General features: G+C 43.9%; 1 non-coding gene across 1 annotated transcript; it reads left to right on the top strand.

The window, feature by feature from the left end:
• Nucleotides 1-50,903: 50,903 nt before the first annotated feature.
• Trnat-ugu (transfer RNA threonine (anticodon UGU)) lies at nucleotides 50,904-50,977 on the top strand. Its single transcript has one exon. It is a non-coding gene; the product is annotated as a tRNA-Thr (tRNA).
• The last annotated feature ends 21,112 nt before the right edge of the window (nucleotides 50,978-72,089 follow it).

Below are 72,089 nucleotides of genomic sequence, written 5' to 3'. Positions count from 1 at the left end.
AATACTGAAGATAAGGTGGATAGATCACGTAACTAATGAGGAGGTATTGAATAGGATTGGGGAGAAGAGAAGTTTGTGGCACAACTTGACTAGAAGAAGGGATCGGTTGGTAGGACATGTTTTGAGGCATCAAGGGATCACAAATTTAGCATTGGAGGGCAGCGTGGAGGGTAAAAATCGTAGAGGGCGACCGAGAGATGAGTACACTAAGCAGATTCAGAAGGATATAGGTTGCAGTAGGTACTGGGAGATGAAGCAGCTTGCACAGGATAGAGTAGCATGGAGAGCTACATCAAACCAGTCTCAGGACTGAAGACAACAATAAACCCTGGCCAGCAAGATCTCCGGATCTGTCCCCCATTGAGCATATTTGGGACTGGATGAAGCGTCGTGTCACGGGGTCTGCACGTCCAGCACGAACGCTGGTCCAACTGAGGCGCCAGGTGGAAATGGCATGGCAAGCCGCTCCACAGGACTACATCCAGCATCTCTACGATCGTCTCCATGGGAGAATAGCAGCCTGCATTGCTGCGAGAGGTGGATATACACTGTACTAGTGCCGACATTGTGCATGCTCTGTTGCCTGTGTCTATGTGCCTGTGGTTCTGTCAGTGTGATCATGTGAAGTATCTGACCCCAGGAATGTGTCAATAAAGTTTCCCCTTCCTTGGACAATGAATTCACGGTGTTCTTATTTCAATTTCCAGGAGTGTAGTTATTGGCAAGAGGGTGGGCAGCCAGCACCCTATAAAGCCATCTGACAGAAAAACATCCGGATATCTTGGCTTGCGGAAGGGGAATAGTGCTGACAATAGTAGCGCTATTATGGGCATGTGGTTCTGTGGCTGATGCTGGATGCTACTGACATACTGACAAGGTGGGAACCCTTGGTACGTCGGAGTGTGGTTGGTGGCTGGCCGTAGCTGAAATGGCAGTACAGCGTGATAACGTACGATTTTTTACATCCATACAATAATGCCAAAATGTTAGTATGTTTATCTTTGGAAATGGTTCACTAAGATGAAACCAGACTTGTGTAAATCTTAATGACACAATCCACCTGTGCAACTTATAAAATAAATACAGTACAGTATAAGTACAGTATCAAAATTTAGGCAGTCTTTCTCCTTTTTGAACTTTGTGATTAGGGCACCATTTGTACACAAAATCCATTATGGTTATGAGGTAACGTGCAAATTATGGCGCCCTGAAAATATTCTAAGTTGGGAGTTGGAGTGGTCGCACGGACCGGTCGGGCAGCATGAGCTGCTTCGCAGGCCGACCACGTGGTACTGGACATTGGGCGAAGCATGGCTGGGGATTCCATGGTGACGCTGTGTCGATGAAAGGCTCCTGTATGGCAAGAGTGCCAAAGATGGTGGACTTCGTCAAACCATCATGGCAGACATTTCAAGGTTCATATGGAAATTAAGAGCAGTCAGATGAATCATGATACTTCAAAGAGAAACGTGTACAGTGCTATTATTTGCACGAAGATTTTGATGGTGTAGTCAGATTTTCAAAATCTTCATTAATTTAAAATTGAGTATCTGATGGTAAATTATACAAGTAGCACCCAGCGACGAATTTTCAAACTCTAAACGCTTCATCCGATTTCGTCGATGAAAATTTCTTTGTAAAGCTATTAGTGTAAACCTAAATTGGAATGAATTACAGGCATGTAACTTCAATAGTACAGGAGTCATTGGAGGTCAAAGTGGCTGATTACTATCGATCGCGTCAGGCCATAAGTACTCAACAGTTACACGAAAACATGGTAGTAGCGTGCTTATAAATATATTTATTCGTTCATGTCTTTGTTTATATCCGATATGTACTATTCATGAAGAAATTGGTCTGATATTAATGTGTTTTAGAAAGCATAGAGACATTGGGCTACTGTCCTACCTTCTGTTCTATTCCTCTGATATATGTTTATTTGATTTGTTTATGTATTTAATAATGTGTGTTAGAGCGTGTTTATGGTCCAGACGTAGGAATATTTATTTAATCTCAAGTTACTTAAATGTAAATCGATTATTTCGAATGTGTTTCATTATGTCTGTCAGTGCACATTCGCTTGAAGACATGGTGGGAGCTCTCTAGCCAATCACAGCGCTCGTGAATGGGGAGACTGGATCGAAGTGGAAGCGGAGTAAAGGAGAGGACACGTTAGAGTATGGGAGAGTACGGTGCAAGGGACGCATGGTCGCGAGAGACAGAAATACTTCGGAGTGCGGACTTGAGATCTTGTGAGATTTCCGAGGTTTCTACAGTGAATACGTAGAACGCATTTAGAAGTGAATATCTCATGAGCTATGTTGTCATTCATAACTAATTACATGCCGTAGAAATCTATTGCTTCCCTGTTATTCAACTTATATTTTATTTAATAGCTGGACCATTGACACTAAGTGTTTTGCAGAATTATACCACATTCTAAAAAGTAATTCTACTATCGTACTCATCATTTAAGGTCGTTAATATAGTACCTACACATTTTATTTCATTGCAGTCTTTCATTTGTAAATTTAGATGTTAATTTCATAATTCGCAATTACCGAGTGATAGGACCTTCGACCATTCGATTCATGTGTGTATTAACATTGTATACTATAGACTCAGTAGTATTTGGCTTATAATGCGGCAACTACGTATCCCAGCCCCTAGACAACGAAACCAGCCAAAACTTTTAATATTTCAACTTTGAGTGTGAGGGTACCACCTCATTTCATCATTAAATGAAAGCCCGTTTGGTCTAATTAACAAATGCAGTGGATTAAATTAAGTGTAGAGCCCTGCGCTTGGCCATGTAAAGGCAAACATTTTGCTTACAGTGATGTCTGCACTTGACGGCAACAGCACAGCGACTAAGGGCCGTTGTGCAGAGCTGAGTATCGCCATCCTCTCCGGTGCCACCGCTCACAATGGCCGCTGCAGGAGCACTGCCAGGAGAGGAGTGATGGAGGGGAGAACGAGCGCCCAACGTATGTAGAGCGCCGAGGGTGCCAACCCTAGGCAAGCAGCACTCATCAGTGTGCCAAGTGTATACTACTTGCTGTAGGATTCTTAGGTTGGCACTACATCATGTTGACCTTCCTGCTGAGTAGCGATGTGTGCACTCTTTGGTTGAGGGGTCAATTTCCTGCCCATCCAGAGTGACGAGAAGGGAACTGTGAGCTGTGTCATGAGACATTTGTAGAGTACTGGCTGCAAGACGAGAGAAGACATGTTAATGCGAGGTAGCCTACATGCACAACTACATTGTGACCCAGATGAACTGAGACTGTCGAGGTAACACAACGTGCGACTCGTGGCTATGGGTCACAGTGTATTAGTTTGTTCTGCATTTAAGACACAGATCTCTGCCATACATGATGCGTGTACAGCTAGCTACGCCAAGCAGTTATTGTAATCTTGTTTTTGCCAAAATCAGTATGTTCAAACTACGACAAACAATGCTTTGCTAGCCACTGTTAATATTTCAGATTTACTAGACCTTTCATAATATTTGTACATTGTGATTAGAGATGAAACCTCCCCTAGGAAGAATTTATGAATGACAGTGCTGGAAAACCTCTACGTTCTTTGATTTTCGAACAGCTGAGCAACACTGAACGTGCACAGACATTTCTCTCTTTACTTATTCAGAACATCAATAAACTGACAGACAATATTTTAGTACAACCCCTTCTGACTTTCAATAATCCCTACAAAAGAATGGCCATGACTAACAATAACCTGTACCTTTCATGAATCACTTACCTCACAAAAATCTTCGTTACTCGAACTACTGCAATACAGCGAGCGCCAATATTGCCAGCTAAGCAAAAGATTCTGACTGCTGGAGTCATTAACTACTTATATGCAAAGTCAGCAAATGAAAGATTTTGACAGCGAACAAACAATGTATTTACCTCAATAGCGTTCAAAAGTCTATATATAATCAGTTCACGATATACAGTATTACAAATTTACTCTTTCTGATGGACACACGTCCAGATCGTCCGCTCTCAAAATTCTACCATCTCTCCCAATATCCACCACTGCTGGCGACTCACCTCAAACTGCGCAACGCTACGCGCTGTTTACATCCAACTGCCCAACACTACAATAGCGAATAATCCAACAATGTCAACCAGCCACAGACTGCACACAGCACAGCCAGTGATTTTCATACAGAGCGCTACGTGACGTTACCAACATAAAAACCTAAACAGCCTACTTACAGAGAGAGTGTTATTCTGGACGTGTGATCAGTGTGCAGCTAATGCTATAGGAAAATCACATATGGTCGTTTACCGTTTCTAATACTGAAAAGTTTCAGGCTAGTTTCTGTAGTATTTTTTCATGCCTTATATGTACGCATGTGAACTCAAGTTTGTGTACCAAGCTACATTTTTGTGGCAGTGTTTTCAAGTGGCTGACAACCTGTGGGCCTATGGAAGGGCTTTGTTGTAGTATTTACGGTAAACATATTTTATCGTAAATATAATTCTGAATCTCCCTCACGATGGCTTATTATCTTATGCTCCTCTTGTTTTCAGTATAGTGCTAATCTCATTTATATGTCATTAATACGTTTTGATAAGGAAGTTCGTGCTGTTATTTTGGAAGTATTCCATTTATGAATCTGATGACTGGAGCATCCCTACAGCTCAACCATATACAATGTTAGGAATCACCTAAAGTTGCCAGCAAATCTGTTTGGAGAAATATCGTGGAGAATTTATGGCGTGACCAAGACGCGCGTTCGAGAGTCCTACAGTTTACACACACACTGGGAAAACAATAGATGGCGTTAAAAGTGCTACGCAATATCCATCCCCCCCCCCCTTAAATTAAGCTGTGGCTGCAGAAATATCAGACAACAATTGCAAATTTTTGTCTGTTTTTAAATCTTTCGACATTCACACAAAATGTTTTATCTTTCATTTTTTGTTAATGGTTCAAATGGTTCAAATGGCTCTGAGCACTATGGGACTTAACTTCTGAGGTCATCAGTCCCCTAGAACTTAGAACTACTTAAACCTAACTAACCTAAGGACGTCACACATACATCCATGCCCGAGGCAGGATTCGAACCTGCGACCGTAGCGGTCGCGCGGTTCCAGACTGTACTGCCTAGAACCACTCGGCCACATAGTCCGGCCTTATTGTTAATGTTAGTACTCCTCTGTGATATAAGAATATAATACTTTCCTTTTTAACCATCTTACCTGTTACGTTTCATCTTCTGTGCATGCAATATCTTTGTAAGTCCCAAGCCTATCTCTGCTTGCGACATTCAGTTCTCGCCACGTGATAGCCTAGCGAGCTGAAAGCTAGTTTTTGACCAAGTACAAATTATTTTGCAGAGGTGCAGAAATGTGGTGTATTCACTAAACGAACTTGATGTCAGAAACATACAATCTCACCACCGGCAGCATTTGCTGTAATCAAATGAGGAGGTTTCATATCAGCGCACACTCTGCTACGAGTGAAAAATTCACGTTGGGTACGTGACCCAAGTTGTGGCTAAGCCAAGTCTCCACGATGTCGTTTCATTCAGGAGTAATAAAACCCCGGGTGTCTCAGGAGAAATTACATAAAGTTTCGAAGGTAAGAGATCCGTCACTGGCGGAAGTAAAGCTGTGAGGATAATTGACTCAGAATAACAGGTGCCCGTGAAATTCAAATAACTCGACTTCTAGTCTCGGTCTGGCAAACAGTTTTAATCTGCCAGGACGTTTCACATCAGCTTAGTCTCCACTGCTGACTGATAATTGTAAAACAATTTTGTTAACTGAAATATTATAGGGGGGGGAGGGGGGAAGAGTTCCCTGTACAAGATACAGTAGCTATTCACGTGTGATGTTTTGTGGTCGATGCTGCTGTCTCGTTACTGATTTCAGGGTTTCTCTTAGGAATCTCCACTACAGACCTCTATTATCAGTTTTGGCAATTTTTCCGTTTGTCTTGTTGTTAGACATGAAGTAGTATTTTGAATAGTTTAGGTAACTATATCGCGTTCCACAGATTTATGTGCTGAATAATTATATCAGAGCTACTTAGAATATATTCTTAATTCTTCAGTTAATGGTCTATATGGCGAATAAAGCGATGTATGCTTTAGCAATAACTACGAAACACGTGGACAGTTAAGCCATCTTGTACCGCGAAGCACAAGATAGTATTTCCCCATGGCACACTGTGGGTCAACTGAGTTCCTCACAACTGAAGACCCCACAGACAAAAAGCGGTAAACCATAGATTACTCATTCCTCGCGAGAGTTAATTTAATCTCTCGAGATAACCAAAAAATATATAAATCACTCCCACAGAGTGTGAAAAGTTTGATTTCACTTTGGAGAGGGTATGGAAGTGAGTGGTTGGGGGTGCAAAAAATTGTAATGCTAACGTAATTAAAACTCGGCGCTGGCAACACAAATTGCATGGTGTAATCTCTGCTTTTTAAAAATAAATTATAATTATTTCAGGAAAAAGTAACAAAAGAAGAACTGCTCGCGGAAACTGTGATCAGTTCCAAATCAACATTTAAAGGAGGAGTGATTAACATCTCTGTGTAATAACAAAGAACGGGAAAATCTACAAGCAACTTATCACGACCCTGTATAGTGACGAAAAGACAAAATATGGCGCGGGACAAGAAAAGGGATCGAGTAAGAGAACAAGGTCTCCCAGTGTTACTACAAGATTCTGAACGATGAAGAAGTAATCTAATAGAAGACAAAGATAAAAATATTAGGGAGACAGATCGAAGAAGGATATTATTCACATAATTTTGCTTCCGATCCTTCATTCCCCACGTCTTCAGTGTAAACTTATAAATTGACTCACTGTTGGGCTTTGATGAATTTGAAACAGCAAAATGATAAATCTATGCAAAGCAATGAAGGCCTTTTGGCCAACAAGAATTTCACCAAGGGTATCATTTGGTTTGATACCTTCCATGTATCGGAAACAGAAATCTCTGGCAATGGAATCGTCATGTCTAGGACTTCTAAGAGCAATTAATGTCATAGATATTGAGCTAGTTAAAAAGGAAGACTGACCATTCCAGTTACCTAGCAAATTAAAATTATAGTTAAGTTGATCTCTTTCGTGGGGTTCGACTTATCTGAAATACTCAAACAGTGAGCATTTACAGTCGCTGACTATCTCATAAGACCTTGCCCTAAGGTCCTTACGAAGATTGATTTCCACAAGGTTTGTAATCTTCAGCATCAGATTGATACACATATTTTATATACCCGAAGAGAATCACACTATTATCAAACTAAACACTGCTACTACAAGGAAACAACACAGAGTAAGAAACTCAACCGACGTAGACTTGCCGTATTCTTCCCGTGAGAAGACCAGCTTAGAACGTTCTTACCGTTACCACTAAAAGTAAAACGCCTGGCATATCAATAACTTGCCATGTTAATTTGAAAGTCCTTTCAAGTGACTTGTAGGACCAACGTACTCTTTCGGTGCGTTCTTCACTTTTTCCTGTCTTGATAACGGAAAACTGCAAAGAATAATATTGTCGGGAACAGACAATGAAATACAGTATTTACGATATTTTTCGATTGCATCGTTTTTAAATGTGAATCGAATATTTGTTTCCACATACGTAACAATGTTGTACCTTGGAATGTGTGTTAACATTTACGAAAGCCTTAATTTAGTGGGCTATTTTTCTAATTTTCTAAAAAAAGGAAGCACATAAATATGGTACGCCATGAAATAAATGCGTTCCAGTAGACTCGTGTTGTGAGGGTTCTGTACAGATTTCATTATGAATATAATGTCGTCTGTAGGTTTTTGATGAGTGAACTTGCGAGTATAAAATATGTGTCGTAAATGACTCTATCCCCTGATTGCACTGACTTAGAACTTGTTTTTTTTTTTACATTTGGTGACCTTTGACATTCATATTTGACATATTTCTGCTCATTCCTCCACCTCTCCCTAGAAAACAGTCGGACAGCCAGGCGCACAACATACACCAAAAAGTATTTTCATATGATATATTTACAAATCAACAATTTCTGAAATTTTTACCTTATTTTCAGTGTAAAACCTTGCATCTTGCCAAATTTCTGGATTCTAGGTGTAGATGAACGGGATGTATATTACAGGTTTTGATGAACAAGTTTGCGAGCATCAAAACATGACTCATTTATAACCGTTTCTTTTAATTACTTTGACTTAGATGTTCAGATTTTGTACACCACCAAGGGATCGTAGACCTTAGTGTATTATATTGATTTCAGTTTGATAAATCTGCCCGTTCCTGAGAAATAGAGGTGATAACAGATAGATGTCTATGGAAGCGGCTTTGATTATTAATTAATACATCATCGGTCCTGCGTTCAAACCGTGCAAATGATGATCTCCCATTGGCCAAAAATTCCCGACTAGTCCCCCAGTCAGATCACAGGGAAGGGACCGCAAAGAGGGAGGTGATTATGAGAAAAAAGACTACCAGGCGAGGTTTGGAATGTCAGAAATTTGAACGTGTTAGGGAAGCTAGAAAAAGAAAATGCTATGACCCAATCTAGATATAGTGGTGTCAGTGAAGTTAAATGGAAAGAAGATAAGAATTTCATATCGGATGAGTACAAGGTAATAACAATAGCAACAGAAATTGGAATAACGGGAGCAATATTTATATGAATACGAAGGTAGGACAGAGAGTGAGTTTCTGTGACCAGTTGAGTGATATTGTAGTTCTCTTCAGAATCGACAGTAAACCGAAGGAGAAAGTATATAAAGATATTGAACGGGTAACGCAGTATGTAAAGGAAAATGAAAATAATAGTCATGGATGATTGGAATGTGGTTGTAGGGGAAAATACTAGATAAAAAGGTTACGAGAATGTGGGCTTGGTAGGAGGAAGGAGAGAGGAGATATTTGATTGTAAGATGTATCCACCAGCAGGTACAGATTCTGGCCACAATTTAGTAATGATGACCAATTCGCTGCAGTTTAAAAGACTAGTCAGGAGAAAACAAAATATAAAGAAGTGGGGTAAGGAAAGAAAGGGGAATGAAGAGATACGCTTGAAGTTTTCTGAGGCTACAGATATAACGATGGTTGCTTGAAAAATGTAAATAAATAGAAAGAGAAATTACTGTCGGAAAAACTGACTCAGCACACAGGGAATTCAAAAGAACCTTCGGTGAAAGTGAAAGCAAGGGCGGTAATATTACGAACATAATGGGAATTCCAAAAGTGGTTCAGATGGCTCTGAGCACTATGGGACTTAGCATAAGAGGTCATCAGTCCCCTAGACATAGAACTACTTATCTACTAACCTAAGGCCATCACACACATCCATGCCCAAGGCAGGATTCGAACCTGTGACCGTATCAGCAACGCGGTTCTCGACTAAAGCGCCTAGAACCGTTCGGACGGCTGGGAATTTCACTGATAAAGGCAGAGGAGAGAACGGAAAGAGAGAACGAGTACACTGAACGCCTCTACGAGGGAGAGGACTTTTCTGGCGACGTGATAGAAGAAGAAAAAGGAGTCAACTGTGAAGAGATAAGAGTCCAGCTTTTCGGAGTCAGAATTTGAAAGAGCTTTAGAGGACGTCCGATAAAATGTAGCAACATTGCATCGGAATTTTTAACAAGTGGATATAAAAAGACTATTGACGAGTATTGTAGGAGCCAAGAAGTGCGAGAATCGTTGCACAATCTGCTTAAAGGCTCATGCAGACAAGAAAAATATACAGACGAATAGAAAAGACGTTTAATAACCAGTGTGGTAGTTACGACGTTACAGTTGATAATTTAAGCAGGGTTGAGGGAAAATCATGGCATCTGACGGTCTAGGAAAAGCATTCGACAGTATCAAATGGGCCAAAACGTTCGAAATTCTGTGGAAAGTAGGAGAAAATTCTAGGGAAAAGATGTAATTTACAGTATGTACAAGAGCCAAGAGGAAACAATACGAGAAATAGACCTAGAAAGAATTGCTCACATTACGAAAGATGTAATACAGGGATGTAGTGTTTAGGCCTACCGTTCGGTCTCTTTAAGGAAGCAGTAGCGGAAATAAAAGGAAGGTTCAACAGTAAAATTGAAATGGAAGGTGGAACGATTTCAAGAACAAGTTTCGCTCAAGTTATTGGTATCCTGAGTGTAAGTTAAGAGGAATTACAGGGTATACTGAATGGAATGAACGGTCTAATGACGACAGAATATAGATGGAGAGTAAATCAAAGAAAGGCGAAGTTAATTAGAAGTAGGAGAAATGAAATCAGCGAGAAAATTATTATTGGGATTTATGGTCACAAAGTAGATGAAATTAAAGTATTCTGCAACCTAGGCAGCAAAATGATCTACTGACGGGCGGATCAAGGAGGACATGAAAAGCAGACTAGGAATGGTAAAGGTGTACTCCTGACCAAGAGAAGTCTACTAGTATCAAACATAGGCCTTAATTCGAGGAAGAAACTTCTGAGAATGTACGTTTGGAGCACAAGATTGTATGGTGGTGAATCATGGACTGTGGGAAAACGTAACATAAGAGCATAGAAGAAGAAGAGTTGTAGTGCTACAGAAGATGTTGAAAATTATGTGAAGAGGTGAGGTAAGATATAATGAGGTTCTCCACAGAACTGCTGAGGAATGAAATGTGTGGAAAAGTAGGAGAGAAAGGATGTGGTGACATCTGTTTCGACATCGGGGAACTATCTGCATGGCATTTGAAGGAGCTGTAGAGTGTAGAAGCGACAGTGGAAGACTGGAATACATCTAGTCAATAGTCGAGGACGTAGATCGCAAGAGCTTGAATTTAGGCAACGATAACTATGTTTCCCAGCCGGAGTGGCCGAGCGGTTCTAGACGCCACAATCCGGAACCGGGCGACCACTACAGTCGCAGGTTCGAATCCTGCCTCGGGCATGGATGTGTGTGATGTCCTTAGGTTATTTACGATTAATTAGTTCTAAGTTCTAGGCGACTGATGACAGAAGTACAAAAATGGCTCTGAGCACTATGAGACTCAACTGCTGTGGTCAACTTAAAACTACTTAAACCTAAGGACATCACACACATCCATGCCCGAGGCAGGATTCGAACCTGCGACCGTAGCAGTCGCACAGTTCCGGACTGCGCGCCTAGAACCGCAAGACCACCGCGGCCGGCTCCTCAGAAGTTAAGTCGCATAGTGCTCAGAACAATTTGAACCATTTGAGCCATCAGGTAGCCGGCCTCATGAGCGCCCTCTATAATGTGTGACTGTAACCAAGTTGTACCTCTCTGGAGGCTGGGCTTGATGTGTGCTGCCCTCTCAGTGGATGGCTGTATCACGTATCTTCTGGCGTACATAGAAGAAGTTGTTTCACACAAGTTGTTGCCTACTAAAGGTGCGAAGTGATAAGAGAATTTCGTGCACCCTTCATAATACGCCTTTGGAAGTAGTGATTGATGTTTGTACCCTACATTGAGATCAACAGCGTAGAATGGTGCTACAGGTTTGAACACCTGCGGGCTGTGAAGTAAGAATCAATACTAGACGGCAGTTGAGAGTAATACTGCCATCAGACGGCAGTGAGAGGGTGCTGGCCACCTGGTCACCAGGTCCATCCATCAGGGCTCAACAAGTTGTCGATCGCGGCGACTAATGGATCACGCCCCAGAGACGAGCAGCCGATCCCCACTGCTCCCGTGGGAGGTGTGTCCCTAGGAACCGAGCCGGTGGTTGGTGGGGGGAACAGGGGTGGGGGTGATTGGGGGAGGAGGTAGATGGACTAGATCCCACGTGGAGCGGTGGGGGCGGCCGCTCAGCGCCAGGTCGTATGTCTTCATCGGTCTTGGTTCCACGTGAAGTTTATCTAGAGTGGATCGCTAAGTGTTTGCGTCTTCTCACCTTTCCTGTCACTTCTTCGATACGTCCTCCTACAGAAAGCTACACAAAACGTCCCTTCTCGGTAGAGGCAAGTCAAACATCAAACGGAGGGAGGTGGCGCAGTGGATAGCTCACTGAACTCGCAATTGGAAGAACGATGGTTCAATCCCTCGTCCCGCCGTCCTGATTTAGGTTATTAGTGATTTCCCTAAATCGCTACAGGCAAATTCCGGTATAGTTCCTTTGAAAGGGCACGGCCGACTTCCTTTCCCATCCTTCCGTAATCCGATGAGACCGATGACCTCCTGTCTGGTCTCCTCCCCCAAACAACCCAATCCAACCCTCAAACTTCAAGTAAAATTTAATCCCAGTGTTTACAATGGATATGAAAACATTGCGATGTATGAACGCTGGACCACTTATGTAGATACTAGTGAAGGCAGCAGGTTGCTGTAATGTATCTGACCAAAGTCCAACGTCTTCAGTTCGTTGTCAGTCAATGCCAGTAAGCGTCAGTTGAGTGTAGAACTGTGTTCTGTGTAGTTGTGAATGTATATGTCGGAATACAGTGACTTCGAACGTGGGTGAATTGTTGGTGTGCGCTTCCATAACCGACGAAGAAGAAGTGTTTGCTGTTTCGAGAGGCACTGTGTAAGTAGGCTGTTTAGGTTTTTGTGTTGGTAACGCCACGTAGCTCTCTATATGAAAATCACTGGCTGTGCCGTGTGCAGTCTGTGGCACGTTTGCATTGTTGGAATATTCGCTATTGTAGTGTTGGGCAGTTGGATGTGAACAGCGCGTAGCGTTGCGCAGTTGGAGGTGAGCCGGCAGCAGTGGAGGATGTGGAGAGAGAGAGATGGCAGAATTTTAAGAGCGGACGATCTGGACGTGTGTCCGCCAGAAAGAATAAAATTGTAATACTGGATATTATGACTGATACATATATATTATGACTTTTTAACATTATTAAGGTAAATACATTGTTTCTTCTCTATCAAAATCTTTCATTTGCTAACAATGCCTATCAGTAGTTAGTGCCTTCAGTAGTTAAAACCTTTTATTAAGCTGGCAGTAGTGGCGATGGCTGTATTGCAGTAGTTCGACAACGAAGATTTTTGTCAGGTAAGTGTTTCATGAAAGGTATAGGTTATTGTTAGTCAGCGCTATTATTTTGTAGGGATTTTTGAAAGTCAGATTGCGTTGCGCTAAAAACATTTTTTGTCAGTTTAGTGTAGATCAGAATAAGTAAAGAGAGTAGTGTCAGAGTATGTTCAGTTTTGGTCAGCTGTTTGAAAATCAAATAACGTAGAAGTTTATCAGCACAGCAATTCGTTAATTTTTCAGAGGGTGTGTTTCAACTGCATCGAAGAATTCTGCTGCATTTGGGGTAAGTGGAGTAACATACCCGTTGAATCCAAACGCGAACGAAAACTAATACTACGACAGATTCTGCAATCACTAAAGAATTGAATGTCGCACTGGCATAGCATGTCAGCACGGAAAGAACACGACGGGAGCAGAATAAGAAGGGAATTGCAGGACGAGATGCAAATCTCAGACCACTCGTCAGTGAGACAAATGCCATTAGCGGGAAAACGTGTCTCAGAAGCAATAAATAGCTGAACAATGGAGTAATGGAATAACACGATTTGGCCAGATAAGTCTCTCCTCACTCTATTTCCAACTTCTAGCCGATGTTACGTTCAATGAGTGGAAACATGGTTGAGGATTCGGTGATAGTTTGGGTAGCCAATCGTGGTATGGACCACATGGTAATACTCTGTTCGGAGGGGCAGAGTCTTTGCTCACACGGCTCACGTCGTCACGACTGATTTTATGAGAATGAGGAGATCTCTGGGGATCCGCGCTGGTCACCAAAGTCAACAAGTCACCAAGTTGTTGACCTTTTATGTACTACTTAGGGATATAAGTAGGTCTAATCGTTATCCACATTCATCATCCTTACTTCGACTTGCCACTTTTTGCTACATGAATGATATAAAATTCCCACACAAACCGTACAGGACTCGTATTTATCCATTTCGAAAACATTGACATATATTCTGATTTCCAACTAGTTTCCTGCACCTGCAACGTAATATTCTCTGTTTTTGATGTTTCCGTATTTTTTCCCTCGTGATCACAGAGAGAGTAAGAACGCAGTCATCAATCTTCTTACTGGTTTCATGCAGTCCGCCACGAATTCCTCTCCTGTGAGAACCTATTCGTCTTAGAGTCCCGGTTCCACTCGCAACCTACTTCTTCAATTATTTTCTGGACATATTCAACCCTGTCTTCTCCTAGTTTCTGCCCTCTGCAGCTCCCTCTAGTACCATGGAGGTCATTTCCTTGGTGTCTTAACAGATTTCGTACCATGCTGTCCCTTCCCTTTGTCAGCGCCACAAAGTGACTCATTGGGTGTGGAAAAAATTGCCTTTGAAAGCCTAGTGATAGTATGATGAACTTTTTTTGATACTGTCTGCATGTTAACTTACGAAATTTGCCACACAGTTGTGTTTGTTGCACCATACGGTTGACACCATAGCAGTAATCAGTCTGAAAATGTTGGTGGTGGTGGCTAGTGTTTAACATCCCGTCGACAACGAGGTCATTAGAGACGGAGCGCAAGCTCGGGGTAGGGAAGGATTGGGAAGGAAATCGGACGTGCCCTTTCAAGGGAACCATCCCGGCATTTGCCTGAAACAATTTAGGGAAATCACGGAAAACCTAAATCAGGATGGCCGGAGACGGGATTGAACCGTCGTCCTCCCGAATGCGAGTCCAGTGTCTGAAAATGTTGCCTGTGTACAAATGCGAATAGGGTGATTTGAAAGAAATGTAACCTGGATACGTTAGAACTTGATGTCATAGAAATTTTAAAAGGATTAATATGCGTTACCAAGGCTACTGGAGTGTATTAAAGTTCCCAATGAAAACAAATCATGGTTGTCACTGTAAAACACAAGGTGGTCACCCAGTTTTTGTTGGTAAGGTAGCAGAACGTGTGTTTCTTCACAATCTATAGAGCCTACTTGTGATCACATTTTGTCCTTAACTTTTCTTTGTACGAGGGCCATTCGGAAAGTAAATAAAGTTTTTGACACGTGACAGCGTCCCCCTACCACCGCCACCGACCAACCACTGACCTTCCTATTCATCCGCTTCAGGTTGGCTACAGCTACCATCTAAAACGGTTATTTACTGCTTATCTCTGCAATTTTAAGATTTGTGGCGAAGTTGACGATCCCGTAACGGGTGACGTACGTACTGATATCCGCTGTTTAAATGGTAAGACATCTGACCCAACGTTATTCAGAGACAGACGACTTAAAGAAGACATATATGAGAGGCTTAACAACTTGGTGGAAAATCATTAGGCACAAAACATAGAAAAGCTGATGAAACTGTAATACAAATGCCTGAATTTGAACAGTTCCTACGTAAAAAAGGACCAACTGTATGGAAAATACTGTTTCGTGTACTTACACCAAATAGAAATTTCTATGGGAAAATAACTTCTTTACTTTCCGAATGACCCTTGAATGTAGTATTGGCACTAAATTGCTGTGATACATTTTCAGTTACTGGAGATGTTTCAGAACAAAATGGTCACCCTCGACTCATAATAAATCTTCAATTATCAGATAACAGATAATCGGTCGGCCTCAACCGCAGGTAGGGTGACTTTGATCGACGCAGATTTTCTTTTTTTTAACTTTACAATAAGTTAGTGTGAAAGATAACAAAAACTAAAAATTTTATACTGAAACTGATATAGCAATGCGTATTCAAATACAGAGATATGTAAACAGGCAGAGCAGATCGCTGCCATCCGCAACGCCTATATAAAACAACAAGTGTCTAGCGTAATTATTAGATCGGTTACTGCTGCTACAATGGCGAGTTATCAAGATTTAAGTGAGTCTGAAAGTGGTGTTATAGTCGGTACACAAGCGATTCGACACAGCATCTCCGAGATAGCGCTAAACTGGGGATTTTCCCGTACTGCCGTTTCACGAGTGTATCAGGAATACGGTAAAACATCAAATCTCCGACATCGCTGAAACCGGAAAAACATCCTGCAAGAAGGGGACAATGACGACAACAACAGAGAATCGTTCAACATGAGTGAAATGCAACTTTTCCGCAAACTGCTGCCAATTCCCATGTTAGGTCATCAGTAAGTGTCAGAGAGCGAACCATTCAACGAAACATCATCGATATGGGTTTTCGGAACCGAAGGCCCACTCCTGTAGCCTTGGTGACTGCACGACACAAAGATTTACACCTCGCCTAGACCCATCAACTCCGACATTGGACTGTTGATGACTGGAAACGTGGTGCCTGGTCGAAAGAGTCTCATTTTTAAATTGTACCGAGTGGATGGACGTGTACGGGTATGGATAACTTATGAGTCCGTAGACTCTGCACCTGAGCAGGGGACTGTTCACACTGGTGGAGCCTCTGTAATGGCGTGGGGTGACTGGTATGGGACCCCTGATACGTCTATATTGACACGTGACACGTACGTAAGCATCCACTCTGCATTGCGACGGACTGGGTCAGTTCCAGCAGGACAATGCGAAACCTTACACGTCTGTAAATGCTACAGAGTGGCTCCAGGGATAGTCTTTTGAGTTTAAATACTTCCGCGGGCCACCAAACTCCCCAGGGACGACCATTATTGAGCACATCTGAGCTGTCTCGGTATGTGCTGTTCAGAAGAGATCTCCACCCCCTCTTACACTTACGGATTTATCGTCATTTCCCTCTAGCAGTACTTCAGACATTAGTTGAGTCCATTCCACGTCGTCCTGCAGCACTTCTGCGTCCTCGCTTGAGTCCTGTATTACGATACTATGCAGGTGTAACCGTTTTCTTTTACTTTTCCTTTTTTTGCTCTTAGGGTTGTTACTACAGCCCAATAGCCGCATTCTAAAAGAAAAGTCCATCCATTAATTTCAGAAAGATTTAAGTCTGAAGTCCGAAGTCGGTCAACGCCAACCCCGCTGACTGTATGCCGAGAAAAGGGGAAATTCCGGATTCACTTCTAAAATATCTTCTCCAATTAGAGACACTCATTACTGAGACATCATTGATTGAAATCACGCAATCAATGTACTTTGGAACAGCAGTTGAACGGAATGGGTAGTGTCTTGAAAGGAGGATATCAGATGAACATCAACAAGAGCAAAACGAGGATAATGAAATGTAGTCGAATTAAGTCGGGTGATGCTGAGAGTATTAGCTTAGGAAATGAGAAACTTAAAGTTGTAAAGGAGTTTTGCTATTTGGGGAGCAAAATAACTGCTGATGGTCGAAGTAGAGAGGATATAAAATGTAGACTGGCAATGGCAAGGAAAGCGTTTCTGAAAAAGAGAAATTTGTTAACATCGAGTATAGATTTAAGTGTCAGGAAGTCGTTTCTGAAAGTATTTGTATGGAGTGTAGCCATGTAAGGAAGTGAATCATGGACGATAAATAGTTTGGACAAGAAGAGAATAGAAGCTTTCGAAATGTGGTGCTACAGAAGAATGCTGAAGATTAGACGGGCAGATCACATAACTAATAAGGAAGTATTGAATCGAACTGGGGAGAAGTTTGTAGCACAACTTGACCAGAAGAAGGGATCGGTTGGTAGGACATGTTCTGAGGCATCAAGGGATCACCAATTTAGTATTGGAGGGCAGTGTGGAGGGTAAGAATCGTAGAGGGAGAGCAAGAGATCACTACACTAAGCAGATTCAGAAGGATGTAGGTTGCAGTAGGTACTGGGAGATGAAGAAGCTTGCACAGGATAGAGTAGCATGGAGAGCAGCGTAAAACCAGTCTCAGGACTGAAGACCACAACAAGAACAACAGGTAAGACGCTGCACAAATCTCAGTAAAGCATGATAGTTCATTAAAATTCATCGTACCAGGGCGGGTAAATAATAAAGAACGCCAAGCGCCGTTGGGTATATTCCGGCAACTTTCTGTCTCTGACTGAAGTTGCTCCTCACGACGCCGTGTATCACTCTCAGACGTTAGTAGCGAAGACAGCCTGTACACAAAAGCGACTTCTTTGCACGTCGCAGGCTTACGCCTTAAACTACTAACATACTTGGCGGCTATTGTCCGATAGATATTTCGTTTCATCTTCTTGGTTATCTCCAAACACGACTAGCGATATTTTTGGAGATGTGCTTCATTGCCATTGCCATTGAACTAATATATTCATAATTAAATCCATTTTTGAGATGGGGTATACTTTGCGTAAATATTACTCATTTCTTTTTTCTTATTTTTTGTCTGCCTTACAGCAAGTCTAATTGTCATGGGGGAAGCCTCGTTAGAGAGGTCCATCGCATGAGCGTCTAGGGATATGATTCCAGTGGTGGTTTTGCGTTGCCTTCCACTGGTGATGATGAAATGACAATGTGGACAACACAACACCCAGTCAGTCACTGAGCGGAGAAACTCTCCGCCCCATCCGGGAATCGAACCCGGGCCCCATGGCGTGACAGACCGCCGCCCTGACCACTTTAGCTATCGGGATGGACTCTTCTGATATTGGCACTGAAATAAAATTTGTTTTCACCTAGGTCGTAACACAAGTATCATATTCAGGGAGCTATTTCATTATCCAGTGTAATCGAAGGCTTATTTTTGTTAGTGATATCACATCGTATTAATCTTAAGAATATCTTGAAGTAGTTACATCTACAGAATTTTTGCGAAGAAGAGGAAATTAACTGACGAAAGCTATCTATGGATCATAGAGGTAGAGATATTCCAGAAATACTGACGTTAGAAGACTTCTGATACTTTTAGTACAACATTTCTGTAGACTTTTTTGGTGCCTAGTCACGATATTAGAATTAATTAATAAAGCTCTCATTTATTTATTTGGACAGCAAATACTCGCAATATTAAACAAGAACGCCCGAGTTAATTTCAATCGTAAACTGACAGACAGCAGCTAAATCTGAGCTGGCTCGTTATTATTCACATACTGATTCATTAAAAACAGAGGGCGGTGCTAAAAAGTTACACACGTGTCGAAGTACGCAGTTGTGTTGGATGTGTCTGGCGCTGATTGGGTTATAGTAGTTCACAGCTTGAATACAGAATTAAATACAATTTGTTTAGCTGTGGATGCTCAAACCTACGTCGAGCATAATCCCGAAAACCGCGACTCTGCTGCTACCCATCCAGCATACTGGTTGCAGGACCGTTGTAAATGATAATGCTGTAATAACTAATATTAATTCTACAACACTTAATTTACTATTTGGTGAATAATGCTAGGTACTGGAATTACACTATCGTTTACATTTAATTGTTTCAAATTAAGGAAACTTGCTGTGAAGGACTTCTGTGCAAGACACAATACGGCCCGTAAAAGACACTTTGTTTCAATATATTTAAGGTTCTTGAAGTTTCGGTGCATGCAATGTATGTAACTAAGAACGTTTCATCTAATTATGCACACAGGACATTTATTGCACTTCCAAAGAGGGCAGGAGTGCGTGGATATGGAAGTCAGCACACAATTAGCCTTGTATCTCATGCCTCAAAGATATTCACAAGTGTACGTTGTCGAAGATTGGAATGGAAAATAAAAAAAAAATATCTTAAGAAATTATTAGTGTGGTCTTACAAGCAGCAAGGCCAGTGCAGAAGCAATTATTAACGCTGACATTAGTAACAGGAGACAAGTGCAGAAAAAAGGACTGTAAATTTGCAGGCGTAGTAGACAGCTACCAGTTGCAATAACTGGTGGTTTTCAATTACTTTTACCAATGTTTCGACGGCACGTAGATATTAACGTGGTCTGTTATGTTAAGAGACTGGTTTTATTGATATCATAAGCCCCTTATTCTAGGGGCCCTAACTTTTACATATGGACATACAGACAGTTGCCAACCCATGTCATGTAGAGACAGCTTTACTGGCTGCTTGGTAATGTGGAGTTCGTTGTCATTCTGAGGAAGACGGTTTTAAATTCATCGAAACCATCGTATAGGTTATTTGAAAACCACAATTTATTGCAACTGTTTGGTTATCTTTTACTCCTGCTCCATTGGTATTGTGCAGCCATGTTCAAAATATTGGAGAGGGCTTCTGGTAATGTGGAATGGAATGAAGTGCTTTTCATCCTTAGGGAGAGTGGTTTTAACTACTGGAAATATACTGCACTGCAAAACGTAATGACGAGATAAAGTGTCGTTGCACATTAACAACTCGGTGGAAAGGAATGGAAGTTCGAAATCACATGGCATGAGATCAGCGTGACCATAGAGCAAAATGGAGCTGTCTTCACAACACGAAGCAGTTGGAAGGAATGGAAAAGACTACATGTCACTCAGTTAATAATTATGGTGCACTGTGCTGTCCTGGCGTTCTTCATTACATTGTACTGAGACAACGTCGCGATGAGTCCCACGCGGAGGACTCATTGGCTAACTGGAATAAGTGAAAAATTCGACGACAGTTACCCAGGAGTATGGTATTGCTCACAGCTCATTTTAACGTACATACAGAACGTTCCGAACCACAGACACTACCACCCAAAGGAGAAGAGCTGACAGAAAGTACCAGCCCACCGCTACATTTGGCCTCAGGGATGCAGGGACATTTATCAAGTCACTGAGGCGTATCATCTTACGCTTTACAGTGGTAAGCCGACTGTACGGGCGTGGTCTCTTTGCCCGACGACCAGTACGTTGTGTTCCGTTAACACTCGCATACCGACGGTACCTTTTGCTACTATGTTGAGAGCATAGGAAGTTCACCAACGAGGAGTGGGGTAGCCTGCTGTACTTGGATGAGAGCAAATTCAGTCAGCGTAGTCATTCTGGACGTACCCGCATAAGGCGAGAGGTGGGAGCACACAATGCACCCAGGAATATTTTTGTGCACGATTGTGTTGTTGGTCAACGTGTTATTGTGTAAGGAGGCACAATCTTGTATAGGCATATACACTGAAGCGAAAAAGAAACTGGTACAAGCATGTCTATTCAAATAGAGAGACATATAACCAGGGAGAATACGGCACTGCGATCGGCAACACCTATGTAAGACAACAAGCATCTGGCGCAGTTGTTGGTTACAGCTGCTACAATCGTAGGTTGTCAAAATTTAAGCGCGTCTGAACATGGTGTTATTCGGCGGACGAGCGAAGGGACACAGTATCTCAAATGGTTCAAAGGGCTCTAAGGAATATGGGGCTTAACATCTGAGGTCATCAGACCCCTACACTTAAACTACTTAAAACTAACTAACTGCCCGAGGCAGGATTCGAACCTGCGATAGTAGCGGTCATACGGTTCCAGACTGAAGCGCCTAGAAACGCTTGGCCACAACGGCCGCCGACACAGTATCTCCGACGTAGCGAAGAAGTGGGTATTTTCCCCGTGCGACCATTTCAAGAGTGGACCATGAACATAAGGATTCCAGTGAAACATAAAATCTCAGACATCGCTGCGGCCGAAAAAAGATACTGCAAGAAAGAGACCTACGACGACTGAGGAAACCGTTCAGAGTGACAGAACTGCAACTCTTCCGCAAATTGCTACAGATTTCAATGCTCGGCTATCAAGAAGCGGCAGCGTGCGAACCATTTAACGAAACATCATCGATATGGGCTTTCGGAGTCGAAGGACTGCTCCTTTGATGACTGCACGACACAAAGCTGTACGTCTCACCTGGGCCTCAACACCGATATTGGACTGTTGATGAGGGGAAAAAAATGTTGCCTGGTCGGACGAGCCTCGTTTCAAACTGTATCGAGCTGATGGACGTGTACGGGTATGGGGATAACCCCATTAATCCATAGACTCTGCGCGTCAATAGGAGACTGTTCAAGCTGGTGGAGGCTCTGTAATGGCGTGGGGCGTGAGCTGTGGGAGTGATGTGCGACCCCCGATGCGTCTGGATACGACTCTGACAGGTGATACGTATAACCCTCCTGTCTGATCGCCTGCGTCCATTCATGTCCACTTTGCATTCCGACGGACTTGAGCAATTCCAGCAGGACAATGCGTCATCCCACACGTCGAGGATTGCTACATAGTGGCTCCAGGAATACTTTTCAGAATTTAAACACTTCCGCTGGCCACCAAACTCCCCAGACATGAACATTATTTAGCATATCTGGGATGCCGTGCAACGTGCTGTTCGGAAGAGATCTCCACCCCCTCTTACTGATTTATGGACAGCCCTGCTGGATTAATGGTGTCAGTTCCCTCCAGCACTACTTCAGACGTTAGTCGAGTCCATGCCACGTCGTGTTGTGGTACTTCTGCGACCTCGTGCAGGCCCCACACGATATTTGGCAAGTGACTCTTCAGGGTATTTGTCCAAACATTTGAACACGGTACTCTCACTGACACTTTACTCTTTATCCACGTGGGTAGCATTCTGTGTAGCATTCGGTCCTGACTTCATTTTTACAAATGACCGTGCACGACAGCATGGAACAGCTCAGGTAGAACAACTCCCGAGCCGGGAGGATATTTAGCGAATGCACTGGCCTTACCGTTCCTCCGACTTAAATCCCGTCGAGCATGTACGGTAAGGGATTGGGAGATTACTAAAACGCGACCGCATGGACCAACAGCCAACCACCAGCTACCAACCGCTTTGGTGGACGAATCTAACCTTCTCTCATAAAAACTGCCTACAAGTTTTGTGGCTTGTACGTGGTCTCATGGCAGCGCGTGTATTGCCTTGCGAGAACCATGTCCCGCCTTTTGTAATGTATCATCATAAGCTGCGTCGACAGAGTAATTGTTGTCTGCGTATGTAAGTGTCATTTCTGCACGCCTCATTGCGAATTTCTTTTAGTTACTATTTAAAAAGAGTCGTAGGTTGCAGATTGTTCTTTAATTACTTAAGAACGACGCATTTCGCCCTGATAGGCCATCGTCAGGTTATGTTGGCAGACAATAACTGATATTTTAACATAACCTGATGGTGCCGTATCCGCGCCAAACGCATCGTTGTTAAGTTAATCAAGACATTCTGCTACTTGTGGTTGTTTTGTAAATAGTAACAATAGAAGGTTGCTGCACCACCATGCCGAGATGGAATGGAACAATCTCTCAGTTACCTCCTATACTATAAGCGTACTACACCAGTTCTTCGGTGTATGGTTGAATCTTATCGAGCTACATCACTTGGCAGCGTCACATCATGCGAAACATCCTTTCGTCCATCAATTTTTCACAGTAATGGATATTGAATATACATAATCGAAACTTAAATATATATTTTTTAAAGTGTGTTTATTACTTGGCGTATTGTGTCTTTCACAGGCGTGAATGAAACTGTAACTGCAGTGCATAATCATTATTCACTTTGCGCACATTCATACCTAACTCCAAGCAGGCCGCGGTGGTCAAGCGATTCTAGGCGCTCTGTCCGGAACCGCGCGACTGCTACGGTCGCAGGTTTGAATCCTGGCTCGGGCATGGATGTGTGTGATGTTGTTAGGTTAGTTAGGTTTAAGTAGTTCTAAGTTCTAGGGGACTGATGACCATAGATGTTAAGTCCCATAGTGCTCAGAGCCATTTTTGCCTAACTCCAAATTAAGAATGATACGGTAAGCTACTACAAACAGCATAGTGAACGTATTATTGTGGCCAAGATGGATACGAAGCCCACACCTACTACAGTAGTACAAGTTTATATGCCAACTAGCTCTGCAGATGACGAAGAAATTGAAGAAATGTATGATCAAATAAAAGAAATTATTAAGATAGTGAATGGTGACGAAAATTTAATAGTCATGGGTGACTGGAATTCGGTAGTAGGAAAAGGGAGGGAAGGAAACGTAATAGGTGAATATGGACTGGGGCAAAGAATTGAAAGAGGAAGCAACCTGGTAGAATTTTGCACAGAGCACAAGTTAATCATAGCTAACACTTGGTTCAAGAATCACAAAAGAAGGCTGTATACATGGAAGAAGCCTGGAGAAACTGACAGGTTTCAGATAGATTATATAATGGTAAGACAGAGATTTAGGAACCTGGTTTTAAATTGTAAGACATTTCCAGGGGCAGATGTGGACTCTGACCACAATCTATTGGTTATGACCTGTAGATTAAAACTGAAGAAACTGCAAAAATGTGGGAAATTAAGGAGATGGGACCTGGATAAACTAAAGGAACCAGAGGTTGCACAGAGTTTCATGGAGAGCATAAGGGAGCAATTGACAGGAATGCGGGAAAGAAATACGGTGGAAGAAGAATGGGTAGCTTTGAGGGATGAAGTAGTGAAGGCAGCAGAGAATCAAGTAGGTAAAAAGACGAGGGCTAGTAGAAATCCTTGGGTCACAGAAGAAATATTGAATTTAATTGATGAAAGGAGAAAATATAAAAATGCAGTTAATGAAGCAGGCAAAAAGGAATAAAGACGTCTCAAAAATGAGATCGACAGGAAGTGCAAAATGGCTAAGCAGGGACTTCTAGAGGACAAATGTAAGGATGTAGAGGCTTATCTCACTAGGGGTAAGATAGATACTGCCTACAGGAAAATTAAAGAGACCTTTGGAGATAAGAGAACCACTTGCATGAACATCAAGGGCTCAGATGGAAACCCTGTTCTAAGCAGTGAAAGGGAAAGCAGAAAGGTGGAAGGAGTATATAGAGGGTCTATACAAGGGCGATGTACTTGAGGACAATATTATGGAAATGGCAGAGGATGTAGATGAAGATGAAATGGGAGATACGGTATTGCGTGCCGAGTTTCACAGAGCACTGAAAGACCTGAGTCGAAACAAGGCACCCGGAGTAGACAACATTCCATTGGAACTACAGACGGCCTTGGGAGAGCCGGTCCTGACAAGACTCTACCATCTGGTGAGCAAGATGTATGAGACAGGCGAAATACCCTCAGACTTCAAGAAGAATGTAATAATTCCTATCGCAAAGAAAGCAGGTGTTGACAGATGTGAAAATTACCGAACTATCAGTTTAATAAGCCACAGCTGCAAAATACTAACGCGAATTCTTTACAGACGAATGGAAAAACTGTTAGAAGCCGACCTCGGGGAAGATCAGTTTGGATTCCGTAGAAATGTTGGAACACGTGAGGCAATATTGTCCCTACGACTTACCTTAGAAGCTAGATTAAGGAAGGGCAAACCTACGTTTCTAGCATATGTAGACTTCGGGATAGCTTTTGACAATGTTGATTGGAATACTCTCTTTCAAATTCTGAACGTAGCAGGGGTAAAATACAGGGAGCGAAAGACTATTTACAATTTGTACAGAAACCAGATGGCAGTCATAAGAGTCGAGGGGCATGAAAGGGAAGCAGTGGTTGGGAAGGGAGTGAGACAGGGTTGTAGTCTCTCCCCGATGTTATTCAATCTATATATTGAGCAAGCAGTGAAGGAAACGAAAGAAAAATTCGGAGTAGGTATTAAAATCCATGGAGAAGAAATAAAAATGTTGAGTTTCGCCGATGACATCGTAATTCTGTCAGAGACAGGAAAGGACTTGGAAGAGCAGTTGAATGGAATGGACAGTGTCCTGAGAGGAGTATATAAGATGAACATCAACAAAAGCAAAACGAGGATAATGGAATGTAGTCGAATTAAGTCGGGTGATGCTGAGGGAAATAGATTAGGAAATGAAACACTTAAAGTAGTAAAGGAGTTTTGCTATTTGGGGAGCAAAATAACTGATGATGGTCGAAGTGGACAGGATATAAAATGTAGACTGTCAATGGCAAGGAAAGCGTTTCTGAAGAAGAGAAATTTGTTAACATCGAGTATAGATTTAAGTGTCAGGAAGTCGTTTCTGAAAGTATTCGTATGAAGTGTAGCCATGTATGGAAGTGAAACATGGACGATAAATAGTTTGGACAACAAGAGGAAAGAAGCTTTCGAAATGTGGTGCTACAGAAGAATGCAGAAGATTAGATGGGTAGATCACATAACTAAAGAGGAAGTATTGAATAGGATTGGGGAGAAGAGAAGTTTGTGGCACAACTAGACCAGAAGAAGGGATCGGTTATTAGGACATGTTTTGAGGCATTAAGGGATCACCAATTTTGTGTTGGAGGGCAGCGTGGAGGGTAAAAATCGTAGAGGGAGAGCAAGAGATGACTACACTACGCAGATTGAGAAGGATGTAGGTTGCAGTAGGTACCGGGAGATGAAGAAGCTTGCACACGATAGAGTAGCATGGAGAGCTGCATCAAACCAGTCTCAAGGCTGAAGACCACAACAACAAACAACGGCTAATAATAGTGATTATAGCATTAATTATGTTATTATGAAGAATTATACTACAACACAGCAATCAATGTGCTGGATTCGTGGCAGAATAATCACAGTTTTATGGATTATCCTTGGTTTGAGAATCCGCAGCTAAGCAAATTGTATTTAATTTTATATTCAAGCCGCGAAATACTGTAACAAGAAATGCGTTGTATAATTTAATCATACATTTTGACCAACAATATTTTATTAATTTCGTGACTATATTCGGTCACTGGCCGTCTTATTCAACGTTCTAATGTGGGTCATTAGCAACCGTCTCCGGCAGCATGATTTACGATAATTTTGGATCGTCACAGCATTTGGGACTTTCGGATGATCCTGCCGAAACTGATGGAGATTGCCGTTAAGAGCTTGAGTTTGAAGAGAATATCATAATTCTATTTCCCTGTTTTCCTTCCCTGTCTCTTACTCAGTCCACATCAGTAATTTCTCTCTCTATCTCTCTCTCTCTCTCTCTCTCTCTCTCTCTCTCTCTCTCTCTCTCTCTCTCTCTTTTTTTTCTCTCTTTCACTCACTCACTCACTCACTCTCATTTTCGCCCACTTCTTTGTGCCTTAGTATATTTCGCATAGAGTCATCCTCTATTATACATGGATGAAAACAAAGTGATTGGCAGTTGGGATGGGAAATAGGGAGGGGGGTGGGGATATTGTGCGTTCGTCGTTATAATTGTCGTATAGCTCCAGTAGGAACTCCAGTGCAGTACTGTGCTCAATGCGGCGATACTTTCCTGTTAAGGAGAAGTATTTAGTTTGCTTTGTAGTACCACAATGGACTTACCACTTTGCTGACTCATTTCATTGTTAGCATCATGCATTCCGAGAAAACAACGTACCTCTAAGAGAAACAAAGAAAATACGATCAAATCAGAGATATTACTTCACATTCCGGCACCGTTGTCTCCTGATGACTGGTAACTGGTTCGGTAGCGGAGTTAGCGGAGTGACGTCACAACAGCACGCAGGGCAGCAGATGGCACCAACCTCATGGTATGGTTGGCTGCAGACATGGCTGAAACAACTGGTTTTCGTTTGTATCATATTTTTTCCACACCATTTTAACATGAATGTTAAAACTGCGGAAAATAACCTGTTTCTTAATTAACTGAGTTTGCTTTTTTCCATGTTATTTCCTGTATTCCACGGAAAAATCTAACAAAGCCTGAAAAAATTGACTGTCTCACATCTAGAACAGGTACAATCAAAATACTAAATGTAATAGGCAAATAAAATAAAGCTTAGCCCGTTCACCGTTCGCTACATTTCTCGAAAAGTAATAAGAGGTTAAATACAATGAAAAATCACCAGTATAACATATTGATTCTAATTTTCTGAAAGTCTTCTTAAAAATCATGTTATAATCGATGATCATACCACAATCTGCCACTGCCAATAGTTAGTGCTTAAATGCTAAAACTAAGTTTTAAGAATGTTTTTCGTGTTAATGTTTCCAGGAGCTACAAGCAGAGAAAGACATATTTTGTAGACGCAGGCAGCAGAACAGCTCCCTTCTGTTTTTGTTGCGTACCACGAATTAGTTTGCTGTTGAGTTTTATTATTTCATAGAAATGGCAGACAAATCTTTAATCTGAACTCATGCTCATAAATTAAGGATAATGCTGATACATGGTGAAACAACGCTCTGGTGGGCGGTTTGCCGGTTTAAATCACCTCAGGGTATGACCATGCAGTGCTTTTGACCTGCGGTCGTCGCACGGTGGCGCTGGCAGCATTCAAAATACGCAGAGATATGTTGCTGCATGTGAGAGTACGGTGCAGCGAGTAAGTGTGCAGACGTTTCCATACGTGCTATTGGTGACTGTGTGTTGAAAATGGTTCAAAGAACACATATTGATGACGTTATGAGGGATACAATACTAGGGCGACTGGAGGCTGGTCAGCACAGTAGGTCAAAGCACGGGTCCTTCGTGTGCCACAAAGTGTGATGTCAAGATAATGGCAACGATTCCAGCAGACAGGAAATGTATCCAGGCGCTATAGTACGGGACATCAAAAGTGTAAAACACAACAAGAAGACCGATATCTCAGCATCAGTGCCCGCAGACGGCCACGGAGTACTGCAGGTAGCCTTGCTCGGGACGTTACCGCAGCCACTGGAACAGTTGTCTCCAGACACACAGTCTACAGACGACTGAACAGACATTGTTTATTCGTCGAGAGACCTGCAAGGTGCACTCCAGTGACCCCTGGTCACACAGAAGCCGTAAAGCCAGGTGTGAAGAACACAGTATATGGTCATTGGAACAGTGGTCCCAGGTTATGTTCACGGACGACTCGAGGTATGGTCTGCACAGTGATTCTCGCCGGGTTTTCATCTGGCGTGAACCAGGTTCCAGATAACAAAATGTCCTTGAAAGGGACCTGTAAGGAGGTCATGGTCTGATGGTGTGGGGCACGTACACCCCTCCATGTCTTTGTCAGAGGAACTGTAACATGTCAGGTGTATCGGGACGTCATTTTGCACCATTATGTCCGCCTTTTCAGGGGTTCAGTGGGTCCCAGCTTCCTCCTGATGGACGATAAGGCACGGCCCCACCGAGCTGCCATCGTGGAGGAGTACCTTGAAACAGAAGATATCAGGCGAATGGAGTGGCCTGCCTGTTCTCCAGACCTAAACCCCATCGAGCACGTCTGTGATACTCTCGGTTTACGTATCGCTGCACGTCTTCAAAGCCCTAGGACACTGCAGGAGCTCTGACAGCTTTGGTGCGTGCATGGTGATCATATCCCATACTGATTTTGGGTTACATGCGCAGGAAACAGTGGCGTTTTGAAGCACATGTGTTTCGGGACGGTTTTCTCAACTTATCACCAATACCGTGGACTTACAGATCTGTGTCGTTTGTGTTCCCTATGTGCCTATGCTATTAGCGCCAGTTTTTTTTAGTGCCACGTTGTCTGGCACCACATTCTACAATTATCCTTAATTTATGAGCAAGAGTGTAGGGCAATAAATAAAAAACATTGTACTTCATTGCTTCGTCGTTTCGTAAAAATTTTTCCGAACAATGGTTGATGCCGTTGTGCAATCCGGATGGGTGACGACGACAGCGAGAAACTGCCGTATAGACTAGGCAGGGGCGAGTCTTGAACACTACATGAACGTACGTGCCTTAAGCCACGAAACGTGGCCACAGACACTTTATCACATCAGCAATGTTTTACCAATTCTTCGGCGCAGCGTTTCTGTCGGCACTGTTATTATCATAGCACTGATCGCTTTTCCCATTTTCTATAGTAACAGAAATTTTCGAATCAATGCTACGAATCAAAATTACTACTATTTTCAAGGGGGGTAGGACGTCAAACAGGCCGACTTGGAGCATGTTTTTGAACTTCCACTGCTATGAGTGTGAATCCTGAATCCTTCCTGGTCATGCTGACAAAGGTTTATGAATTTATTTGTAAAAGTATAGACAGTAGAAAATAAAATCTCCTGAGGTGCCTCTCCTGCTCCAAATCGGCCCGTCTGACGTCCTACCCCCTTAAGAAACGTTTAAGGACGAAAAATTTTAGCACTACTGTTATCGCTAATTGATATTTCGGTTTCTTTGCTCTGTTATTAGTGAAAAACCAAAAAAGAAAGCACCTGTTACAACCGAGAACATCTAACAAACCTACCACAATAAAGGTCAGCATTTGATAACGATTGTGGTATTGCTCACGCTGCTAAATACTGCATTTTCGGGCAACAACAGCGATATTATATGGCAGGTGTCATTAGAGCACAGTTAGTAAAGTTATTTCATGTAATAATCAAAAAACTAGGCACTCATCTTTTTGTGTTTTCCACGCTGGTCTCGTATTATCATGCCTTAATCGTTGAAAATCTAGGTGATTATGATTCCAAGCTCGGATGCAAAGAGGCCTAGGTTTTATCTTGCTATATTCACAAGTTTTGTAGATGCGCTTCACAAACCATTCTTGGAGATTACACTTTTGCTGGACAATGGTTATGTAAAAAAATAGTCAGCACTCCGAAATTAAGTTACACTTCCTTTTAATTGCTTTTATTGCAATATCACGCGACTCACTAAACATCACTTCACAATACAAAACATACTTGAAAACATCTTTCTCACAGTCACTGTTAAAGTTCACATTTTATAAGCTACGTTACGCGTCTTTCCAACATGAATTCCAACACTTGACTTTTCAAAGTCCGACTCTCTCACAACCTAACAAGTGACTAACAATCGCTTACGCGCCCAAAAGCAGAGTTACAAGTACGTCAAAGATCATAGTGACAAAAGAAAGAATACACATAAGAATAATATCATTGCAATATAAACATATCGATGTATCACAAATGAAATCAAATCTGAATGTTGTCTCAGAAATATGTTAAGTAGTTAACAGAAACACAGTAGCGAATTACTGGTATCGAGAGGTTCAGATGAGGTGCCGTAATGGTTACGTAATTCAAGTACCATTAGAAACAGACAAATGCAATAAAATACCGGTTATTCAGAATTATAATACCGGTATTGGTTTAAACCGGTCGGCTTTGCTTAAGCCAAGTTTGGTTGTCGCTGTGACAGTGTTTTGAAAACAACTATCTGTCAGTCACTTCACTATACTGAACGAAATAATGTAGTGAAATTGTGTGAGTGTATGTATGTGTGTGTGTGTGTGTGTGTGTGTGTGTGTGTGTGGAGCACCTGGGTGGGGCGGTGGATTTTCTGCACAATCAAAACATCTGGGTTTTTGAAAGCCCGGTGAATTCTAGCGCAATCGTTAATAAAAGAGGTAGGTCTGTTAACGCTTCAGATATCGTAGACTTCTTTTCAGTGGACACTGCTGTAGATAAACGAGTATAGCTCACAGAAAGCCGCCGCGGGATATGAAAACTCTCTGGAGTTCGAATCACTAGCTGTTAAGGTACCCTGCGATCGAGACCCATCTGCGCTGCAAAAACGAGCACGGTGCCTACAGAGCGCGTCGCGAAATCGAACTGCTGGACATTCGCTCCAACAACACATTTGGAAGGAAAGCTCCACAGTGACGCCGGCTCCCGTAGGCTGGAGACGGGCCTCCGTACTTGTAAGACACGAGGTAATGGCTCCCAGGGGTGTCCAAGAGCCGCCACCGGCCACATCTCGCTTCCCGGCTGAGAGTCCTCAGGCGTCTGCAGCACTCTGAGCTTCACGTGTGCTCTCGGTGCGTGGCGGAGGATACCTATAACGCCACTTGACATTTCCCCTTCTGTTCCACTTACAAACAGAACGAGGGAAAAATAACTCTCCATACACCTCCTTACCAGCCGTAATTTCTCGAGTCTTATCTCCGTGGGCCTTCCGTGCAACGTACGAGTGTGAGTCAAATTAAAACCTCAAATTTGTAATAACAAATCCAAATTTTGCGCTGTTATCCTGTGTGTTGGTAAGCGTGCTACAATCAGCGTGCAGAATGGCCTGTAGGTGGCATCATAGTGCATATGGACATTTACCGTGGCAGTGTCAGTATGAAGATGGTCGCTCCACTTGCGACTTGCACCAGGGAAGAACAGCGTTCTGTTATTCGGTTTTTGCGTTGTGAAGGTGTGAAACCTATTTAAATTCACCGACGAGTGAAGGTTCAGTACAGTTGAAAGGCGTGTGCTAAGGTCTCACATTCTACATTTTTGTATTACAACGTTTAATCTTATTTGAGACAATTCAAAATCTGAATAACTTATCGATTTTACCTCACATTGTTTTCCTCTGTTTCGTAAATTTTGATGATATTTGATACACTTCTCTTAATGACGTAATATCTGATGTCTTTGCCCTATATTTATGTGTTTCTGTTTTGAACATTTTGATGTTCTTTGATTCACTACAATTTGAGAATCTAATGATATTATGCATTTTACTTCACATTCTATGTTTCTATTGGTGAATTTTATTGCTGTGTAATACTCTTTTAGTTAGAATACTGTGTATGCTTTGTATTGTATCTTACATTGTATTTTTTACGAATTTCGTGGGGAAATCTGGGCTAACTACACAGATCGCCCCCACAAAACTCTGGTCCAATGGACCAGGCGGTTATGAAAGGTACGTACTAAGATCTGATCAGGGTAGCTCCAGAAAATAGTGGGTAGTTGCAAACCGCAAAGTGTAACGAGTATAATATCTTTGAGTAGCAGGATATTGGATTGTTAGAAGAGCCGGGCGCGCGCAGCAAAAAACCGCAGAGTCGCAGGTAGGAGCCCAGAGGAAGCAGACGTGTGGTGAGAGCGTTGAGGTAGTTCGCTGCCCCTGACCAAACTTTAGCATATAAATGAGAGAAGATATATAATCATTTCAAATTGGTTTTAGTTACATAATGTTCAGAGTTAGGATTTGAATGTTCAAGGTTTAACGCAGTAAGCGTTTTGTAAATTTTTTTGTAAAAGTGATTTGTGCTACGAAAATGTTACAAGTGTTAGGTTTTTTTGTATGACTTAAAATTTTGACAATATATATATTGAGATCAACATTGTGTTTCAATCTAACAGCCTGAATCATAATCCACACCCTTTGCTTGTATTGAATATGAAACTAAGTTGTAAACTAAAGTTACCCACCAATGAAAGAACCACGTAAACATCAGGGCCAAAAATTAATTTTCCAATACCATCTTATTGCTATTGCACAAACGGCATTATTCTCTTAAACTTCATTGCTGAGTTACGTACATGTTGCATTTCTGGCAAAATGGAGGAGTGCAAGAAACAAGTTCACGGACGCAGTCAGATGCAGGTTTGCTGAATAATTAATTTAGAACAGTCTTATCACTCATACCTTCACAGAATAAAAGGATACAATTTTGGTTAGATACTTTCACGGTGAGGCATGTTTGTCACAGCAACAATTCTACGAGTGGAGTAGGAAGTTGGCAGATGGTGTGACTTCAGTGGAAGATGATCCTCGTCCAGGAAAGGCACATCGAGTTGTGACTCCACCGAACATTACAGCAGTTGAAGCCATAGTGAAGGAAAACCGTCGAGTGATACTAAATGACATTGCAGGATGTTTACAGATTAGTCATGGGTCAGCACACCACATTGTGCATGATATGCTGCAGTTTCACAAAGTGTCTGCAAGATGGGTGCCACGGCAGCTGACTCCTGAAATAAGAGAACGACGTGTTGATGCTTGTGAAGAACTTCTTCAGCGCTTTGAAGGATAGGGTGATGGCTTCCTTCCAAGAATCGTTACTGTGGATGAAACCTTGGCTCACTTCCACGAAGCGTAAACGAAGAGAACGAGCAGGGAATGGCGCCTCTCCTCATCACCAAAACCAAAGACGTTTCGAACAGAACCATCAGCAGGGAAGGTTATGCTGACTCTCTTTTGCGAAGAGAAAGGCGTCAGTTTGGAGCATTACATGCCTAGAGGGACCACTGTCAGTAGTGCATCATACAAACTAAAAAATCATCTGCGGCCTGCAATCAAATCAAAGCGACGTGGATTGCAGTCAGCAGGTGTCCTTTTGCAACATGAAAATGCAAGGCACCACACATCGCGTACAACATTTGCAACAATCACAGACCTGCATTTTGAGAGTCTTCCTCATCATACTCACCAGACCTTGCCCCAAGTTATTTCCATATGTTTGGACCACTCAAAGACGCAATGGGAGGAAAGAAGTTCCGTTCTGATGAAGAGGTACGCCATGCGGTGCATGAGTGGTTAAGCGGACTACAAAAATAATTTTTTTATGAAGGAATTTATGAACTTTGTAATCGCTGGAGGACTTCCATTAAGCGTGGAGGAGGTTATGTTGAAAAGTTATACAGCTTTGTACCACTTCTGCACAATAAATAATATTTAAAAATATATTTAAGGTTGGGATTTGACTCACCCTCGTACTTTGGTGGCAGTAGAATTGTTCGGCAGTCATCTCCAGATGCCACTTCTCTAAATTTTCTCAGAAGTGTTTCTCGGAAAGAAAGTCGCCTTACATGCAGGGATTCCCATTTGTGTTCCCTAACGTCCATAAAATGTCAACACAATGGCTCTCCACCCCAGATAGTATGCATGTTGTGTTGATAGTACGGTATCTACTGCCCGTTCTATAAGGTAACAAGGTTTTTGCCTGCATATCCGACCATGTAATCATATGTCACGTATGTTTCACACACATACGAGGCGAACCAAAACTCGAACACTCGGAAACCCCTACGCAATTCCCTGCATTCTAACAGCACGAAAATGCATGGAGCAAAATTTTTTTCTGTTTATATTTTCTGTACAAATGGGACGACATACAGTGTGTTCTGAAGTTCCCGTTACAAACTTCTAGACCTTCTAGAGGCGAGTGAGAAGACACTGTTTTGATTAGCAACCCATGTCTGGAAACTTACCGTTTCCGTTTTGCAGACGGTTCAATTCAGATGTTTAACTTATCCAATTCTGCTTGAGGAATTGAATTAGGCGTGATGCATTAAAATGATTAGGTAACAGATTTAAAAGAAACATTGAAAGTTGTACGTCTGTGAATGTGATACGTGCATACACAGACTCAAGTGTCTGAGATAATATTATAATGAGCGGCAGCGAGCGAGCAGTTACCGAGGGAAGACGTTAGAGAATTCTTTTTCAAACTCGCAGTCAGATAACTGCAAAGCGATTTCTTTATGGTTCGTAAAACACGTAATACATTGACCGTTGTAATTACTGTTTGACTTCTTGTATTATGTTACAATTCCATTATTGTCAGAGACGTAACATCCCCACGTGTTTATGTATGTCTATTAAACTATATACTGAACACATCCTCATTAGATAAACCTCTACGTACCTGCTTCTGTACGTCTTACCAAATATATATATGTTTTACAAATTATATACTCAATAGAGTTTCATTATGTGAAACGCAACTGGGTATTTATTTTGTAAGGCGTACAGGAACGTCTCTGACAGTAATGGAATTCTGATTGGAAACAAAATGAAGCAGAAGTAGGTAAAGAAAATGAATATAAAGAAATTTGACTGTGAGTTTTAAAAAACATTCTTGAACGTTTCAATTGTTCTGCAATGCTCTTGTGCTCAATAAATTACCTGGTATTTTCACTGCAATTGCGTGATCACCAACATGCTAAAATATTTCAAAAGCAATACAGCGACCCATGCAGAGTCCTATGCATGGAGTAAATTGCATAAATCGCTGCTACATTTTCATACATAGAAAGTGAATGATCAGGACGGGTTTGGTCAACTGCCCTTGAACGGTGTAAAACAGAATGAAAGAAACCAATAAAGTCTCTAATCTACAGGATGTCCGAAAAGTCTTTCCCGGATTACACAATTTGATAACTCAGGCTAGAAGTAAGATACAAATATGAAACTGGTGTCTAATTGTTTACAAACTATCAAAGTTTTTTTCACACATTTAAACTTCCACATCAGCGTCCTTGGTAGCACGTAGCACATATAGGCGATATTCAGTTTCCGTCACCGAGCGAGGTGGCGCAGTGGCTAGCACACTGGACTCGCCGTCTCCGGCCATCCTGGTTTAGGTTTTCCGTAATTTCCCTAAATCGATTCAGGCAAATGCCGGGATGGTTCCTTTAACAGGGCACGGCCGATTTCCTTCCCAATCCTTCCCTAACCGGAGCTTGCGCTCCGTCTCTAATGACCTCGTTGTCGACGGGACGTTAAACACTAACCACCACCACCACCACCACCACCACCACCACCACCACCACCACCACCACCACCACCACCACCAATTTCCGTCCACACATTAGCCAACATCACTGGAGGGATCGATTCAACGAATGTGGTTATCCGTTGCTGCAGGGTCTCAAGACCTGGAACACGTGTTCGGTAGACCTCGTCCTTGACGTAACCCCTTAGAAAAAAGTCTAATGTGGTTATGTCAGGAGAGCGTGGAGTCCAAACCGTTGGCCCATCACAACCAGTCCATCGCCCATATCGAGGTGGGCACGGACGTCCAAACCCCAATGAGGCGGTGCACCGTCTTGCTGAAACAAGACATCTGTGTGATACTGAAGCAGTTGAGGAACAGCATACAGTTGCAACATGTCCAGATACACTGCAGATGTTATAGTAGCCTCAGCGAAAACGAATGGCCCGATGATTCGATCGTGCAATAACGCGTACTAAACATTCACCTTTGGAGTGCCTCTGGTGCACTTCATCAGCTCGCCAGGGTGTTGTGAACCCCAAATGCGCACATTATGGCGACTCACTACTCCACTGACAAAAAAGGTCGCTTCGTCGGAAAAAGCAATTCATCTGAGGTATCCATCATCGTCCTTAATAGGTGATAGCATTTCGACCGCGAAGTCATATCGAAGTGTACTGTCATTGGGCAACAAGGCCTGAACGATTTGCACTTTGTATGCACGAAACAATAAACGTGTGTGTAAAATGTTATGGAGAGAGCTTTTTGGTATCTGTAATTCCCGTGAGGTCCTGCTCACCGATTTCTTCCGACTTCGCAGAAAAGACTACCTTACAGCTTCCACCCTGTCTGCTGAGGTTCTAGGGCGACCAGACCTCGAAAGGTCAGCAACCGATCCTGTGTTCTTGAACTTTTCATACCAGGCTTTAATGCTCTTGACATTAGGTGGATTCCTTCCAAATGTTGTCTGGAAGTGTTTCTGCACTGTGGTTGGTGATCGTGTCTCATGGTACCACAGGACACGCTGTGACTTCTCCTGGTAAGTTAACATGGCTTCTTGGGCACTGCACCTCATTCACTACTTACGTACTGCGAACCTAAAACAGAAAGAAAAGTTTGATATTTGTAACCAATTCGACACAAGTTTCATATTTGTATCTTAGTTCTAGACTGAATTAACAATTTATGTAATCAGGGAAAGACCTTTCGGACACCCCTTATTATATTCGCAACATATTATTCAAAGACTGACAAACCTTACACTGGCTTTTAATTATTCCAGAATGTCTATACTCAAACACCTCACTGCCCACAACAGAGATACGAATATTCCTCTCAATGGATGCGTACACAAATCTAACAAAGTCCCTCAAGTGCGCAAGCAACCATCAACTACGTGCAGTAAGAAGGCAAATCACAAAAACAACAAAATCTCAATTAATACCGCCGTCTCCTCCGGCACTACTACCACCGTCATGGCAGACTGCAACATTACATGTCTCGCGGCTTCTCTCCACCACACCCTGCGTCCGACCACTTACGACTCCCCTCGACAACTGCTCGCTCGCTACTACCGGCGATAGTAATACACTACTGGCCATCAAAATTGCTACACCACGAACATGACGTGCTACAGACGCGAAATTTAACCGACAGCAAGAAGATGCTGTGATATGCAAATGTTTAGCTTTCAGAGCAAACACACGAGGTTGGCGCCAGTGGCGTCACCTACAACATGCTGACATGCGAAAAGTTTCCAACTGATTTCTTATACGCAAACAGCAGCTGACGGGCGTTGCCTGGTGGAACGTTGCTGTGATGCCTCGTAAAGGAGGAGAAATGCGTACCATCACGTTTCCGACTTTGATAAAGGTCGGATTGTAGCCTATCGCGATTGCGGTTTATCGTATCGCGACATTGCTGCTCACGTTGTTAGAGATCCAATGACTGTTAGCAGAATATGGAATCGGTGGGTTCAGGAGGGTAATACGGAACGCCGTGCTGGATCTCAACGGCCTCGTATCACTAGAAGTCGAGATGACAGGCGTCTTATCCGCATGGCTGTAACGGATCATGCACCCACTTGTCGATCCCCGAGTCAACAGATAGGGACGTTTGCAAGACAACAACCCGCTGCACGAACAGTTCGACGACGTTTGCAGCAGCATGGACTATCAGCTCGGAGACCATGGCTGTGGTTACCCTTGACGCTACATCACTGACAGGGGCGCCTACGATGGTGTACTCAACGACGAACCTGGGTGCAGGAATGGCAATACGTCATTTTTTCGGATGAATATAGGTTCTGTTTACAGCATCATGATGGTCGCATCCGTGTTTGGCGACATCGCGATGAACGCACATTGGAAGCGTATATAGTCATCGGCATACTGGCGTATCACCCGCAGTGATGGTATGGGCTGCCATTGGTTACACGTCTCGATCACCTCTTGTTCGCATTGACGGCACTTTGAACAGTGAACGTTACATTTCAGACGTGTTACGACCCGTGTCTCTACACTTCATTCGTTCCCTGCGAAACTACATTTCAGCAGGATAATGCCGACCGCATGTTGCAGGTCCTGTACGGGCCTTTCTGGAACAGAAAATGTTCGACTGCTGCCCTGGCCAGCAGATTCTACATATTTATCACCAATCCATAAGTCTGGTCAGCGGTGGCCGAGCAACTGGCTCGTCACAATACGCCAGTCACTACTCCTGATGAAGTGAGGTATCGTATTGAAACTGCATGTGCAGCTGTACCTGTACACACCATCTAAGCTCTGTTTGACTCAATGCCCAGTCGTATCAAGGTCGATATTACGGCCACACGTTATTGATCTGGGTACTGATTTCTCAAGATCTATGCACCCAAATTACGTGAAAATGTAATCACACGTCAATTCTAGTATAATATATTTGTCCAATGAATACCCATTGATCATCTGCATTTCTTCTCGGTCTAGCAATTTTAATGTCCAGTAGAGTATCTCGGACTCAGAGTCTATGTATGCACGCAGCATAATCATAGAAAACCGACATTCAATATGACGAAACATCTATTCGTCACTTAAGCATATTTGTTTGTATTAAATCCTAAACACTAGGTGTTTCCATCATTCCAAAAAAAAAAAAAAAATCCAACATACTGTACGTAGGGAACACGTCGTGTCAAACTTAGTACCTGCGATGGTGTTCCGCAACACTCACTCTATCCAAACTATTGTTTCCTCAGTGTCTAGTGTAGCAGCCAGAACTCGTACCAGCAGATCTCCCTTTGTCTCTTCAGGAACCCCGTAAATTAAACGTTGCATACGACCCCACAGGAAATAATCCAGAGGACTTAAATTTGGCGACCGCTTCGGCAACGCTATTGTACCACCTTGGCCCATGCAGCTTTCACCCTATCATCTGTTGAGATGTCTCTGAACTGGAAGTGAGCTTAAACAATATTTCCTGGTCGACATTTAGTGGCGCAGCTTCAAAGAACGGGTCCAATACGTTCTTTAGGAAAATTAAGTATATAGTTGCTGTTAGGGTGAAAGGAGGCATGGCCCAAATACATGACAGCCCAGAAAACCTTCCCACACTTTAATACCAAACCGATGCTGATATCCACGAACATGGTTAGCACCAGGATTTCGTATGCCCAGAGACGGCTGTTTTCTGAATTCAGAACACAATCTGGCTGCACCCATAGGGTGTACCTTGTCATTGTTGCTCACGGAGAAAGTCCCTGATACTACTGTGACTAAAACTCATCGCACTCGCAATTGTTCAGGTACTCGTCGACGGGTTCACTTCAATGCGATGACGCACACCTCGTTCAAATTCGGGCGTGCAGCGTTGCAGTGGAGCACCAAAGTGCTGCCTCCTCTGGGTGAAGGTACGTGTCTTTCGGAGCCGCTGCGTAATTTGGGCGATGATAATAATGATATTTGATTTTTGGGGCGCTCAACTGCGCGGTTATCAGCGCCCGTAAAAATTCCCAACCTTTGCTCAGTCCAATCTCGTCACTTTGATGAATGATGATAAAATTATTAGGACAACACAAACATCCTGTCATCTTGAGGCACGTGAAAATCTCTGACACCGCCGTGTGTCGAACCCGGGAGGCCGCGCTCGGGAAGCGAGAACGCGACCGCGAGACCTCGAACTGCGAAATATTTTGGGCGAAAAGTTTGTGCGATTGCCTGCGGAAAACGATCATGACACAGCCGGCTAGCTGCACTTCCATCACCTAGATCTTCGCCATACGTAAGAAGCAAGTCTGCGTATTCCGGAAAAGTGTACCGATCCATGTTTAATGTATAGAAGACAGTCAGGCACTGAAGAAGTCTCGCAGCAAGGCAGATGTTTAGTGACATCTGGCGACTGACCACCAGATTGCATTCAACAAAGTATCTCCGAAGATTTTCGCTTTTCAGAAGCAGACGTGTACCGGTTACACATCTGAACTGAAATAATCATAAAAGGGAAACGATATAACGGTTCCTATTACGGGCATTAGTTCTATTCATATTGTGAGGGGTGTTTGGAAAGTGAGGAACGGTCGGTCTCAGAATGGAAACTACTGTGAAAATCCGACAAGGCTTTTCACAGACGTTTTCGGTCATGTCTCTAGTAAGCCCGTGAATCGCATCAAGACGCTCTCTTTAGTCGTGAGCTCACTGTGAGCGAGTAGAGGTGCCTAGGACAACAGTGTGTACCGCAGCCCACCTAACACAACTGCCACGCACTTCCTTCATGGCAAATTTCAGCCGCACACTGCAGGGGCCATGAAGACGCTCCTGCAGCGTTTTCGTGTGGGAGTGTTCTATCACCCACAACACAGCCGTAACTGGCTCGTTCTCTGTATCACCTCTGTTCACATGAGACGCTGATTACGAAGACAACACTTGGGCTCAAGATACGCACTAAAGACCATAGAGAATTATCGGAAAGCATAGACGGCTGCCTTCTATAACGATGGTGCTGAAAATTTGGTGTAACACTCCGAAAAATGTCTAAGTCGGAGCGGCGACTATGTAGAGTAGTACCTAGAAGGTGTAGCTAAATGTGCAAACAAAAAAATTTGACTCTCACTGTGGCTTCCTTTTCGCGACCGATCGTTCCGTACTTTCCGAAAAAACCTCGTATTATGTGCTGCTTCCCTTCTACAAGTCCTAAAAGTTTACGGAGGGAGCTTCCGAACGCCCTCTAGACCGCCAATTTGACTACACTATACTCACATGTAAGGCAAGTACAAAGCGTAGCTGTTCTGCACAATCAGTGTAATGGGTGGAGTTTTTAACTTAGCATACTCGAATTTGAGAGTTCCATTCCGCGTTTAAGTAATACTTCTCCCATTTCGTAATTTTAGACTGTGGTATTTGTTTCTGATTCGCTGGTCCTCAGTTATTACAGGCAAATCTTTTTGTTTACAATGTAAGCACAGACAAACACATCACACTCACTCAGGAAGAGAGGGCAGACTGTGGATCTGGTGGGTAACTCGATTTAGAAGGAGCCTTGCTGGCGCCGTGTCAACGATAGCGAGCAGAAACTAGGGGAGCCTCGATCCCAGCCGCCTGAAACAACAATAGGGAATCTGATGAAATTTTCCGAGCTGTTTTGACCTTCCCTTTTCTCCATTTTCGCCAGGCCTGTTTTCTCTTGCCTTGTTTCCGACATATGGCCTGCTGCATTTAACAGATGTAACTGACGATGAATTCTCAGTGAGTTGTTTCTGTATCGATAACTACTACCATTTCAACACATTTTGTATATAAACGTACTTTTCCAGTCAGTCCCCTTCGTTTCTGGAACTTTTTACGTAAAAAACGGAAGACGTTACAACGCGAGTCACAGTGTTCTATATCAATAGCAGACGACTGGTATTGCCTTATGTGAATCGACTATTTGCCGAGCACCCCGCACTGATAGCGTATCTGCAACATTTAAGTTCAATACCTGGCTATGGAGACTGTTGTAAGCGCGTTATTTCTAAATTTCTAACTACTTTGATGTAGATATGCTTTCCACACTTTCCAGTCAATCCGGTTGGTTACTGAAACTTTCCATATATAAGAGAGGGACGACATTACAATGCAAATCCCACATGGTTCTATCAACTGCCCACAACTGTAATTGTTTATTGTTAATGGTCGACCACTTTACAATCGAATGGAGATGGTATCTGTTCTTTTGGACAGCTAACTCCATATGACTGTAAAGTGGTCGACCATGCAGCTCTCTAGAATGAAATGATAATTAAATCAATACCTTAAGCTGTCGACAGGTGTTGATATACATCAACGGGGACAGTTGAAAAAGTGTGCCCGACCGGAACCCGAGCCCGGGGTCTCCTGCTTACATGGCAGTAGCTCTATCCATCTGAGCCACCGAGGGCACAGAGGATAGTGCGCCTGCAGGGATTCATCCGTTGCACGCTCCCTGGAGACCCACATTCCCAACTTAAGGTCCACTCACTACATCCGTAGCGCCCCTGTCCACTACACTCGTTACTCGTGGCAGACAATCTTACCGAGTCCCGTAAGAATTCGGGCAGTGCACAGAAGACGAAGGTCTATGGCTGGTTACCCTTAACTATATGGAGAAAGTATCTGTTCTTTCGGACATTTAAGGAAATTTTCTCCCTTCAGTTTCTCCTGTAGTCTGTACAGTGGTTAGAATAATCTAAGGCGATAACAGGTTTGTCTTGGCGGACCCTACAAGTCAGAATATACAGGGTGTTTCAAAAATGACCGGTATATTTGAAACGGCAATAAAAACTAAACGAGGAGCGATAGAAATACACCGTTTGTTGCAATATGATTGCGACAACAGTAAATTTTCAGGCAGACCAACTTTCAAAATTACAGTAGTTACAATTGTCAACAACAGATGGCGCTGCGGTCTGGGAAGCTCTATAGTACGATATTTTCCACATATCCACCATGCGTAGCAATAATATGGCGTAGTCTCTGAATGAAATTACCCGAAACCTTTGACAACGTGTCTGGCGGAATGGCTTCACATGCAGATGAGATGTACTGCTTCAGCTGTTCAATTGTTTCTCGATTCTGGCGGTACACCTGGTCTTTCAAGTGTCACCACAGAAAGAAGTCACAGGGGTTCATGTCTGGCGAATAGGGAGGCCAATCCACGCCGCCTCCTGTATGTTTCGGATAGCCCAAAGCAATCACACGATCATCGAAATATTCATTCAGGAAATTAAAGACGTCGGGCGTGCGATGTGGCCGGGCACAATCTTGCATAAGCCACTAGGTGTTCCCAGTGTCGTCTAAGGCAGTTTGTACCGCCACAAATTCACGAAGAATGTCCAGATAGCGTGATGCAGTAATCGTTTCGGATCAGAAAAATGGGCCAATGATTCCTTTGAAAGAAATGGCTGCCCAGACCAGTACTTTTTGAGGATGCAGGGACGATGGGACTGCAACATGGGACTTTTCAGTTCCCCATATGCGCCAGTTCTGTTTATTGACGATGCCGTCCAGGTAAAAATAAGATTCGTCAGTAAACCAAATGCTGCCCACATGCATCCTGTGCAATATATCGTTAGCGAATGTCTCACGTGCAGCAATGGTAGCGGCGCTGAGGGGTTGCCGCGTTTGAATTTTGTATGGATAGAGGTGTAAACTCTGGTGCATGAGACGATAAGTGGACGTTGGCGTTATTTGGAGCGCAGCTGCAACACGGCGAACGGAAACCCGAGGCCGCTGTTGGATCACCTGCTGCACTAGCTTCGCGTTGCCCTCTGTGGTTGCCGTACGCGGTCGCCCTACCTTTCCAGCACGTTCATCCGTCACGTTCCCAGTCCGTTGAAATTTTTCAAACAGTTCCTTTATTGTATCGCTTTTCGGTCCTTTGGTTACATTAAACCTCCGTTTAAAACTTCGTCTTGTTGCAACAACACTGTGTTCTAGGCGGTGGAATTCCAACACCAGAAAAATCCTTTGTTCTAAGGAATAAACCACGTTGTCCACAGCATACTTGCACGTTGTGAACAGCACACGCTTGCAGCAGAAAGACGACGTACGGAATGGCGCACCCACAGACTGCGTTGTATTCTATATCTTTCACATCACTTGCAGCGCCATCTGTTGTTGAAAATTGTAACTACTGTAATTTCGAAAGTTTGTCCGGCTGAAAATGTACTATTGTCCCAAGCATATTGCAACAAACGGTGTATTTCTATCGCTGCTCGTTTAGTTTTTATTGCCTGTATTATTTCTTATGCAGTTTGTGTCAAAACAGCTCAGTTGTTTGCTGCGTCTTGACTTTTGATTCGAAGAACGTGGTTTCAAACCCCACTAGCATAGTCTTTTTTGGTAACTAAAAGTATAGGAACGTGATGTTGCATGAGACGGCTAATCATTTCAAAGATCATCATACAGCAGTCCACGTGGTATGATCAAGGGATAAAAAGGAAGAGTACTTACATTGAAGAAGAAACTACTATTTTGAAAAGAGCTGACAACATACTGAGCAGCATAAATAAACCAATAACTACTCCAACTGATGTTGAAGTTTCTCTACAGTAAATAAAAATTAAAGCTTTGTTGACGAATGCTAAGAAAGAGATATTTAAAATACTTTGTAATGTACAGGAGGAAGACTTGGGCAATGGTATGTAGCAAGGCTGTTTACTTGTATATTTTGTGTAATAACTCTGTTCATTTGTTTATTTTAACTAAACTTTAGTCTCTTAATATCTATAGAATAAAAACTAAATGGGGTGCATTGTCTTGAATGTGAAATGTAATTACAGCAAATTCAAATTGCAGAATTTATTGCTAATACCAACGCAGTTAATGTATGAATATCATACACACTCCTGAATACCATATTAAATTTTCTATCATAATTAACATTAATTATGTTGAAGATCTGGCTCTCTATCAATGCTGACATTTTCTTACAGGTTGCCACTGCCATTGTAAGTACCCAGTAGTGCTGAAATATTCTTGAAGGGTGTCCCTCACTTTCCCAGCTTCTTTAGCTATCTTGTGTTGGCCCAATCTTCCTATGCCCTCACATTAATGTGCTGCCATTCTCCTGGAATAATGACACACTGCTTTGTGTCTTCATTCTTTCCCGATTGTCCAACATAACCCTTCCAGCACGTGTCCAGTAAAACTTTACTTAGCGCACAAATAGAAAGTGCGATTTTCTTCACAATTTCTAAAGGTTGCTCCATTGTCTTAAGAGGAATTCTGAACCTATTGCTCAGTATTCTAAAAACTTTATTAGAAGGTTTTCTTGTCCTGCTCAAACAATAATCAAATATTTTTTGCTTCAGTAGGAGATTTCCGTTGTATGGATTCATTATATCCTCAGATAGGGGAAAATATCATCAGCTACAACTATATCTGGCACCACAGTTTCAGTTCCTGATAGCGCCTCTCACAGAGGAACGTTCATTAAATTTTCTGCATCAGTAAGAATTTCACAGAGTCTTATGAAACATTTCTGCATCAGCAACCGTCCCATTACAACCCACATCCACACATGTATATTTATACTGTGCATGAACAAGTGCCAGTAACAAAATGCTGTTCCCTAAAGCACAAAACAGTCTGGGAGGTTACATATGTCTTGAAACTGTTTTGATATATGTTTCCATTTACTTTATAGCGATGGCATCTAAAAGAAAGAAAATCTGATGTAAGTATATCAATGGGACTTTCATACATGCTTCAATTGGAAACGAAGTATAACCTTAAACTCTGGACTCACTATGTATCAGATATATTTTCCACCAACAACTGAAAGTGATGAATTACAAAGTGCACTGATTCTGTTAGAAAATTCCTCTGGTAGGACAGAAACATGTTGGACCCTTAAATTGTAAAGTTAAGTTCTTAACATAATCTTTTACAAAGTAGTGCTTCATTTTGAATAAAATTGGCGACGTATAAAAATACGTGGTAATGCCTGAACACAGGCAAAGGTGATGGCTTGATCAGAGATACATCCTTTCCCCGAAACACTTTTCTGGAAATGGTTGAGAAAGGCGCTTTAAAGAATCATTGCTATTTCTATTAACGTTAGCGGAGTGAAGGGATTTGACAATTAAAGAAACATAACACATAAAACTGCATAAAAAGTTGTTCCAGAGGCACCCAGAATGCACTCACTCCCCGAAATACGTTTCTTCCTGAAAGCAACACATCTGAACAACAATGGTTTCTTTTTTGTCCTTCTCAGCTTATTTAAATGTGTTATTACATAAACTTACTTTGTCCATGTTCAGCAGAAATTTAAATAAATCAACATACCTTCATGTATGGATCCTTGAAGCACTGGTAAACTGGGCCACAAGTTTCAGGAATAATTGACGATATCCTGCTTCCAGATACTGTGAATGAAAACATTACGCTTCTGCAGCTTTCTCCACTAGCTAGAAACCTCAGTGTTAGAAGCAACGTATGAAATTAGTTAAAAGATTACAAGTATGCACTGAACGTGGAGCAGCTTAGTAACACTAGGCTTATATAAAGGTACCTACTCACCTCTCTGCAGCTGAGATACATTTTCGCATAGCTGGTTTTGGTTTCTTATTCGTGGACATACTGAGAAAACCAGCGTCAATAACTCTGTCTCGCCCATTCTCAGAAAATGTTTGCATGATTCCCTGTCCTTCGACCTCAGTTCATTGTGTTACAGACTGTGCAAATCCCGATCGCCGTCGTCACGTCTTAAAACCCCAGGTTTATTCCACCATCTTGTGTTACGCCAACGTAAATTTCTGAATCCACGTAGCCGAGATATTATTGCTGCGGTAACTACTGCATAAACAGCAGCTGCTACACACAGTTATCCTTATTTTCTAAAATAAAGAAGTGCCATCTGCCCTTTGGGCTCCGGAGATGACGAAGGTATTTGCTCTCAAGTTAATCAATACGGAAGAATTTGAAGACCGTTTCAAGTCCACGAAAATGTCACCAGTGGACAGAGTTCAGGAGCCACACAAGATGTCCACTGAAAGATTTTCCGATCTCGTTTCGTTCTGGGCACATTACTAACCTTGGAAGTTCCCCTGGCGAAAATCCACAGGTTTTTCCAAAACATTTTCCCTGCTAACAATGCGTTTTTTTTACGTAGAATATGAATACAGAATAAAACATAAGTGTTACCATTGGCAAAAATAACGTTGATCTGATCTTGAAAACTGTATTCAAGTTCATTTCGAGGTAATCATTCCATGACCCGCTTCAAACCTTACAACTGATACTACAGATTTTCTTGTAGAATTTTGCAGCTCCAAAGGTATCGGTCAGTATAGATTAAAATGGTGTGTCTGGTTGTGTACATTGTTGAAGACTACGTAGCTTTATTTCCATATTTAATCTACATTCAGATAATGTCTCAAATTTTGTTGATATACACACAGGTTCGACATATTATGGAGTCTGTGATGACATTACAACAGATGAAGTGTGTTCCCTAAATGGTGATTAATTGTGGAAATAAATTTGCAGCAGTCTTCGATAAAGTTGCAGAAATTGATGACAACTATGGTATCGAACTTTACTTAGATATCCCTGACCCTCCCTTTACCTCCCCCGCATTCTCATATGAGGCGTATTAGCTGTTGTTTATACTGCATGACCTAATTTTCGAGTTACACCATGCACAGTCTCACAAAACCTCTATTAGTTAGAGGCCATCTGATCCTGAGAGTCGACCATTTGTGGCGCGTCAGTGCCACTGTACAAATGCAAGATAGTGCACTCTACTTCTGTAGAATCTGACAGCTTTACTCTTCTGCACACTCTAGTATGGTGGAACGTATCGGCGAATGGGAAGCGACCGCGGAGCCACTGCTGTCGTATTCGTCACACTTGCGGAAGTACAGTGCGAAGGAAGGAAGCCGGTAAAGCACTGACGTAATACGCCTTGATTTCCACTGTATCCAACCCTCAATATTATACAAAATTTTTACCATTTCTGATTTTTAATTGCTGCCCCTTCAAGACGGCAGTTTGTCATTAAATGTACTATATACTAGGATTAGCAAATTAGTGCGAATTTAGTACAGCCGCTCTAACTATTCAGGATAACGACATCTAGATTCTATGTAGGCTATAATCGAAGAATACGCAATGGGTTTCACATATGGATATCATGCCATAAGATAGTATTACACCTACTGAAAGGAGAAATGCTTACCACTTCTGGTAGAACCGAACGAAAATGGCAGGATTATGGGCTACCAGGCCTGCAGTTTATCGTTCTGTGATATTGCTGATCGCATTGGTCGACATCCCATTGCTTCCATGCGTTCTGTAGGACCATATTCAATTTAGTCCAGGATATCAACTGTCCAGTGCAACTATCATCCAAGACGCACAGACATGTTGTTCGGTTGGAGGTGCAAAAATAGCGCAGCCTTGACACAAGTAGTAAATGGTACAACAACCTGTCGTAAATAATGTATATAGCACACCTAGATTTCGGTCAGCGTGTTGCAACCCTCAGTGGAGTAAATCTAAGTTAAAAAATGAAAACCATTATATATAACGAGAGTCCAAATTCTATTCACGTAAAAGTTTGAAGAAGTAACTTAACTGGTCTTTTTTTGTCACAAAGCACGATGGAAGACAAACGAATTCTGCTGCCTAGCATTTTGTTTGGCCGAAGTTGGTCTAAATCCTTAGCTCGCGTTATACGTTCAATTAATCAGGCGGACACGGTTGCCCGGAATCTACGGCTGTTTGCTGATGATGCTGTGGTGTAGGTATCGACGTTGAGTGACTGTAGGAGGATGCAAAATGACGGTGACTGAATTTCTAGTTGGGGTGGCGAATGGCAGCTGGCCCGTTATGTGGGGAAGTTTAAGTTAATACAGATGAGGAACTACAAAACTATAATGATCGGATACAGCATTGTAAGGTCCTGCCTGAGACAGACACATAGCTTAAATACCCGAGCGTAAAGATGCGAAGCGATATGAAATGGAACGAGCATTTTAGGATTGTGGTAGAAAAAGCGAATGGTCGACTTTTGTTTTGTTAGCACAATTTTAGGAAAGTGTGATTCATCTGTAAAGGAGGCACCATGTAGGACGCTGGTGTCACCTTTTCTTGAATACTGCTCGAGTATTTTGGATCCACACCAGGCCGGATAGGAAGAGGACATCGAAGCAGTTCAGAGGCGAATTGCTTCATATGGCAGAGGGTGGGTTCGAACAACACGCAAGTGCAACGGAGATGCTTCGGGAACTCAAGTGGGAGTCCCTGGACGGAAGATGACTGTTTTCGAAGAACACTATCGAAAAAATTTAGAGAACACGGAATTTGAAGCCGAGTGGCTAATGATTTTACTGCCGCCAATGTACATTGCGCTTAAAGACCACGAAGATGAGGTAAGAGAAATTAGGGCTCATTCAGAGTCATATAGACAGTCATTTTACCTCGCTCTACTTCCTGGAGGAAAAGGAAAGGAGTTGACTAATAGTGGTGCAGAGCACACTTCGCCACACAGCGTACGGTGGATTGCGGGGTATGTATGCAGCTGTAGATGTATTTGAGTCCTGCACCTCTTCGTTGCGGCAACGATACCTCGTTCTATCAGGTAGAGGCAACACGCGAGTGAATTTCTGCGATCAAAGAAGTCACTCGCCCAGTATGGTGTAGTTCTGCGAAAGATTAAAGGATCGCTTTAGTTTCACTCCCGGCTTACTTGGAAGTGACGTCAGTTTGACGTTTCCCTCAGTGCGACCATGGAACTCGATAGCAAATGGTTCAAATGGCTCTGAGCAATATGGGACTTAACATCTGAGGTCATCAGTCCCCTAGAACTTAGAACTACTTAAACCTAACTAAAGTATGGACATCACACATCCACGCTCGAGGCAGAATTCGAACCCGCGAACGTAGCAGTCGCGCGGTTCCGGACTGTAGCGCCTAGAACCGCTTGGCCGATCTCGATAGCAGTTAAAAACACCAGGTTCTCTCGTGTGTGAATCGATCCACGGAAATCGTGACATATTCGAAAAAAAAAACTAAATATTTGTGACCAGAAAGACTAAAAATGTCATTTCAACCAGGGAAACGAACAGTATTTAATCTTTTGCATAAGTCACAAAATGGAACACATTCCTGAGAGGGACTGTTTTTTTACGTAAATAACATCGAATACTGCAGAACACACTTTTATTCAACATTGTCAATTATCTCGTGGCGACTTGTCGACAAATCGCCTGTAGCTATCTGTCTCAGGTTATACGGCCGAGGTTTGTTTGACGAAAACGTCAAACTTCGGCAGAGGAATCCGTGACGCAAGCACACAGGCAACTTGTGGCACTTTTATTATGTTAATGCGAGCGTCCCAGAGTATGTTACTTACACCAATATGGGATAGTATTGGATGTACCGTGGTGTGAAAATTCTTTCTTCTTGTCTCTTATTCCACGACCTTAACCGCTGCACCATGATGAACACGCACCACATTCCACAATAACGTCATTCGTGTTACCCTCTCCTGAAGAGCTTTTCGCCCATGGGCCGTTGAACGACATTTAATTACAACGTATCGCACCAAGAGCGACGTGTTTCACATAAATGTTCAATGTCTTGTTGCCTTGAAATGACATACTGTCATAATTTGTAGCTTAGAGTACACACAGCGAAATCCATAACGGTATATATGACGGTAGTATCTGTTCCTGAAAGAACAGTTACCGTATATGACCATGCAGCTTTGCTACAATGAAATGATAATTAAATGGACACCCTAGCTGCAAACAGGCGTTGATATACTTCATTGGGGACATGATGAAAATGTGTGCCCCGACCGGGACTCGAGCCTGGGATTTCCTGCTTACATGGCAGTCGCTCTATCCATCTGAGCCACCGAGGGCACAGAGGATAGTGCGCCTGCAGGGCTGCCCGTGAGACCCACATTCCCAACTTAATGTCCACAATAGATGTTTGCCCATCATACTCATTATTCGGCACGTTATATCCGAACTCGTATGGAACTTGGTAGACTAATCCCCCACGAGTAATGAGTATGATGGGCAAACATCTATTAGGCGCACTACAAATGTAGTGGTGTGGACATGTTGGGAATGTGGGTATCACTGGGAGCGTGCAAGGGATAAATCCCTGCAGGTGCGCTATCCTCTGTACCCTCGGTGGCTCAGATGGATAGAGCGTCTGCCATGTAAGCAGGAGATCCCGGGTTCGAGTCCCGGTCGGGGCACACTTTTCAACATGTCCCCTATGAAGTATATCAACGCCTGTTTCCAGCTAGGGTGTCCATTTAATTATCATTCCAACACTGTATCTTCAGAGTTTTTGATTTGTCGACTGCTATCAGGTTCCGTGGTCGTATGAATTTACATGACATTTTGACAATATTTCCATGCAAGCTGGGACTAACCATAATTTCTCCCTACATGAAAGGCTACATTTCGAAAACAGCCGTACACAGGTATAAAATGCATTTCGATCCTCAGTGCTACTTGACATTTTTCATATTAGCTATCATTGTCAGATATGGACAAGACAATAATCCTCGTTCTAGCCCGTGGAATGTCTCCAAGCCTTTGGAGCAACAGTCTGCACTTCACCACTGAGCCACCGACTGAATAACTGCTGTTGCAAACAACTTAAATGAGGACTTGTTTCTTCTAATGGCGGAGCAGCGCCTGCGACCGGTGACGTACACAGACAGGTCGAACTGCCCTGGAGGACATACAGACCCCCACTTCCTCCTCCTTTATCTATTATACCTGCCGTAACTGGGACGCAGGCCGGCTCCCGCAGGTCGGCAGTAAACGTCGGCCAAATGAAAACAAATTCGGCGCTTTAGCTCGGTGCGAGCGCTTCAGGGCTCCATTCCAGAGATGGATATGCACTAAAGTATGGTAATAGCGTGGGTTTTATCCACTGCTTTGCTCCATAGACATATAACACGCGACGTATAAGGATGGCTCCGTGGTATATGTAAAGAAGTGGCGACCCGTAGTGTTTAACTTAATCAGCTATAGCACGGGAGTTCAAGATCAATAATCAAAAGATATTCGCAAATTAATTCCTGCGTCATTTCTAACATAAGACGTTGCCAATATCGGTCATATGATTTCGTTTTCTACCAAATTCTCTGTCCGTTTTTTGTTACACCAGAACGATGGTAGAGTCCGTCGTCGAGGCGAACCGCTGCTCGAAACATTCATCACGCCGCGAATACAGGCCAGTGCGGGCTGTATTAGGTTATGGGGGACCTTATCTAGTGCTTCCCTGAAGACTGTCATAATAATTGAAAGCACCGTGACAGCTGTGGACTACGCAAGTATTATTGTTGACAGCCTCAATCCCTTCTTTGTTTAGGTCATCCTCCACAGAATGGCGCCTTCCAGCATAGGCGCATTTGTTCTACAGTTGTTTGAGGAGAGCGATACTGGCGTCCTGGCAACAAAATTGGCCTGATTTGAAGCCAACTAAACGCGTATGGAACACAATCTGGCTCCATCTCCGCTTCCACAGACCAGATACCCGTAATTTGCCGGAACTGCAAAACCTGTGCATACACATTTTTTTAAAAAAAATTTTATGTGACGTAGTGGCAAACCAGTAAATATAATCAGAATGATATATTGGAAATTTTGTTGGAATGTTCTCTGCTGTTCTCTCATACTGCATAAATCTGATACATCAGAACACGAAAATATGACCGGAACACTTCACAAAAAATGGTTCAAATGGCTCTAAGCACTATCGGACTTAACATCTGAGGGCATCAGTCCCCTATACTTAGGACTCCTTAAACCTAACTAACCTAAGGACATCACACACATCCATGCCCCCATGCCCGAGGCAGGATTCGAAACAGCGACCATAGCAGCCGCCTGGTTCGGACTAAAGCTCCTAAAACCGCTCGGCCACAGCGGCCGGCTAACACTTCACATTTACAAATAAGTGTGGCAAATTGGGAACTTGCCTTCGTTAGTCCCTTAAGGTCGCTACAACATTCTCTGTGTAGAGATGACAGTGCCCCTGTCAAAGCATTGAATGAAAGCACCAATCCAAACTTCGTCTAAGGAAGGAATAAAAATTTTTGAGCTCTCACCAGAAGAAAACATATACACTCGAGACTCTGTAACTGAATGATGATGTGTCAAATGTGGAGCATGACTGTTAGCGTCAAGATGGTGTGGTGCAGCAGCTGCTAAGCAAGATGCCAGTACATTTCGACCAGTGCCTATGCATACTCATACTCTGTGGTTTTGAGAACTGTGCCCCAAAGATGCCATCTTTGTGAGAAGCTGATGCTGTGGTGTTACAATTATACTTGCACTTTGCATTCATACCTTAACTTGTGAAGCGCCATCTAACAAGTTGCCTGCTCCATTCTCTGCTCTCACACCATCATTTTCACAAATTTAATTTGATGCCAATTTTGCTGGTGCTGGTTTGGAACACTCTCATGAGCTGCTACAGCTGCAAGGGGTAGATGTGCAAGTGAATGAGCTGCTTTGTTGAAAAGGATCTAGTGGTTTGGGAGGAGATGTGGAGCACACACACACACACACACACACACACACACACACACACACACACACGCACACACACACACACACACACACACACACACACACACACACACAAACATTTTTATTTTATATGTGTTGTTGTTGTGGTCTTCAGTCCAAAGATTGGTTTGATGTTACTCTATCCTGGGCAAGCTTCTTCACCTCCAAGTACTTACAGCTACCTATATCCTACTGAATCTGCTTAGTGTGTTCATCTCTTGGTCTCCCTCTGCGATTTTCACCCTCGACGCTGCCCTCAAATACTAAACTGATGATCCCTTGATGCCTCAGAACATGTCTTACCAACCGATCCCTTCTTCTAGTCAAGTAGTGCCACAAATTTGTCTTCTCCCCAATTCTACTCAGTACTGTAGATGTAGATGTAGAGACCTCCTCATTAGTTATGGTATCGCCCCATCTAATTTTCAGAATTCTTCTGTAGCACCGCATTTCGAAAGTTTCTATTCTCTTCTTGTCTAAACTATTTATCGTCCACGTTTCACTTCCATATATGGCTACACTCCATAGAAAACTACACTCGATCTTCATAAATTTTTCTTCTTCAGAAACACTTACCTTGACACTGCCAGTCTACATTTTAAGTGAGTCACACGAGACGTAACACCCCTTTTATTTTGTCAGCGTTTTCATTTATCGAAACGAAGTTTTCCGCAATTGATAGTTTCTGAGGAGCTCATAATGCTTAGCGTTGATAATGCCCAAAACTCTGTATACTTTCCATAAGTGCATTCAACATCTCTTGGAAAGACAGTTACTGTGATAGGCCACGTCCCAGTATCGACATTGAAAACTTCAGCGAAAGAGTCCGACAATTGCACTAAAATTTAAAAAAAATTCGCCCAGAGTCGGCTCCTGCGGGTACATAATGCATGCAGAGCTCTGATGCGAGATCGCATCGTTGTAAGCAGCGAGTCACGTGTACGCCTCTAAGATAAAACCCCATTTCCCGCATTATATAGTATCAGATACAGTTTTTTTGTACATATCTGCATGCAATAAATATTGAAGCAGAAATTATCTTCTGGTGGACAACATAGTTGACTGGTTAACTTTGGGGAAGGGACCTAACACCGAGGTCATCTGTCCAACCAGATTAGGGTAGGATGCAGAAGGAAGTATGCCATGTCTTTTTAAAGGAGCTATCCGGGCACTTGCCTAAAGCGATTTTATGAAATCACGGGAAACATAAGTCAGGATGGAAGGATGAGGGTTTTGTCGTACCGGCCCCTTATTTAGAGGGGCCACGATACCGACACGAGAGATGGGTTGCCTATTTGATTGCAGGAGCGCGAAGAGAAACATTGACAACGGATACGAACAATAACAGGCTTTCCAAATAAACATGGAACTACTTCGCCAGATAACATGTGACAGAATTCCAATAATCGGAACACGTATGACTCATGTAGCATTTCGCCAACACTGCTTCATAAGCATGCCCAGAAAGTGAGAATGGCAGTGCTTACCTATAGCTAGCAACGGCTCCGGCCAGTACTTACGTCGGCCCTATTATTGTATATGCTCACTGCAGCATTGTAGACGCACATATTTTGTAATTGGTAGAGTAGATTATGTTCAGTATTTTCTTCCATTGTTTCTTTATCAGGTATGCCACCACAAGAATTTTGGGGTTTTCTTATTGCTCTTACGTTGAAAACTTAGTATATGCCAATAAGAGGTTTCACTTTAATTATAATGAACTCTGTTCTAATTGACTGTTAGTTCCTAGCCGGCAGGGGTGGCAGAGCGGTTGTAGATGCTACAGTCTGGAACCGCGCGACCGTTACGCTCGCAGGTTCGAATCCTCCTTCGGCCATGGATGTGTCTGATGTCCTTAGGTTAGGTGAATTAGTTCTAAGCTGTAGGGGACTGATGACATCAACAGTTAAGTACCATAGTGCTCAGAGCCATTTAAACCATTTGTTAGTTCCTTCCTGCCGCCTGCAGGACACTACATGTTTGAACTGCAATGTGAGGCCATTGCGCCACCTAGCTCGGTTACAACATAGTTCATGTTACTTCTGTAATGCAGACAAGTACATTACTGTCCATTAAAATTGCTAGGTCAAGAAGAAATGGAGATGATAAACTGGTATTCATTGGACAGATATATTATGCTAGAACTGACATGTGCTTACATTTTCACGCAGTTTTGGTGCTCAGATCCTGAGAAATCAGTACCCAGAACCACCACATATGGCCTTAATAATAGCCTTGAGACGCCTTGACATTCAGTCAAACAGAGCTTGGACGGCTTGTACAGGTACAGCTGACCTTACAGCTTCAACACGATACCACAGTTGATCAAGAGTAGCGACTGTCGTATTGTGATGAGCCAGTTGCCTGGCCACCATTGACCAGACGTTTTCAGTTGGTGAGAGATCTGGAGAATGTACTGGCCAGAGCAGTAGTCGAACATTTTCTGTATTCAGAAAGGCCCGTACAGGACCTGCAACATGCGGTCGTGCATTATCCGGCTGAAATGTAGGGATCTTTCGGGATCGAACGAAGGGTAGAGCCAAAAGTTGTAACACATCTGAAATGTAACGTCCACTGTTCAAAGTGCCCTCAATTCGAACAAGAGGTGACAGAGTCGTGTAACCAATGGCACTCGATACCATAACGCCGGGTGATACGCCAATATGGCGATGACGAATACACGCTTGCAATGTGCGCTCACCGCGATGTCGCCAAACACGGATGCGGCCATCATGATGCTGTAAACAGAACCTGGATTCATCCGAAAAAATGACGTTTTTCCATTCGTGCAGCCAGGTTCGTCTTTGAGTACACCATCGCAGGCCTTCCTGTCTGTGATGCAACGTCAATGGTAAACGCAGCCGTGGTCTTCAAGCTGATAGTCCATGCTGTTGCAAACGTTGTCGAACTGTTCGTGCATGTGGTTGTTCTCTTGCAAACTTCCCGATCTGTTGACTCAGTGATCGAGACGTGGCTGCATGATCCGTTACAGCCATGCGGATAAGATGCCTGTCATCTCGACTGCTAGTGATAAGAGGCCGTTGGGATCGAGCACGGCGTTCCGTATTACCCTCCTGAACCCACCGCTTCCCTGTTCTGCTAACAACTGGATCTCGACCAACGCGAGCAGCAATGTCGCGATACGATAAACGAGAGTCGCGATAGGCTACAATCCGACCTTTATCAATGTCGGAAACGTGATGGTACGCGTTTCTCCTCCTCACACGAGGCATCGCAACAATGTTTCCCCAGGCAACGCCGGTGAACAGCTGTACGATAAATCAGTTGGAAACTTTACTCATGTCAGCACGTTGTAGGTGTCGCCACCGGCGCCAACCTTGTGTGAATTCTCTGAAAAGCAAATAATTTGCATATCACAGCATCTTGTGCCTGTCGGTTAAATTTCGCGTCTGTAGCACGTCATCTTCGTGGAGTAGAAATTTTAATGGCCAACAGTGTAATTATTATTCGTTGCAAGGTAATTAAAGGAGAGATGGGTAGGGACGTAGACGATAGTGAAGTCTGGTAGATATTGTTAGGTAACTACAACTGTTTGAGGAACAATTTGATCAAGTTTTACGCATTTATTAACCGGCAAGCCAAAATGTAACCATCACAGAACGGGAGGCAACCTCATCAGACGCAGATGGGGGAAGGTCTGTGTCCCTAGGTGGACGATGACTGGAGATGGAGGCAGGGAAGGATGCCACATTGTCAAGTGTCAGTGCGTCAAAGGACGGCGCTCCATCAGTACCAGGATCGTCATCCTGCACAGTCATCAGAAGGGATACGGCGTGTCTTCCGTTTCCTCGGCGACTGTTATTTTCTACCACTCTCCTCTGTGTCGCATGGGGGACGGCTATCGTCCGACATGTGGCCAGACGGCAGAAAAGCAGAGTTAGGTACGGCTCCATGATCAACAACAATGAGGTCGGTGCAGACAGCTTGTGCCTGTTGACGGCCGTCTTTTAGTTGTAGAGCCTCCGGCTGTTGTTTAGGAGAGAGAGGCGAAACGACCATCGCGTCGTCGAGAGGAGCCGACACCGGCGCCGACTGATTCAGACGGAACGTATCAGGCAGCACCGCCGGAGACACGTAAGACAGAGGTAACACAGTTGGCGCCGCAGGCGAAGCGACGTCTAAGATCGGTGTCTGAGGCAGTCTACATCGGAGACGCTAAGAGCGGGCATGGCCTTCCTGGTGACAACCTGAACAAGTGCGCGGCTGGCCATCGTATGTGACGACAGACCTGCAGCCGGCAACAACCAAGTAGGAAGGCACGTTTTTCCGTAGTTCAATTTTATCTGACGGACACCAATGATGGCACGGTACGTTTCGAACGTCTTCCACGTTTCAGCCACTTGGCTGACGACGTAGCTGTGAGGTTTAAAAGCGGCCACCATAGCGTCCGACGGTACTTCAAACTGGAGTTCGAAAATCCGCACAGTTCGGAGGCCAAAACCAGCATGATCAACCACGACAGACCCCGTATGTCCGTCAGAGTATCTGAACTCGAGATCATTGCGTGAGGGCGCACTACGTCGACACACAGGTCGTCAGTCTGCTCCTTTATGTACGCAGGAGTACTGAGGATCGAAAAATGTATTCTACACCTACATACATACTCCGGAATCCACCATACGGTGCGTGGCGGAGGGTACCTCGTACCACAACTAGCACCTTCTCTCCCTACTCCACTCCCAAACAGAAAGAGGAAAAATTGACTGCCTATATTCCTCTGTACGATCCCTAATCTCTCTTATCTTATCTTTGTGGTCTTTCCGCGAAATGTAACTTGGCGGCAGTAAAATTGTACTGCAGTCAGCCTCAAATGCTGGTTCTCTAAATTTCCTGAGTAGCGATTCTCGAAAAGGACGCCTCCTTTCCTGTAGAGACTCCCACCCGAGTTCCTGAAGCATTTCCGTAGCACTTGTGTGATGATCAAATCTACCAGTAACAAATCTAGCAGCCCGCCCCTGAATTGCTTCTATATCCTCCCTCAATCCGACCTGAAAGGGATCCCAAACGCTCGAGCAGTACTGAAGAATAAGTCGTATTTGTGTTTTATCAGCGGTCTCCTTTACAGATGAACCACATCTTCCCAAAATTCTACCAATGAACCGAAGACGACTATCCGCCTTCCCCACAACTGCCATTACATGCTTGTCCCACTTCATATCGCTCTGCAATGTTACGCCCAAATGTTTAATCGACGTGACTGTGTCAAGCGCTACACTACTAATGGAGTATTCAAACATTACAGGATTCTTTTTCCTATTCATCTGCATTAATTTACAGTTATCTATATTTAGAGTTAGCTGCCATTCTTTACACCAGTCACAAATCCTGTCTAAGTCATCTTGTATCCTCCTACAGTCACTCAACGACGACACCTTCCCGTACGCCACAGCATCATCAGCAAACAGCCGCACATTGCTATCCATCCTATCCAAAAGATCATTTATGTAGATAGAAAACCACAGTGGACCTACCACACATCCTTGGGGCACTCCAGATGAACACTCACCATCGAGGACAACGTACTGGGTTCTATTACTTAAGAAGTCTTCCAGCCACTCACATACTTGGGAACCAATCCTATATGCTCGTACCTTAGTTAGGAGTGCAGTGGGCCACCGAGTCAAACGCTTTCCGGAAGTCAAGAATCCTGCAAACAAACCGATGTTAAGGATATTGGTCTGTATTTTTGAGGATCCGTCTTTCTACCCTTCTTATATACATGCGTTACCTGCGCTTTTTTCCATTCGCTCGGGACTTTACGTTGGGAAAGAGATTCGCGATAAATGCAAGCTAAGTAAGGAATCAGTTCAGTAGAGTACTCTCTGTGAAACAGAATTGGAATCCCATTAGGCCCGGGCGATTTATTTATTTTCAACCTATTCAGCTGCTTCACAACCCCAGGAATGTCTATCACTATGTCCGCCATGACGGAATCTGTACGAGACTCAAACTGCGGTATGTTTATACGATCCTCATGCTTGAAAGATTTCTCAAATGCTAAATTTAAAATTTCAGCTCTCGTTTTGCTGTCTTCCGTTGTCAGGACAGACTGATCAGAGAACGTCTTGCGGCGGGAGACGCTTTTCTTCCGTACAAAATGTTCGTCATACGTCTTTTGTCCTTCGTGGTCTAGCCGGTCGTTGTGGCCGAGCGGTTCTAGGCGCTTCAGTCCGAATCTGCGCTGCTGCTACGGACGCAGGTTCGAATCCTGCATCGGGTATGGATGTCTGTGATGTCCGTAGGTTAGATAGATTTAAGTAGTTCTAAGTCCAGGGGACTGAAGACCTCAGATGGTAAGTCCCGTAGTGCTTAGAGCTTTTTGAACTATTTTTGAACCTTCGTGATCTAACGGAAAAGACAATTTAATCGTCGCTTGGCTGTAAGAAAATGCCTTAATGATGAATGAAGTCGGACTGGGAAAGAAGCCACTACGCGGGTGTGTACAAATGCGCACTTGCTAGCAATCAGCACAACAGGCGACACAAAAACAAGTGTGAGTGGCGCATCTCAGTTGAAGGCCGACTGTAACCCACACCACGAGTGCGTGCATAAAGCTACTAAAGAAGCCGAATGATTGTGCAAGAAGCCATACTTCCGTACAACAGCTAAATCACTCATTTGCCAGCTAAATGACATTGAGTCCGCGCTGATAGCTGAATGGTCAGCGTGACGAATTGCCGTCCTACGGACCCGGGATCGATTGCCGGCGGAGTCGCGGAGTTTCTCCTCTCAGGTACTGGGTGTTGCATTGTCTTCATCATCATTTCATCACCGACCTGCACGCACGTCGCCCAATGTGGCGTGGAATGTAGTAATGCCTGCACCAAGGTGGCCGCCCTGCCCTTTAAGGGGTCTCCCGGCCATTGACGCCAAACGCTCGTTTCCATTTCAATGATATTAAAAAGGAGACAGAGTTAGCTCTAAAAATGCTGATTTGCCAACACTGATAGACTCTCCTGCTCATACCAACACGATGCTCGGGCATTGTGATCATCATACATAAATAAAAAGTTTCGTGAGAGAAAAGGCGCACTTCGTTTTGAATGTTTCAGAAGCGAACGATAGGTAGGGAATAAAATATCTATACATTACAGCATCAGTGATAGCAGAGTTCCTTAAAGTCGAACAGTTGCATCTGTATCATTTGGATTTCAGTGTGGTAATATGATTTAGTAAGACAGGTATTTCTCCCTGTGGGAGGGACAGAGACTACGGCCGCACCAAGTGGCCGAGCAGTTAGAGGCGTCATGTCACGGATAGCGCGGTCCCTCCCGCCAGAAGTTCGAGTCCCACCTCGGGCATGGATGTGTGTGTTCTTAGCGTAAGTTGAGTTAAGCAGTGTGTAAGTGTAGGGACAGATGACCTCAGCAGTTTGGTCACTTATCAATGCACAGATATTTGAACAGGGACAATGACATTTCTCTTATTATGGTCCCAGCGGAGGTTCGAGTCCTCCCTCGGGCTTGGGCCTGTGTGCTTGTGCTTACGACAATTTAGGTTAAGTAGTGTGTAAGCTTAGGTACTGACGACCTTAGCAGTTACGTCCCATAAGATTTCACACACATTTGAACATATTTTGTTTCTCATTTTTGGTTCTCCAGGCTAATACAGTCCATGCAGATGGTCCCACTTTATGATCTTGATGCCGCAAACCTTTGTGATATACACTCCTGGAAATGGAAAAAAGAACACATTGACACCGGTGTGTCAGACCCACCATACTTGCTCCGGACACTGCGAGAGGGCTGTACAAGCAATGATCACACGCACGGCACAGCGGACACACCAGGAACCGCGGTGTTGGCCATCGAATGGCGCTAGCTGCGCAGCATTTGTGCACCGCCGCCGTCAGTGTCAGCCAGTTTGCCGTGGCATACGGAGCTCCATCGCAGTCCGTAACACTGGTAGCATGCCGCGACAGCGTGGACGTGAACCGTATGTGCAGTTGACGGACTTTGAGCGAGGGCGTATAGTGGGCATGCGGGAGGCCGGGTGAACGTACCGCCGAATTGCTCAACACGTGGGGCGTGAGGTCTCCACAGTACATCGATGTTGTCGCCAGTGGTCGGCGGAAGGTGCACGTGCCCGTCGACCTGGGCCGGACCGCAGCGACGCACGGATGCACGCCAAGACCGTAGGATCCTATGCAGTGCCGTAGGGGACCGCACCGCCACTTCCCAGCAAATTAGGGACACGGTTGCTCCTGGGGTATCGGCGAGGACCATTCGCAACCGTCTCCATGAAGCTGGGCTACGGTCCCGCACACCGTTAGGCCGTCTTCCGCTCACGCCCCAACATCGTGCAGCCCGCCTCCAGTGGTGTCGCGACAGGCGTGAATGGAGGGACGAATGGAGACGTGTCGTCTTCAGCGATGAGAGTCGCTTCTGCCTTGGTGCCAATGATGGTCGTATGCGTGTTTGGCGCCGTGCAGGTGGACGCCACAATACGACCGAGGCACACAGGGCCATCACCCGGCATCATGGTGTGGGGAGCGATCTCCTACACTGGCCGTACACCTCTGGTGATCGTCGAGGGGACACTAAATAGTGCACGGTACATCCAAACCGTCATCGAACCCATCGTTCTACCATTCCTAGACTGGCAAGGAAACTTGCTTTTCCAACAGGACAATGCACGTCCGCATGTATCCCGTGCCACCCAACGTGCTCTAGAAGGTGTAAGTCAACTACCCTAGCCAGCAAGATCTCCGGATCTGTCCCCCATTGAGCATGTTTGGGACTAGATGAAACGTCGTCTCACGCGGTCTGCACGTCCAGCACGAAAGTTGGTCCAACTGAGGCGCCAGGTGGAAATGGCATGGCAAGCCGTTCCACAGGACTACATCCAGCATCTCTACGATCGTCTCCATGGGAGAATAGCAGCATGCATTGCTGCAAAAGGTGGATATACACTGTACTAGTGCCGACATTGTGCATGCTTTGTTGCCTGTGTCTATGTGCCTGTGGTTCTGTCAGTGTGATCATGCGATGTATCTGACCCCAGGAATGTGTCAATAAAGTTTCCCCTTCCTGGGACAATGAATTCACTGTGTTCGTATTTCAATTTCCAGGAGTGTACTTCCAGCAACGAAAACTGTCTAGGCCGCCGTGACTATTTTCATCTTTTTGACGCATCTTCAGAATTGAACAATTTGATGCGTTTCGTCTTTTTGAAGCATCGTCAGAGTTTCTGAAATTTAAGCAATTCTGAAGATGTCCAAAGAAAAAACGATACGAATCAATAAACTTTCTGCTCATTGCAATATAGACAGTATTTTTGACAGTACAATCGAGCACAACACCGATTCGAAATAAATTCTTCTTAACTTTTGCGTAGTCACAGGGGCGACGTAGTGTCCGACGTGGTTTGCCTGTCACACACCTCGATTCCGTACTTTTTATCCGGGATAGCAGTGTTAGCTGTTTAGCTGTTAGCTTGTTTACACACTTGATGTGTACCTGTGGAAAAAGCTGGCCTTTCATTGTTCTGAGCTTTCTCTTCATGGGTGATGTAAAACTGTTGCCATACTCTGCAGACATGCACCTAGGTCCATTACGAGACCGATTCGATGCGCCATTCGATCAAACTTTTATTCATGCAGAGGATGAATAATTGAAATCTCTAACAATTTGTGCCCTGCTGCTGTGTGTAGAAGCAGTGCCGCTAGCTCTACTGCCATCTGATTCCTGTTTCCTTTGTATCCTTGAGAGATAAAGAATATGAGAAAAAATAGGTCACAGAGAAAATACATTCTTCAGTTTCAGACACCTCTATTACCAGACAGTAATCCACGGTCATCTGATGGATGATACAATGAGGATACAATGTCATCAGTTTATCTTATCTTTGATATCCCTGAGTTATTATACCACTCCTAGATCTTGCTCTTCTTTCTGACATTGTTTCTTCGATACACAGATTGAACTCTGAGGGTGAGAAGCTGCATTCCTGTTACACACAATCCACTCCCGATGAAAAAGCTTAGACCGTAAACAGAACAAGAATCGTTGTAAGCTGTTCAACGAACGTGACGTTTTTGGAACAATTTGTCTTTTGAATGATTGGATGCTGTCCACTGGATGTATCCCAATCCCTCTCTACTCCCCACCTCCCCTCCCCTTCCTCCACAGTTCTAATACTCCATATTCCCTATGGTAACATGAAAGTTATTCCCCGATTTCTTACCATGTGATATGTCATACTTCTTGTGTTTCCTATATGTTCCTTTCCTTGCTGACTCTGCGGAGACAATATCTTTATTTCTTATTGTTGTGGTTGGCAGGACAGCCAACACCGTATTGCTATAGGAGGCCGAAATGCACGCATCTCAGCTCACGCAGGCTGGTGTGAGGTCTGGAACATGGCAAGGGAATTAGAATTGAGAAAAACGGACGTAGCTGGTGAAATACTTAACTTTAATCCATTAATGACGAACGTCGCTCGTGACAGTACATGGTTCACAATATCAATGGTAACTGAATATGGCGCCTTGCTAGGTCGTAACAAATAACGTAGCTGAAGGCTATGCTAACTATCGCCTCGGCAAATGAAAGCGTATTTTGTCAGTGAACCATCGCTAGCAAAGTCGGTTGTACAACTGGGCGAGTGCTAGGAAGTCTCTCTAGACCTGCCGTGTGGCGGCGCTCGGTCTGCAATCACTGATAGTGGCGACACGCGGGTCCGACGTATACTACCGGACCGCGGCCGATTTAAAGGCTACCACCTAGCAAGTGTGGTGTCTGGCGGTGACACCACATTCCTCCCCCGCAAATCGGCGTACGGTTGTGGCATAAGGCTTCCGCCCGCCGTGGGGAGGACCGCATGTTGACGTACGCGACGAGGTGGGGAGCCTAACAGGCGAGGCTGTGCCTCCCGTACCCTGCCATTCGGATCGCGAGGAGCTAGGAAACGCCTGAAAACCTGCTCCAGGGTGCACGCCAACGTGAGGTGTACGCGCCCTTATTGAGACAGGAGGGGCCGAAGGGTCGACCTCCATCGGGCCGGGGCACCCGACGGGCGAAGACGACATATGGTCCGGAGCGGGCAAGAGTTCCATGTCGGAGGACAGCTGGTCACGGGAAGCGATCATTGGCGTGTGACCCAGCGATGCGCCCGGCGGTTGCAGCGACGCGCCCATTGCGGGCGTCGCCGGCGGGAGAACAGGCTGCGGCGGCGTCGCGTCGCCATGTGGCGAAATGGAAGGCAGTGTCGGTGACACCTGTGGCTGAGGCGAGCCAGTAGATTGGTCCCCAGGGGACTGACCGGACGGCACCGTCGCTGAAAGCAGACGGCGAGCGGCAGATCCCGTGCGACGACAGAGGCGCAGCTGATTGAGAAGCCGACGCACCTCACCAGAGGCCCCCAAAACCAGATACATAGCGCGTCCGAGGCACCGAAGAATGAGCCCTTCGAGCCAACGCCGTGAACCTCGGTAGTGGCGATAGTAGACCACGTCGCCTGGAGCAAAAGCAGGTGTCTGCCGCGGCACAGGAACCTGATGCGGCGGATGTACCAAAGACATCAAGGTTCGATGACGACGACCGTGGAGCAACTCAGCCGGCGAGCGACCATCTCGGGGCTGAGAGCGAAACGAGGACAAAAAGAGCAATAACGCGTCCTCCCGAGAATGCGACTCTTTCAACTTCAACATCTGTGACTTGAAAGTTCTGACCAATCGTTCAGCGGCTCCGTTTGACTGTGGCGAAAACGGCGCGGACGTCAGATGTTGAATACCATTGGCCTAGCAGAATGACTGAAATTCTTCGGACATGAATTGTGGGCCATTGTCGGAAACAACAGTCTGTGGAAGACCTTCAATGCAAAAGATAGCGGATAACGCTTGGATGGTGGCAGATGGCGTCGTGGGAGACATCCGGACAACAAAAGGAAAATTACTGAATGAATCTACCACAACCAACCATCGAGCATTCCAGGATGGACCAGCAAAATCGATGTGTAAGCGTTGCCAAGGGGAAGTGGCTTTTGGCCATAGAAAGAATTTCCGCGGTTGTGCTGATTGTTGTTCGGCACACACCATGCAAGAAGAGCACATATTCGTAATCGCGGCATCGATTCCGAACCAAGTACAGTGCTGACGAGCAAGTTGTTTCGTTCTCAGTATACCCCAATGTCCTTGGTGGAGAAGCTGTAAGACAGAGGACTGTAACGAACGTGGTACCACGACCCTGGACTGATCATTATCAGAACGCAACAGCAAAACACCACGTCGTACAAAAAGTCTCTCCTTGTGAGCAAAAAATCGGCGAACCAACGGCTCCCCGATCCGTGACGTGGCAAGGGCCATTGCTTAACAACAAAAACGCAGAACGGGAGGAAGGACAGGGTCGGCAGCTGTGGCTGCAGCTACACGACGAAAATCAATCGGAAACGATTCAACCACGTCATCGGTTTCCGCATCAATGATCATGCAAGCAAGTTCGGAGGAATCGAATGCCCTATCCTCAGCAACAGGCAAACGGGACAACGCATCAGCGTTTCCGTGCTTAGCAGTGGACCGATACAAGATATCGTAGCGGTACTGCGAGAGGAAAATAGACCACCGAATTAATTTCTGCGCGGTACGTGGAGGAACAGGCTTTGGTCGGATGAAAAAGCGATGTCAAAGGTTTGTGGTCTGTGATTATGGTAAAGTGACGACCATACAAGAAATCATGTAACTTTGTAACACCAAATACGAGAACCAATGCTTCTTTCTCGATCTGTGAATAGTTTCTTTGTGCAGACGAGAGCAATTTAAACGCAAAGGCAATAGGGCTATCGTGCGATCCATCTTTGCCCGCAAGCACAGCACCGATCCCGAAATCCGATGCATCCACCTTCAACAAGAGGGGCTTCTGGGGATCGAATGACGTAAGACAAGTATTGGAAAGCAACGCTGATTTCAACCGGCGAAAGGCGCGTTCGCATTCCGTCATCCAGACGAACGGAACACCCTTACGGCGTAAGTGATGAAGCGGAGCTGAAATGGAAGAGGCGTGCGGCACATAGCGATGGTTGTAATTTATTTTTCCCAGCTCAAACTGTAGCTGCTTCAAATTCTGCGGCGAAGGCAAGTCTTGTATGGCACGAAGGTGCGTGGGACTGGGATATATGCATTGGGAATTGATTACATGTCCCATGTATGGCAAGTCCCGAGCAAAAAACACACATTTATCCTTTCGCAAGCGAAGACCAGTTTGTCGCAAGACCTGAAATAATGTTCTGAGAATGGCCAAATATTATTCTTCCGTCTTTCCGGAGATCACAATATCGTCCAGGTAATTTGCTGCAGTAGGGACCGACGCACAAACAGTTTGTAGATAGTGCTGAAACAATGCAGGGGCGGATGCACACTCGAATGGCAGTCGTTTGAGTTGATACAACCCAAGATGCGTGTTAACCACCGAAACGCGCTGGGAGTCTTCGTCCATCGGTATTTGCAAGTATGCATCTGCGAGGTCCAACTTCGAAAAATGTTAACCCGGGCACAGTTTATCAAAATGATCTTCCGGGCGGGGTAAAGGAAAAGTTGCAATCACTAGTTGTGGATTCACTGTTGCCTTGAAGTCCACACAAAGTCTCAACTTTCCGTAAGGTTTTGGCAAAATTACTAAGGGTGATGCCCAGAGAGAAGCCTGCACACGCTCAATTACACCATGCGATTACAAATCGTGTAATGTGTTTGCGACCTCATCACGCAATGCGTGGGGAACATTGCGCGTTTACTTTCAGTTCCAAATGTGCTTTACAGTTCTTAGCGCAACCGAGGCCCGGTGCAAAAATATCTGCAAATTCTTCACATAGACGAGAAACACTGTCTCAAGGCAAAGTCTGGTTCACTGGTAGGACCCTATTTACTATAGGCAAGTTAAACAACTGAAATAAATCGAAACCAAACAAGTTCACTGCAGAAGAAGAACGAAGGACGTAAAATGACAAGTTTTGTTTGTCCTTTGCATGTTGCAAGAAGGCTGCACTGTCGTAACACAGGGATCGCTTGACCGGAATAGCTGGTTAATTTAACATTTACGCACGCAACGGAGGTGTGCCCAGCAGTTTGTAAGTGTCTTGATTGATCAGTGAAACTGCTGCTCCGGTATCGAGCTGGAATGGTATCAATTTGCCGTTAATGTCCAAGTCTATAAAAAGTTTATTGTCCAGCTGACGACAAAAGCGACTGTCTCGTGCAACGTGATCTGACACTGGTACATAATCACTTGCGACTTGACGGGAGTTCCGGCGATGTCGACGCACTCTATTTTTGGGAGAACACTGTCACTGTTAGAGATAGTGGCACTGGGCGGAGTGGAATGAACTACATGAATTTCCATGGGCGAAGTCTCGCGAGCCTGAGTATCCTTGGTTCGATTCCGATTCCGGCGCGAAGCAAAGGGACTGGAACGGATTTGAGTTGCCGATCTCAGCTTTTTCTGGCAAACACTCTGAACATGTCCTTTTTTATGACAATAAAAGCAAATAGCTTGGCGTAACGGGCAATTCTCACGCGAATGTTTAGCAGCACACCGTGGGCATGATTTGATCACTGCGTTTGTGCCGGCGTGGCACACGTGGCTGAGAGCCTGGCGGCAGCGGCGCGGCCGGGCGCGAGGGCTGTTTACTGTTCCGTGCAGCTCGCCCGGCGGGTCGGTTAACCTGACACACTGCTGGCGAAGTTTCAAATGGTTCCTGAGAAGAAAGTGTGTCCTGCCGATCCCATATGTCCATCACTTGTTGAAGGGAGGGATTTACAAGTTACAAAATCTGTTCCCTTATACGAACATCAGAAACGTTCTGTGCAATTGCATCACGTACCATAGTATCTGAATAAGGGAGTCCACGTTGACACTCAAAATCACAATCCCTAGTAAGGCCTTGCAAGGTTGCAACCCACTCCCGATTAGTCTCACATGCCGTACGTTTCGCACGAAAGAAGGTATACCTTTTCGCAACTACATTGACTGACTCCTTGAAATACGCATCTAATGCAGGCAAAATTTCTTCGTAGGACAGAGTTGCTACGTCGCGTCGGGGAAATAATTTGACTATCACACGGTACGTATTCACGTCGACGGAAGACAACAGAAATGGGTGCCGCTCGTTACCTTGAATTCTGTAGGCGGCGAGATGGAATCCAAATTGGCGTGACCACTCGGTCCAGCTTTCCAGTGCTGCATCAAAATATCGAAAAGTTGGTGCAACAGCGTTTTGTGGCTGCGTTAGCGGTGAAGCGGATGCTGCCGCATCGTTTTGCATCGCACGTTGACCCTGGACGAGCTGTCCAAGGGCATCCAGTAAGGCCTGCGTCTGCTGATTCTGTAAGAGATATAATTCGGACAGTACATCTGGAGAGTGTGGCGAAGCCATTACACAAGTAAATGAGGGCAATTTAGATAAGAACACTTTTACTCTCGTCGCCAGTGTTGTGGTTGGCAGGAGAGCCAACACCGTATTGGTAAAGGAGGCCGAAATGCACGCGTCTCAGCTCACGCAGGCTGGCGTGAGGTCTGGAACATGACAAGGGAATTAGAATTGAGAAAAACGGACGTAGCTGGTGAAATACTTAACTTTAATCCATTAATGACGAACGTCGCTCGTGACAGTACATGATTCACAATATCAATGGTAACTGAATATGGCGCCTTGCTAGGTCGTAACAAATAACGTAGCTGAAGGCTATGCTAACTATCGCCTCGGCAAATGAAAGCGTATTTTGTCAGTGAATCATCGCTGGCAAAGTCAGTTGTACAACTGGGGCGAGTGCTAGGAAGTATCTCTAGACCTGCCGTGTGGCGGCGCTCGGTCTGCAATCACTGATAGTGGCGACACGCGGGTCCGACGTATACTACCGGACCGCGGCCGACTTAAAGGCTACCACCTAGCAAGTGTGGTGTCTGGCGGTGACACCACACTTACCTTAATAGTTGATCTAAGCGCCGGCCGCTGGTGGCCGAGCGGTTATAGGCGCTTCATTCTGGAACCGCGCGACCGCTACGGTCGCAGGTTCGAATCCTGCCTCGGGCATGGATTGTGTGATGTCCTTAGGTTAGTTAGGTTTAAATAGTTCTAAGTTCTAGGGGACTGATGACCTTAGATGTTGAGTCCCATTGTGCTCAGAGCCATTTGAACCATAGTTGATCTAATTTTTATTACCTTTCTACATCACAGTACCTGAATCGCTCTATTGACTTCTGCCCCGATTTTCCCACGGTCCACGACTGGCTTGTATACAATCCTGTGCTCCAAGCATCTTTCTTACAATATTCTTCCTTAAGCTACAGCCGATGTTTCAGTACACTAACAGTGCCCCTTCGGTTATGCTAGTCAGCTTTTATGACATTCTTGCTTCATTCATCATGGGTTACTTATCTTCGAATGTGCACAATTCCTTTTCTTCGTATACTTCGTGGTTCCAAATGTTGAGCGTAAGCTTATAGGTGATTTCACTTCTAATACCTCCCATTGCTTTCCTCATAGGTTACCCTCAATCCGTCAGACAGTTCATTCCACTCAATAGGTCCTGTAAATTTTATTCACGTTCACTGAGGATAAAATGTAATCGGTTTATCTAATCATTGATATCCCAGAATTTTAATCCTACTCCTAGTTCTTTCTCTTATTTCTACGATTGTTTCTTCGATACACAGACTGAACACTGAGGGTGAAGGGCTGCATTCCTGTTACACACAATTTTTAATTCGAGCATTTCGTCCTCGGTCTTCCATTCGTGCTGTCACGTACTGGCTAGTGTACGAATTGTATATTACCCGTCCGTCCGTATAGTTTACACATACTGTCCTGAGAATTTCTAATATTTTACACCATACTGAGTCATTTTACATTGTGTAACGCTTTTTCCAAGTCATCAAATTCCATGAACGTGTATTGATTTTTCTTACGATATCCTTACATTATCAGCTACATCATAACTGACTCTCTTGTCACCTTCCCTTTGAGAAAGTAGAACCGATCGTCACTTAAAACTCCCCCATTTTCTTTCTCATTGTTGTGTATATTATTCTTGTCTGCATATCAGGAGGACCACCAAAGCGATTATGTTCAACAGCGCTGTGAATAAAAGTGGTACTATCTTCTTTTCATTGCGTATGCCTCTGTTACCTCCTGTACTGCACTTTAGAAGTTTTTGATATGTGGCCCAAGTATCATTAAACTATTGCTACTTGGAAGCGACACATCATTTGGAAGCTACATTCATTGTTAAATTTTGCACACCAACGCTCTTAATTTCTGTGCGTACTCATCAGTTATCGTGATAAGTCCATGATATGCAATCAGTGGTATATGTTTTTAAAAGAGGTTGTTGGCCCACAGCAAGTAAATACATGAAAGACCTCTTGATCCTCCGGCAAGAGATGACGATAAAAATTTCTTTGTAATAAAAACCAGTTTCCATCCACAGATCATCATCAGACAATCATCATCAGACATCAAAAATATTTACAAAATCTTACAAGGTGGTACAAAATAAATGGCTTTAAATAATATAAGAATGTGACAAATCACGAATTTTATATTTTCTGACGCCATTGATTTTATATCGCTTTTGAGTTGTTCTCAGTATTTTGTAAGGCCCGATGATGATACGGAGAACGAAACTGGATGACTCACTAAGAAATTTTTGTTAGCAGCTCTTGGCCGTGAGGCACATCATTTTCATCAAATACTCGTAAATTATTCGTACCGGCGTCGGATGGTTGGGGAAATCAGGTAGTAGCAACGTATTTGTTGAAATGGCTCTAAGCACTTTGGGACTTGACATCTGAGGTCATCAGTCGCATAGATTTAGAACTACTTAAACCTAACTAACGTAAGGACATGACACACATCCATGCCCGAGGCAGGATTCGAACATGCGACTGTTGCAGCAGCGCTGTTCCGGACAAACTCCTAGAACCGCTTCGCTACAGCAATTTCTTTGCGTAGGCACTGTTGATGTAATGAATCATTTCTCTTTACTGTATATAGTCTATCCACAGAACGTTTCGACGTGTTACCTGTTTACCTTCGTCTCAAGAACTTTCTCAGATGCATCGCTTAGTGATCTTTCCGACACTTCGCTAGTGTGACTGGCAGGAACTCTCAAACATTCACCCTCTATTGTTGGTGTTGGACAGGAGAGCGGATTTTTAAAAATTCCGGCTTCCTATGGTCCCTTTCAGAATCGGATTTTCGTTACGTACCGACACGAGCTTATTTAACAGGTGAGGACACTCTTTACCCCTAAACCAGCTCAAGTCTCGTAAGGGAGTTTGTAGTCGGTTCTGTCCCTTTGAGAGCTGACACCTTGCTTTAATAATGCCGTAGTAAGCTCCAGATGCCATTATGTTCGCTAAGACAGCCAATGCGCTTCTATAAGTTCGCGGAAATTTCTTTGTATTTGCGAGAGAATCTGCTCTACTAGCAGCAAACGATTGTTCTAGTAATGACGCTGTAAGCTTTAGACGTGATTACGCTAAGCTAGCCTATTGGTCTCTATTAGTTTGCGAAAATCTCTTTGTGTTGACGAGAGTATCCGCGCTAACAATAGCAGGCGAGGTAAAGAAGACGCCTTCCGCCTCCGCTGCGACTCTCTCAGTCCACGCTTAGTTCACATTTTCGCTCGCTCTCCCTTCTAATAAACTTTTGTTCCAAGATTATTTTTTCGCTCTTGCTCACTGGCTATCTGTTCTGAGAAGATGAATATCTGAATTTCCTTTATTATTTATGCATTCTTACCGGTGCACATGGAAATACTACTGGATT

Source organism: Schistocerca gregaria, chromosome 9 (assembly GCF_023897955.1).
Source record: "Schistocerca gregaria isolate iqSchGreg1 chromosome 9, iqSchGreg1.2, whole genome shotgun sequence".
Classification (NCBI taxonomy): domain Eukaryota; kingdom Metazoa; phylum Arthropoda; class Insecta; order Orthoptera; family Acrididae; genus Schistocerca; species Schistocerca gregaria.
The sequence above is the reverse complement of the archived record's forward strand: the minus strand, read 5'-3'. Positions and strand labels throughout refer to the sequence as shown.